Source organism: Myotis myotis, unplaced genomic scaffold, assembly GCF_014108235.1.
Source record: "Myotis myotis isolate mMyoMyo1 unplaced genomic scaffold, mMyoMyo1.p scaffold_m19_p_4, whole genome shotgun sequence".
NCBI classification, from domain to species: Eukaryota; Metazoa; Chordata; class Mammalia; order Chiroptera; family Vespertilionidae; genus Myotis; species Myotis myotis.
In genome coordinates, this window is record NW_023416346.1 from 112,263,850 (window position 1) to 112,335,938 (window position 72,089).

Genomic DNA, 72,089 nt, shown 5'->3' on the forward strand with positions numbered 1-72,089 from the left:
AATAGGAGTTTTACTGATCAATAGTGCCGAATTAGACTTTTTTCTATTTTAGTCATGGACTTCTGTATGAGTAATGAATGAAGTCTAACCTGGAACCTGATGTCTTAGGTCAGAAAATCTCATTAAACCACATACCCAGTTTTAGAGCAGGCCCAAAGTTCTGGCAGATATTTTAAGAGCATTTTAAGTGATTAGAGAAAAATGCAGAGTGGTCTACAGAAAATAAAACCTAAAAATAAGAACAAAAATAAGAAGGTAGCAAATACCAGAGGGTAGGGGACAAATAAGCATGAAAGAGGAAAAAATAATTTGTAATATAAAATTTATGTCAGATTTACCTAAATGACTATATTGACCTAAAATAGTCTATATTGTAACACTGTTGCTTTACTGTAATATATGGAGATGAGGAAACCATAGTGCATTTGAAGTAAAAATGCCAAGCTCTATTTTGAGTGTTTTTCATAGAAGACATATTTTAATCCTCACAATAGCTCTACAAGTTAAATATTATCTTCCTGCAGAAGAATAAGTCAAGACTCAATGATTGAGTATCTTTCCCCAAACCCTCTCACTAACATAGACATAGCTAGAATGTGAAAGTAGTCCTGTATGTGAAAGTATCTGAGTTCCTAGCACTATACCACACTGTCTCCAATTTAGCTGCAGAAGCTAAATAAAAGTTAAGTATATTTATGACACTTTATAGAATACATCTAACACATCTCATTTCTAAATCCAGGTATATAAGACTATTGACTTTTTTATTGCATTTATTTATTTATTTTTGACTCTAGGTAAATCTGCTGGTTCCTATGTTGCCATCGTATAATAACAATGGACAATTTCCAAACTAGAAATTGGAACTCCAGGTTTGACAGAGTTCCAGGTTTGTACGCGTGTTTATATGAAAAATCTATTTATAAAGATATAAAATGTAAAATACATTTAATTGTATGTTTAACAAATCACTTTAATGGAGAAGAAAAACAAAGTCACCTGAAATATGGTACACTTGGAAAATACCAAACATATGGTTCTATAAAACATTCTTCTTTTCTTTATAGCCAAATCTTTTTTTGCCTCAAAGATTCAAACTTTACCCTTACTAATTTAGTCACAATCCTTGTTTAGCTAGGGACTTTAAAGTCATTTCATGCTTCAGTGCAGAATAGTAATTAATGTTGGGATTTTGACATTTAAAAACACATGTAGAAGATTTAATAACATTGATGTAATTACAATGTTTTAAGTGGTTATTTCTTTTCTTATCCCTGCAAAGTAATTGTAATAGAGTCTGATTCTACCATTATTGTTGCTTTTTAAATAATAAACAAGGGAATTGCCAATGTGGGAAATGTATCCTAATTCAAATTAGGCATAACATGTAGAATATTAAGATATAAGGATCCTTGCTTCTTTGCTTGCTTTCCAATACAAAATAAAAATGGTTATTTTTAATTAGCCCTAAGCTGCTAAACATATATATGGTTAAATACTATGTATTATTTATTTGGGAGTCTTATAAGGAACAACATTCAAGTAGTGGATGAATGATAAATCTCTTTAATCAATTGGATAACTGATAGAATCTGTGGTTCCATAACTAACTTGAGAAGGGTATTTCTCACTGGCCATACCAAAAAAAAAAAAAAACCGAAATGAAATGAAATCTTCTGGTTTGTAGACAGTTTAATTATTTAGATGTATAATTACTAGCACAGTATTATGGGGTCTGTATTCAGAATGCAGATATTTATATATGAACTGGATCACTTTTAGGAGGCAAGGCATATTCTCTTCACATCAGTTCACACCACTCCTTATTGACTTATGTATATCCTATTTAACTCATTTGGGTTATCTTCTGGGCTTCTAGGGTTATGTGAGTTTATTACTCTTGATAGAGAGGGTGAAATAAACACATAAATGTTACATTGGCTATTATATTTTTAAAAATTTAACACCCAAGTTAGATTAATCATATATGTGTGTAACAATGATTCATTTCTTGATTCTCAGCCCCAATTCCTCCATTCTTTGCATTTCTTTGTGATATGAGATGCACACTCTGTAAACATTTCTATTTTTCCAGTGGCACAATGTTGGTTTCAATAATAGAAAAATCCTAAGGGACACCACTAGGCAATAATAGCAAGAAGACACTTTCCTTCATGTTCTGGTCTTTCTTTATTATTATTGAGCATAGGAACCTAGTGGCCCTCAATCAGCTCCAGCCAGCCACACTCTTAGGCCACACTCTCCCCACTCAGTGGCCCACTAGCTGTGACCTGTGACCTCTGGCAAGTTTTTTTTTTTTTTTTACCCTGGAGGATACCTCAGTCTTGTGGTGGAGCATTGTTATGTTATTGTTCTTCCAATGTCAATTCTCCTCAACCTAGATTTTGTAGTTTGTTTTAGAACTTGCTATCCCTAGACTCCTTAGAGTCTTCTTTCTACCCGATACATTATCTAACTCCCTTTTTGTTTGTTATTAATTCTTTATGCTAATCTTCTCTATTCAAATTAGGAGTTATGTTTCCTCACTAGATCTCAACTGATATGGAGAACAACTAAGGTCTTGAGAATTTTATTCTAGGTAAGATGCACCAAATTATTATAAACAAAACTAACTAAATGTTCTCAGAAATATAAATTGATACATGATCTATTGTATACCAACTTTCAATTCTATGTACATAAATTAAGGTCTACTTCTTTAAATGTTACTTAATTCCAGTAAACCTTAATGAATACTAAAGGCAATGGCAGACTTTCTCATTAAGAAGAAGCTGAAACCACGGCCGTGAGTTTTCAGCCCAAGATATCTGAAGTTATGCTGAGTAATGTTTTGAAGAGGTGCACACAGGTACATAGAAAACCATGTAGGTGGGGCATTTTCCTTAGTCAGTGTTTAATCCACATGTTGACAAAATGCCAGGAAGTTACAAAGGGGTAGATTGGGTGACCTTTGTTCTCAAAATATTTTTTCTCTTTGTATATAGGTAAAGATTTAAAGATCAGTAATCATTTTGATTTAAGCATGCAATTACATGCTCTTCGTTTGAGTTCCTCTGAGTTACGCACTAGGCTTCCTACTCTGGTTTCACTGCATGCTGATGACAAGTTAAGTTATGAAAAACCTTAGTCTTTAATTCCATCAAGAGGTGGATGTCAAAAAAAGATAAAGGTATATATCCGATGGTACTAAGAAACTTGAGCCTGGTTCTTTGGGAGAGTATGCCTATAATTTTTTTTTTTTGGGGGGGGATTTCTGGATAAATTTGAATGTATGATACAAGGATGCCTGTAAAAAATCCTTGTACACTGACAGTTCATACGAACACTTGACTAGAAATTTTCCAATGTGGAGATTTTCTAGTCAAGTTGCTTTCCATATTAAGATAGACATTTATACCAGGTATTCCCCCCTCCTCAAAATGTTGGGGGCTTGTGTAAACTCAGGCAAGGGATTTCAGGTCAGCAAGTAAATAAAGCAAGTAACTTGAGATGTCAGTTCAATCTAAATAATAAATGCTGAGTCTCTATAATATGCAGAATACTGTACCTTCAAGAAGCTTAAGATTTGATGGGTAGACAGATAGTTTACTCTGACGTATTCCAACATATTGATGCATTACACCTAAATAATAATCCACAGATACTGCATTTTGACTGTGGGGGCAAGAAATAAACCATTTCCTGTTATACTTTCCTTATTCTTTCCTCTGCAGTGAACCTCTAAATTTTACCAACTATTTTACTACAGCCAGGTGCAAATTAAAGCAAGAGGTTGAATAATCCGAAAACCTGTAAAACAAAATTTCACTATTTTTGAAAATATTTAGGTAACTGTCTCGCATCCATTTTTGCTTCAAAAGTGGATGCCTTTTGTTAACAGTGAACTGGCAAATCTGTGAAAGAAACAAACCTTAGTGCTGGGCCATTTCGAAGGAATAATTTTGACCTGATATTCTCCATTGATGGCATTTTTGCCATCATTAGCTCCTTCTTAATAGAGGGCAGCTGTAGCCAGTTTGGCTCACTGGATAGATAGAGCGTCGGCCTGGGGACTAAAGGGTCCCAGGTTGGATTCCGGTCAAGGGCATGTACCTTGGTTGCGGGCACATCCCCGGTAGGGGGTGTGCAGGAGGCAGCTGATTGATGTTTCTCTCTCATCGATGTTTCTAACTCTCTAATCCTCTCCCTTCCTCTCTGTAAAAAATCAATAAAATATATTTAAAAAAATAGAGGACAATCTTTTATTTAACCAACACTTCCTTCGCATGTATATGCCAGGCATTACCAAGGCTATATCATTTGCCAAAATTGAAGTAGACAAAATCATAAGAAAGGCCTTTCACTGGTTAATATCTCTCTCCCTCCAAATACAGATGTGCAAAAGATTACACGAAAGTTGCCTTTCTTCTGTAGCACCCTGCATTGACTGCCCCCACATCATCCAGAGGTATTCATTTCATTTAACAAATGTAACTATAAATTAGAGACCCTTAAATAGTTTTTTGGGTCTTTAGAAATGGCAAAGTATTATGGTCTCTTCTCTTACCCTGGAAGTGTACCAATCATCAGGGAAAATTATTTCATTTCTTTCTCATCATTGATGTTTCTATTTCTCTTTCCCTATCCCTGAAATCAATAAAAACATATTTTAAAAAAGAAAAGAAAATGTGTATATGGAATATTATTCAGCCTTAAAAAGGAAGGAAATTCTGCTATTTGCAACAACATGGATGAACCTGGAGGACATTATGCTAGTAAAATAAACACGCCACAGAAGGACGCATACAACATGGTTCCACTTATAGGAGCATCTAAAATACTCAAACTTATAGAAGCAGAGACTGGAATGTTGGTTACCAGTGGCTGGGGGAAAAGGATTAATGGGTAGTTGTTGTTCAACTGGCATAAAGTTTTAGTTATAGAAGATGAATTACATTTAGGGGTCTGCTATACATCATAGTGCCTGTAGTCAGTAGTAGTGAATTGTGCACTTAAAAATGTGTTAAGAAGATAGAGCTCATGTTAAATGTTCTTACCACAAAACAAACAATAAAAGCCAAAGGGATACAAGGAACCTTTTGGAGGTAACAGATATGTTTATTACCTTGATTTTGGTGATGGTTTCACTGGTGTATGCTTATGTCCAAACACAGTAAATCATATACATTAAATATGACTCATGAACCAGGAGGTCACACTTCCATTCTGGGTCAGGGCAGTTTTTGTATACAAAAAAGCCCTCAAACAAACAAAAACTAAACAAGTCAAAACACAAATCAATAAACATTTCTACCCATGTGCCATTTGTTGCAGTTGAGTTCACTTTAATATTTTAAAACTCTAACACTTTCTGCCCACTCAGCACGGCTCATTGGTTGAGTGTCGACCTATAAACCAGGAGGTCATGGTTCAATTCCAGGTCAGGGCACATGCCCAGGTTGTGGGTTCGATCCCCATTAGGGGATGTGCAGGAGGCAGCTGATCAATGATTCTCTCTCATCATTGATGTTTCTGGCTCTCTTTCTCCCTCTTCTTTCCTCTCTGAAATCAATAAAAGTATATTTAAAAATAAAATAGAACTCTAACACTTTCTAAAGCAGTGGTTCTCAACCTGTGGGTCGCGACCCCTTTGGGGGTCGAACGACCCTTTCACAGGGGTCGCCTAAGACCATCAGAAAACAAATATATAATTACATATTGTTCCTGTGATTAATCACTATGCTTTAATTATGTTCAATTTGTAACAATGAAATTAGGGGTTACCACAACATGAGGAACTTTATGTATTAAAGGGTCGTGGCATTAGCAAGGTTGAGAACCACTGTTCTAAAGTGTTAAAGTCTCGTACTTCTTGAGTCTTTTCTCATGTTGCCTCCATCTTCCCAAAGTGCCATCTGATAGTTAAAATTCTGTTTACTTTTCAAGGCCATGTCAAATAATCTTTTCTCCAGGAAACTATTTTTTCTGTCAGTCCAAGATAATTTCTTCTTCCTTCTTCCCCTCCACAATACTTAAGTTTTGTTTTTGTCTTTTACATTTTTATAGCATCAAAGAGTACCACAAGAGCAAAAAAACACCTTCCTCTATGATGTTTTGTTTTGCTTTTAATATATATGTATATTATTGATTTCAGAGAGGTAGGGAGAGGGAGAGAGAGAGAGATAGAAACATCAATGATGAGAAGGAATCATTGATTGTCTACCTCCTATACGCCCCACACGGGCGATTGAGCTCACAACCCAGGTGTGTGCCCTGGACCAGAAATCGAACCATGACCTCCTGGTTCATAGGTTGATACTCAACCACTGAGCCATGGCCAGGATGTTTTGCTTTGTTTTCACTAATGTATCAGGAAGATATTGTTTTATTTTTGTTAATGAGAGAGGTGTGGGAAGATTACTCAGGTTATACTTTCTAAAAGATAAATACAATTTCTCCATTAAATTACTCCATGAATGAGGTCCAAACTAACTTTATCATTGGAAAATTCTAAGAGGAAAGTGAAAACCTAAGAGGTTTACATGTAGACTTACTCCCCACCTTCATGCTATGTTTGGAGCATCTGTCTCAGGAATCTTTCCCTACTTCGAATGTGGACAGGTGTAATGAAGCTGCAGAGTAGGTGATGCCTCCCATTCCTCACAATCTCCTCCCCTTCTGATTCACAGAAGCTGCTGGGTACCACAGTGGAAACCTCTTTCTAAATCTTTTCAGAGCTCTGAGGGTAGGTTGCAGCTGAAAACAGTCAGGGGTAGGGAATCTTTCTTCCCTTGGTCAAGGTCAGCAGCCTCATGGTGGGTAGTGGTTCCTCCGATGCCCTTTGTCAAGTGCAAGGAGACACCTTGACAATGTGGAGCATTTTCTCTCCATTCCAGGGGGCCCTGCCATTAACAATCCTAAGCTTCCCATTGAACCTCTGGTGCCTAAGAGAGCGCTCTACCTGCTAGGTCTTCTTTCTTTCATTTTCTTTTCTCCAACTATGGGGATTGACATCGAGTGACAGTTAAACTAACCAATGGGGAATAGAAGGAAACCTTTGGCCTGTTAGGGCACTGATGTGGGAGAGAGAAGGAGGGATTAAGTAAATGACAATTTTTAAAAATACATATTTTTATTGATCTCAGAGAGGAAGGGAGAGGGAGATATATAGAAACATCAATGATGAGAGAGAATCATTGATTGGCTGCCTCCTGCATGTCCTCTACTGGGGATAGAGCCCACAACCCAAGCATGTGCCCCCTTGACTGGAATCGAACCCAGAACCCTTCAGTCCGCAGGCCAATGTTCTATCCTCTGAGCCAAACCAGCTAGGGCAGTAAATGACAATTTAATAAAATTTATTCTGTAACAAAAAAAGAAAAAGGTAGGTTTGGCAGGCCAGCATCAATTTTCCCTCCCTAAGAGCACCCCACATTCTTTTGGGAGTTACTTTTTCCTCATTGGATATAGTCAGGTGGGCTGTGAAAAATGGCTATGTCTTCCTACCAACTAAGTGGTGGCTCATGACCCAATTCAAACCTCTGTAAATCTTGGGGTGGGAGATGGAGGGAGAAAAGTTCTGATGGTCTCAACTGCTGATTCTTGCTTCACAGCTTGAAAGACAGCCTTGGTTCTGGCCCATTCCAAAACCAAAACCCTATATGCCCCTGGTAGTTTTCCCCATAATCTCTATTGAACTGCAGCAAAATGAGATTATTCTGCTGCTTAAAACCAAAGAACCTTCATTATATAATGGTATAATTCAGAAAAACAAGCTGTAGGATAAATAATGATATTTAAAGTATATTAGGCCCTTACTACTTGGTCCATGGTTTGTCTGACAATTTAACAAGATTAAACACCAAATGTTTCAATGTTGAGTATATAAGGAAATCTGTGTGTTTTTATACACTTCACAGCAAAAAAATCCTGCAGCATTTGAAAATATTGTGTTCACTTCAAAGAGAGTTGACAAGTACTTTAGAATGGTTCTAAACCTCGGGCATCAACAAACTAAATGATGAAAACATGAATTCCTCCTCTTTTAGATAAGATTGCTTACAGTAATAAATGCTAGTGTAGTCAGGGATATAGTCGATTATACACTGTCTGAATGGAAAGTTAGAACAATTTGTTCCCATATAAAATTTATATCATTAGCTGAAGATTTTGTACTACTGTGAAAAAATAATTTCTTTTTAAACATTTATAGGTGAAAAAGATATAACAATTTTGGAACAGATTCACTTATTAATACACTTTATCATGCAGAAGTTTGAATGCCAGGGTGTCTTTCTATACATGGCCAAGTGCTTTATGACTGAAGTTTCTTTGTTGTTTCAAGAAAGGGAAGTGCCTAAATAAACAAAAACCACAAATAAACCATGTTGAGAAAATGGTGGCATCACAACATAAGCCCATACAATGAAAACCAACTATCCTATATAATAAAAGGGTAATATGCAAATTGACCCCAACAACAGAATGATCAGGAATGACCAGTCGTTATGACACACACTAACAACCAGGGGGGGCAGACGCTCAATGCAGGAGCTGCCTCCTGGTGGTCAATGCACTTCCACAGGGGGAGCACTGCTCAGCCAGAAGCCAGCTCATAGCTGCCCAGCGCAGGGGCAGTGGTGGGAGCCTCTCCCACCTCTGAGGCAGCACTAAGGATGTCCAACTAATGGCTTAGGCCCACTCCCCATTGGACATCTGCCGAGGGCTCCCAGGCTGCCAGAGGGATGTCTGACTGCCAAATTAGGCCCAATCCCCTGGGGAGTGGGCCTAAGCCAGCAGGTGGACATCCCCTGAGGGGTCCCAGACTGCGAGAGGGTGCAGCCCGGGCAGAAGGACCCATGTCCCCAAGTGCATGAATGTTCCTGCACTGGGCCTCTAGTAGTATATATTACCCTTAAAGATTCCCAAGGGAAGACACCTCATTGGAGATCAGCATGGTGTTGCTTGTCACTATAGTGACTCCAACACTCGTTTGTCCTGCAATATCAGAGTAGACTGCTCTTTATTAGGGGAGAGACAGGTTAAACAGTTTTGTCATGCTTCAGGCTCATGTTTGGGGGAAAGGGGGAAAAATGAGAGGCATCTGTATTAATGTCAACAACAAAATAAAAAATAGTAAAAGCACATCCATTGAGGCAAGATGCCCCAACTGTCAGAGCTACTGGAAACAGACTGAGAAAATAGATTGACCTATCCCATCTCATGTTAACCCCCAGGCTTAAGAGAGCTAGAATTTTCTACACATTGAAATTGTTTTTTTCCTCTCTGTTATTTTGGCAAGCTGACTTCTCAAACATCACATACATGGTTGATATGACTGCACTGTGTCATATCTAGCAAATGATCCTTATGGCAAATTTCAACTCAGCTGAAGCCTGCTTTAGTTTTACTTTCCTTTGGTATATAACTCCATCGTGTGGATTAAATTATCAGCTGGTAATTTGTTTACTTCTTATTGTTGAAAGTATTACAGATGTACTTTTAGTTTGTTTGCTTGCTTGTTTTCCAGTGACCCTCTCAAACCCACACCCACTCCTTCAAAGCCTTCATCACTCTATTGTCTGTGTCCATATCTACACTAAGAAAAGACAAGCATGCAAATTGAGCATACCTTTGCTATGCCTTAAAACACGCCCACCAGCCAATCAGAGCAACTATATGCAAATTAACCCAACCAAGATGGCGGCCGGCAGCCACAGAACTGGAGCAAGGAGGAGGCTTGGTTGCCCCAATGATGGAGGAAGCCAAGCTTCCCGCTTGCCGTGGTGGCTCTGAGCTCCACTCAAAGCAAAGTTTCAATTATAGAAGATAAATAAACCCCAGATACCTGCTTTCAGCTGGCCATGGCCACGGAGCTGGAGTGAGCAGGAGGTTTCCCTCATGCCCTCCCTGGCCGGCTCTGAGCTCCTCTCAATACTACAAAGTTTCAATTATAGAAGGTAAATAAATCCCAGAATAAAAAAAAAAGAAGAAGAAGAAAAGGAGAGACTGGGAGCTTTCATCACTGGTGGGCTTGGCCTGCCTGAAAACAGCCATTAGCCTCTCACCCAGGCTGGCCAAACCTCCATGGGGTGAGGGTCCCCACTGGGGGGGCTTGACAAGCCTTCAAATAGTCATCAGCTCCTCATCCAGGCTGGACAGGCACCCCAGTGGGGACCCCCACCCTGATCCGGGACACCCTTCAGGGCAAACCATGCGGCCCCCACCCATGCACCAGGCCTCTAACCTATATAGTAAAAGGATAATATGCAAACTGACCCTAACAGCAGAACCACTGGGAATGACTGGTCACTATGACACACAGACCACCAGGGGGCAGACGCTCAGTGCAGGAGCTGCCCCCTGGTGGTCAGTGCACTCCCACAGGGGGAGCTCTGCTCAGCCACAAGCCAGGCTGATGGCTGCCAGTACAGCGTTGGTGGTAGGAACCTCTCCCGCCTCCTCAGCAGCGCTAAGGATGTCCGACTGCAGCTTAGGCCTGGTCCCCGCTGGCAAGTGGGCATCCCCCGAGGGCTCCTGGGCTGCCAGAGGGATGTCTGACTGCCAGCTTGGGCCTGATCCCCCAGGGAGCGGGCCTAAGCCAGCAGGTGGACATCCTCCGATTGGTCCCAGACTGCAAGAGGGCATAGGCCAGGCTGAGGGACCCCCTGAGTGCACGAAATTTTGTGCACTGGGCCTCTAGTATGCATATAAATTCCTCAGTTAATCACTCCCTACCCAGCCCCACCCACATCTTCCCTCTGAAATTTGACAGTCTGTTCCATGCTTCTATGTCTCTGGATCTATATTGTTCATCAGTTTATTATGTTCGATAGATTCCATATATGAGTGAGAACATGTAATATTTGTCTTTCTCTGACTGGCTTATTTTGCTTAGCATAATACTCTCCAGGTCCATCCGTGCTGCTGCCAATGGTAAGAGTTCTCTTTTTACAGCTGCATAGTATTCTATTGTACAAATGTGCCACAGTTTTCTAATCCACTCATCTGCTGATGGGCACTTGGGCTGTTTCCAGAACTTAACTAGTGTAAATTGTGCAGCTATGAACATAAGGGTGCATACATTCTTTCTGATTGGTATTTAGGGTTTCTTAAGATGGAGTTATATAAGAAGAATGAAAATACCCCAAGGCTGGAAAGCATGGGAATTTCCTAATTTTCCACTAAAGGAATCTGTATCAGTAGATAATTCATAACTACTTACATATATATAGTGTGTGAATATATATCCAATTGTGTGTGAAAGAGCTGAAACTGATTTTCATATGAGGATGTTTTATGATGTAAATGTAATGCTACATTATAGGTAAAGTCTCCCTGCATTTTAAGAGCAGGTTTTCATTTGTATGTCTTTTGGGAATAAAAAATAATAAAATTTGTATATATATATATATATATATATATATATATATATATATATATATATATGAATAAAAATGTTTGTCACCAAGAGTTCACTCCTCACTGCTAGAAAGATCATATTAGCATGACTGGGCTTTTGTTTTCCCAAACAGTATCCCATTGATAGTGCCAGCCTTTGCTTTTCTTCCTTCACCTTTATCTAAATTTTTGTTGCCAATCATATTTCCTCCAAACTGAACATTTAGAGAAATGTTAATATAAGACCCTCCATGTTTTGCTGTCCTGGATTAAGTGTCTCTTTAATATACTTTTCAAATCTTTGTGCTTAGAGGCCAATCTTACCTATGTAGCAGGTAGGAACATCCACCTAAAATTTAGTTGTTCAAAAAGTATCCAGTTGTTTACTTTTTAAAATCAGTTCAAAACTGATCCTAAGTGTTAAATCCACAGAGCCAGTGAGATATTCAACCCTAACATTCCTTCTGACTGTCTCTCTCCCACTGTTGGTCCCAAATCCTGGGTTCAATGGTGATCTCTCAAATCCCTGTGGTCCTAATACCCTCTGTGTTATTTCTTTACCAGGCTTGAAGCAAGAATCTTCAGCAAGACTAGAAACCATCTAGCTCAAGTCCAGCCTCATCTGTGTTCTGGCCAAATCCTTGGAAAATTTCTGCCAAATGATGTGCTGATTCTAGATGTGAGAAAACTGGGAAAGTTTGAAAAAAGTCATAAAAATATAGAGTTTCTATACTCCAATTACTTTCCAAATATCTGCGATTTCTCATTCCTTTTTATAAAGTCAAGAAAATGTCTTGTACTTCAGCAGGATTTTGTAATTTTTATAGATCAGTGATTGCTAGGTCTTTTCCATTCTTTTCTGCTCTAAATGAAAGTTATTATGGCATTTATCCTGCCCCCGATTTATCACTGCATAACTGATGTATATTTCAGACCACAGAAAAGAACAGCTGGACTGTATGGAAAAGAGTACAGATCATCCAGAGATACAGGGTGTTCGACTGGACGCAATTCAAATGGATTGCACTTCCGGTTACCTTGCTTGAGGAGGGGGTTAATGTGTTTCCTATGTGGCAGGAAGGGAAAAATGAATATTTAGTGACCAGAAAGATAAATACTGGAAGAGGCTGGCTACCTGGTCACACACTTGGATCTTCTTCCTGGGCACACACTGGGATACACCACTGACTATAACGTCTTTTCTTAAAATATATTTTTATTGATTTCAGAGAGGAAGGGAGAGGGAGAGAGAGATAGAAACATCAATGACGAGAGAGAATCATTGATCATCTGCCTTCTGCATACCCCACTGAGGATCAATCCTGCAACCCAGGCATGTGTCCTGATGGGGAATCAAACCATGACCTCTTGGTTCATAGACTGATGCTCAACCATTGAGCCACCACAACCTGGCCACCACTGAGTATAACTTCTTACCTTACAGTCAGGTGTAGGTACATGATTGAGTTCTAGCCAGTGAGATGTGAACAGAAGTGGCATGTCTCATTTCCAAGCTATGCATACAATCCGTATCCTTGATATTCTCGATGTTTTTTCTCCCTCTTCTAGCTTAATGCAGATGAGCACAGTTGTCTCAAAAATCACTTTTGGAAGCTGGAAATTATAATCAGTCCAGGATGCAGGTAAGTGCAACATGAGGATTCTTAGCAATTTCAGATTAGCTTCCATGTATAATAGGCAGGGATCTTTTCTAACAAGCTCAGATGTGTAAAAAGTATTCATTTGTTATCTTATTTAAATTATATTAAACTTGAATACAACTCCAAGATCCGTCCCACCAGTCTGCTGAGAAATGCAGTTTTAGCTGTTATTAAGGCTTCTACATAGTCTCTTCAGGTCTGGAAGTTCTGCTGCTTCCCAGTCATGTTTGTGACTCACTTGGTCCTGGACTTCTTGAGCCCATCACAAGCCATCCTTCTAAAGGCTGTCATGTTCCTGGAGGACACCTTTTGAATCATGTGTAGATCCTCAATCTTACCAGGATCCTCCACTTCTGGTCTTTTTCCAACCTCAATCTTTCTCTTTCTCTTTCCCTCCCCCTTTCAAAAACCATTTCTCAATCTCTCCCTCCCTCCCTCCCTCTCCCGCCCTCCCTCCTTCCCTTCCTCCCTTCCGCCCTCCCTCCCTTCCTCCTCATGTAGGTTGTGAGACAGGCAAAATGATCATTAAATGGGCTGAGGTTCCATAAAGGGCAAGGAGATTCAATGACTTTAGCCTGCCTATCTTTTCATGTTTTGTAAAAATCCATGAGGCAAATTACAAACCCTGACCAACTGTTTGAAATGGGGAAAGAAGAAAAATGCAGAAAACATTACTATTTGAAAAGAACTACCCTGATACATCTATATAAAACACTCTGGAGTTTTTCTTCATGGTGTAGCTGGGGCCACTTTCCATGGGCAAACTCCAGCTAATGGTCACTAAATGATCACATAAAACACAAACCTTTAATTTATAAATATTTCCACTAACCCAGGACTGATAGGTGGTGGCCATTAACTTGAATCCAATATAAATCTGTATATTATCGTAATCAAGCCATTTATATGAGTTCTTAGATGTTAGTTTATTTATTCAAAGGTTGACAAAGTTTAAGAAGTATAATAATGACTGAACTTTGCATAAGAATTCTGTGATGCCTAAAGAAAAAATATTTTGAATGACATATGAAAAGAGAAATCTAATAAATTATGAGTTCAAAATAAACTTTGTGAAAATAAAGATGAGCAAAGAGAAAAAAAAAGAAAAGAAAGACCACTAGAAAATATAACAAGTAGAAAGAGTCCAACAGATACCAATTATCAATAGGCTATAATCAATATGGACAAGCATATGGTGAAAAAGTGAGTGACAACTGAGATACAGCATCTTGGGGCAGGGAATGACATGAAGAGCAAAAACGTAGAATGCTATCATAAAGGAAAAGATTCATTCAATCTCTGAGACACCCATTCTATTATGAGAGCTGCCGCCTGAGAAACATGAAAAGCAAAACTCCACAAAGAAGATAAATGATCATACAATTCAGCAATAGCACTTGTCTCAATGGGTCCCCAGATCTCTTCCTGAAAATGGCTCTTAGTTCTTTGAATGCTCAGTCAGAGAAATAAAATGTTTTCCTGTTTTATCAATAAATCTAAAACATGCTTAAATGATGCATGGTGAGGCAGAACATCTAGGTTTTTATATCTAAAAATCTTAATCTTACCTACCCCACACCACCCTCATGTGCAGATGAGATACAGGAAACAATTCGAGAATAACACAATACACTATACCGTTTAGCTAGAGTACAGGGTGTTATTACCTAATGATTTTTATTTAATTATGATTAAAAAATCATCCAATAATTGCTGTGTGAATACTATCAAAACAGTAACTATTGGAGTAGGATCTTCATATGTGAGAACTGTACCTACTAAGGATGGCCTTTTTCCCATAAAAAGTAGACATTGGTAGGAATCTTGAAGATTCTGTAGATTATGGGAATATAGAGGGAAAATAATACATACTAGATAGAATCTCAGTAATAATTTTGAGGGTGATTTGGATTTACACATATTATTCATAGATTTATCAAATTTTTCTAAGTTTTATTGCTTAAAGTATTACAAAGGGTATTACATATGTGTCCTTTTTTATTCCCCGCCCTTGACAATCCCCCGTCCTCCCCTACCCCCCACCCCCGTGTCTTATGTCCATTGGTTATGCTTATATGCATGCATACAAGTCCTTCGGTTGATCTCTTACCCCACTCCCTCCTGGCCCTCAACCCTTTCCGGCCTTCCCGCTGCAGTTTGACAATCTGTTTGAGGCAGCTCTGCCTCTGTATCTATTATTGTTCATAAGTTTATAATGGTCTTTATTATCCATGAATGAGTGAGGTCATGTGGTATTTTTCCTTCATTGACTGGCTTATTTCACTTAGCATAATGCTCTTCAGTTCCATCCATGCGGTTGCAAATGGTATGAGTTCCTTCTTTTTTACAGCAACATAGTATTCCATCGTGTAGATGTGCCACTGTTTTCTAATCCATTCATCTACTGATGGGCACATAGGCTGTTTCCAGATCTTAGCTATGGTGAATTGTGCTGCTATGAACATAGGGGTGCATATATCCTTTCTGATTGGTGTTTCTGGTTTCTTGGGATATATTCCTAGAAGTGGGATCACAGGGTCAAATGGGAGTTCCATTTTTAGTTTTTTGAGGAAACTCCATACTGTCTTCCATAGTGGCTGCACCAGTCTGCATTCCCACCAGCAGTGCACAAGTGTTCCTTTTTCTCCACATCCTCTCCAGCACTTGTCGTTTGTTGATTTGTTGATGATAGCCAGTCTGACAGGTGTGAGATGGTACCTCATTGTTGTTTTGATTTGCATCTCTCGGATGATTAGTGACTTTGAGCATGTTTTCATATGTCTCTTGGCTTTCTGAATGTCCTCTTTTGAAAGGTGTCTATTTAGATCCTTTGCCCATTTTTTGATTGGATTGTTTATCTTCCTTTTGTTAAGTTGTATGAGTTCCCTATAGATTTTGGAGATTAGGCCCTTATCAGATATGACATTGGCAAATATGTTTTCCCACACAGTGGGTTTTCTTGTTGTTTTGTTGATGGTTTCTTTTGCTGTGCAGAAGCTTTTTATTTTGATGTAGTCCCATTTGTTCATTTTCTCTTTAGTTTCAAGTGCCCTAGGAGCTGTATCAGTGAAGAAATTGCTTCGGCATATGTCTGAGATTTTATTGCCTTTGGATTCTTCTAGAATTTTTATGGTTTCCTGTCGTACATTTAAGCCCTTTATCCATTTTGAGTTTATTTTTGTGTATGGTGTAAGTTGGTGGTCTAGTTTCATTTTCTTGCATATATCTGTCCAATTTTCCCAACACCATTTATTGAAGAGACTATCTTGGCTCCATTGTATGTTCTTGCCTCCTTTGTCAAATATTAATTGAGCATATTGGTTCGGGCCGATTTCTGGGCTCTCTATTCTATTCCATTGATCTATATGCCTATTCTTGTGCCAGTACCAGGCAGTTTTGAGAACAGTGGCTTTGTAATACAGCTTGATATCTGGTATTGAGATCCCACCTACTCTGTTCTTTCTCAGGATTGCTGCAGCTATTCGGGGTCTTTTTTTTTATTCCAGATGAATTTTTGGAGAGTTCGTTCTAGATCTCTGAAGTATGCCGTTGGTATTTTAATGGGAAGTGCATTGAATTTATAGATTGCTTTGGGTGGTATGGATATTTTAATGATGTTGATTATACCAATCCATGAACACGGTATCTTCTTCCATCTGTTTATGTCTTCCTCTATCTCTTTTTTCAATGTCCTGTAGTTTTCTGAATAGAGGTCTTTTACCTCTTTAGTTAAGTTTATTTCTAGGTAGCTTAATTTTTTTTGGTGCGATGGTAAATGACATTGTTTTTTTAGTTTCTCTTTCTGAAAGTTCACTATTGGTGTATAGAAATGCCTCAGATTTCTTGGGGTTAATTTTGTATCCTGATACATTGCCAAATTCATGTATTAAGTCTAGTAGCTTTTTGATGGAGTCTCTAGGGTTTTTTTTTTGTACGTATAATATCATGTCGTCTGCAAATAAGGACAGTTTTACTTCCTCTTTTCCAATTTGGATGCCTTTTATTTCTTCTTCTTGTCTAATTGCAATGGCTAATACTTCCAGTACTATGTTGAACAGGAGTGGTGAGAGGGGGCATCCCTGTCTTGTTCCTGTCCTTAGGGGAAATGGTGTTAGTTTTTGTCCATTGAGTATGATGTTGGCTGTGGGCCTGTCATATATGGCTTTTATTATGTTGAGGTATGATCCTTCTACTCCCACCTTGTTGAGAGTTTTTATCAAAAATGGGTGTTGGATTTTGTCAAATGCTTTTCCTGCATCAATTGATATGACCATGTGGTTTTTTTCTTTCAGTTTGTTTATGTGATGTATCACGTTTATTGATGTGCGGATATTGTACCATCCTTGCATCCCTGGGATAAATCCTACTTGGTCATGGTGTATGATCTTTCTGATGTACTGCTGGATCCAATTTGCTAAGATTTTGTTGAGGATTTTGGCATCTATGTTCATGAGGGATATTGGCCTGTAATTCTCTTTCATTGTGTTGTCTTTACCTGGTTTTGGTATTAGAGTGATGCTGGCTTCATAGAATGAGGTTGGAAGTGTTCCTTCCTCTTGAATTTTTTGTAGTAGTCTGAGGAGGATAGGTTTTAGTTGTTCCTTGAATGTTTGGTAAAACTCCCCTGTGAAGCTGTCTGGTCCTGGGCTTTTGTTTGCTGGAAGCTTTTTGATGACTGCTTCAATTTCTTCCATAGTTATTGGCCTATTGAGATTTTTAGATTCTTCCTGATTGAGTTTTGGAATGTTGTATTTTTCTAGGAATTTGTCCATTTCCTCCCGGTTGTCTAGTTTGTTGGAGTAGAGCTGTCCATAGTATTTTTTAACAATCATTTGTATTTCTGTGGGGTCTGCTGTTATTTCGCCTCTATTGTTTCTGATTTTGTTTATTTGGGTCCTCTCTCTTTTCTTCTTTGTGAGCCTGGCTAGAGGTTTGTCAATCTTGTTTATCCTTTCAAAGAACCAGCTCTTTGTTTCATTGATTTTCTGTATTGTTTTTTTGGTCTCTATGTCATTTATTTCTGCTCTAATCTTTATTATCTCCTTCCTTCTGCTCACTCTGGGGTTTTCTTGTTGCTCTCTTTCTAATTCTTTGAGATGTAGAGTTAGATGATTTACTACCATTTTTTTCTTGTTTTTTGAGATAGGCCTGTGGAGCTATAAACTTCCCTCTCAGGACTGCTTTCATTGCATCCCATAGGTTTTGGATTGTTGTGTTTTCATTGTCATTAGTTTCCAGGATGTTTTTAATTTCTTCTTTGATCTCATTGGTAACCCAATCAATATTTAATAACATGCTATTCCGCTTCCAAGTGTTTGAGTATTTTCGGTTGTTTTTAATGTAGTTTATTTCTAATATTATGCTATCGTGGCCTGAGATGATGCTTGGTATGATTTCAATCTTCTTGAATTTGGGGAGACTTTGTTTGTGACCCAATATGTGGTCTATTTTTGAATGTGTCTTATGAGCACTTGAGTAGAATGTATATTCCGTGGCTTTGGGGTGAAGCGTTCTGAAGATGTCAATTAAGTCCATCTGATCTAGTGAGTCATTTAGAATTGCTATTTCTTTGCTGAGTGTTTGTCTAGAGGATTTATCCAGTGATGTCAGTGGTGTATTAAAGTCCCATACTATGATTGTATTGTTGTCGATCTCTCCTTTGATATCTTCCAGGAGTTTTTTTATGTATTTGGGTGCTCCTGCATTGGGTGCATATATGTTTACCAGGGTTATATCTTCTTGTTGTATTGATCCCTTTAGTATTATGCAGTGGCCTTCCTTATATCTTGTTATGGCCTTCACTTTGAGGTCTATTTTGTCTGATATAAGTATTGCTACGCCAGAGATTTATCAATTTTGATTATTACTGAAAAGAAGGAGAATTTTCTGGAAAATACTGAGTCTATCATTTAATACTCCTGCAATTTAATAATAATATCTTGGGCACTACCACCAATTATTACATTTCCCTGGAACTTCTTAATTGATGCATCTGCTCTTGACTAAAAACAAACAATAGCTAAAGTTTGATATTGAATTCATGTAAACTTTGATGCAATACTTGCTAAGCATAAGTAATAAAATGCTCTTTATCTTGTGGTCTTTGAGGTAATGTATCAAGCACATGAATCTTCAAAAGCAAAGGTGGTGGCAAAAAATCAAATCAGTACAAGAGGAAATGAAACAGTTATACTAATTTGACAGAATCTTACAAAATGCAATAGCTCATAGAGACCACATTTACCATTTTGATGTGCTAATAGATACTAGGTATGAGGGAAATATTCACAAAGCAGACTTCATTCAATAGTTTTTGATAACTACTTCCCTAATATTATGAGAAAAAATGAGTAAGTTTCTATGATCAAAATTTTAGACATTGTACATGGAAAATTACAAATGCAATTTTAACTTTATATAATATATGTGACCTATGCTGATGACAACCAATCAACCAGACAAACTTATTTATATTTAAAACTATAACTAGAGTATGTATATAATAACTATAGCAGATTAGAGCTAGCAGAAAGGAAACATTTATGATTTACTGTACTCCCTCTCCCTATCCAATGTAAGAATTGTTTTTATAGTATCTCACCCAGATGGCCAGATACCTTCTGCTTGAACAGGTGTAGTATCCTACTGTTTTTCTAAGAAGTCTATTTTGTACAGCTATAATTCATGGGAAGCTTTGCCTTCTGCTTAACAAGAATTTACCTCCCTGTGACTTATTTTTTTGATCCAAGTTTTGCTCTCTGAAGCTTCAAAGGAATAGTTTAATTCAAATTGGTTCAATTAATAAATCTAGAGGAGCTCTGCCAGAGCCTGAGGTGAGTGCTGGCATACAAAATTGAATGACACATTTATTTACATCTCTCCTATGACCTGACAGCTATTCCAATGCCAGAAGACAAATTTTACGTTCTCCTTAATTCTGTCCTATAAATCAAAGATCTCCAGGTCCCTGAACCATATTATGATCCTTTATAATCCCAATCAGTCAATTTCTAAATTTACACAATTAAATTACTAATCTAATTGAAATTTTAACCTAAAACTATGAAATAGGGATTATCCTAATATAATATTTTGCATCTGAGAACAGACCCTCTATATAGAAGTTGCTGGAGAAGAGGGGGCAAAAATCATCTAATGATCCCCCTAGTTGATCGTCCACCTCAAGGATATATAAGAAGTAAGAGTGATAAGAGAAAAACTATTGATGATGATTTCTTTGGAGAGAGTCGACGGGGTACTAGGCATTTCTCTATTCCCACTGGTATTCCTCTTATTTTCATCTCTATAGCTCAAGCTTGGGATGAGTGAGGCTGGTCAGAGACCACTCAGAGAAGCTTGAGATGTGTTCGGTGGAGTTAGAACAACTTTTATCTGAAAATGTTTAAAAATAAGAGACTTAAAGCCCAGCTGGCATGGCTCAGTGATTGAGTGCAGACCTATGAACCAGGAGGTCACAGTTTCATTCCCGGTTAGGGCACATGCCTGGGTTGTGGGCTCAATCACCAGTGTGAGGTGTGCAGGAGGCAGCTGATCAATGATTCTCTTTCATCATTGATGTTTCTATCTCTCTCCCCCTCTCCCTTCATCTCTGAAATCAATAAAAAATATTTTTTTTTAAAAAATAAGAGACTCAAAGTATATGTTTCTAGTTGAAAGAGAGGGCTCCAGTGAGTAAAGTATACTTCCATTAATGGTGAAGCAAAATTGCAAATGTCCCATGGACCAGAAGGGACACACAAAAGGCTGCTTAGACTTAAAAGGCCCCCACCTCAAAGATCTGGCTGCCATGGCTAAGCAAAAGTGTGAGGTACCATTAAAAGCAGGAGCTGAGGCCCAGGAGGCGTGGCTCAGTGGTTGAATGTGGACCTATAAACCAGGAGGTCACAGTTCCATTCCTGGTCAGGGCACATGCCCAGGTTGTGGGCTCCATCCCCAGTAGGGGGTGTGCAGGAGGCAGTCAATCAATGATTCTCTCTCATCATTGATGTTTCTCTCTCCCTCCCTCTCCCTTCCTGTCTGAAACCAATAAAAATATATTTAAACAGGAAAGCAGGATCTGAGGAGAGTGGTGAGCTTCCAGAAGGAAGAGACATCTACCATGCTAAGAAATATTGTGGTGGGTCTGGGGGAGTTGTCTCCAAAGAAGCAGCAAAAACAATTGGGCTATACTGATTGCAATAGTGTCTCCACCCAATTCTTCATCCTCAAGTATGTACGTAATTTGCAATGTAATGTTGCAACAACAGAGAAGCATTTAATTCCTCAACATTTGAATAATAGGATGGTTTTATGACTTGCTCTGGCCAAGAAAATGCAGTGCAAGTGACAGTGTGCTTGTTTCCAGCCCAAGCATCAAGGTGCTTTGTATGCAGCTGTTGGTGGTTCTGGTGCTGCTGCTTTGCCCTCATCCTCCTCTTCCTCCTCCTCCCCCTCTTCCTCCTTTTCCTCCTCTTCCTCCTCCTCCTTATCCTCCTTCTTTGCATCCACCACATCCTTCTCTAACTCCTTCTCATTTCAGCCAAAGCTGGAGAGCAAGGAGAACCTATCAATTGAGTGAGAGACTCAGATTTAGAATTTAGATTTTCATGCCTAAAATTAAGACTGTGCATAACTAAGAGTAACTAAAAGAGCTTTGAGATGTGCTCATGTGGGAAAAGCTCTGAAATCCAAGCAAGAAAGATAAGATATAGGATATTTAAAGACACGTATGTGGAAAAAATGAAGTTATTTGATAATTTCACCCCCACTGAATTCAAGAAACTGCCTATATAGGTTTATTAGTTGTAAATATCTTAGTAAATAAAGTACTATCTCAGCATTTTCTCCTAGTTAAATCCCATCCTATAGGAAATACAATATTATTTCAAAACATATCAGTTTTTGTAGGATTGTAATTTGATTACATTTATTACATTATTTTGGTTAAGAATTCCTTCATGATGATCAACACAGTCAACCATTTCTGACATTAAATGACCACAGTACCATAGTTCACCATCTTCTTCTTTCTCCTTGAAATCACCTAAAACAATAACAGAAATAGTTGCAGAAAAACAACAACAGGAAACAAATACAATTCATAAACTCTTAACTTAAAGGCTGATAAATGCAGCTGAAATTAGATAGAACCTATTAGGGGAGAGACATAAGGGGAAATGCGGACGCCATGTGGCAGGAGACCTCAGAAAGTGGGAGCAGCAATATTCTGAAGGTGAGGAGCCCATGCTGAAATGCAGAAGCTAAATCCTCTTGTTTAGCGATCCAAATAGGAGCCAAGCTGAGACTGGATAGAAGCCATGGGAGGTGTTGGACAGAGAGATGTAGACAGTATCAATGCAGTTTAGGGACCATAAGTCTCAGAGAAATTCCAAAGAATATACACTTGGAAGTTCAGAGATGAGATACTTAGTTTTACCTACTATATTTTGGTGATAGAATCTAGTGGTTTTTTGTTTTTGTTTTTGTTTTTTTCAATGGAATGGGACATTTAATTGTCTGTAAGGTGCTTCTGGGTTGGGCATTATGGGGCATTGGAGAGAACCCTGGCTAATGGAACCAACATAAGTGCCCATTAGCCAGTTCCAGGCAGGGTGGCAGCCCCAGGGCCCAGCTAAGGACAGTCAGCACTTGGGCTGCTGTTTAAGACAATTTCTGAGACAGCTTAGTGGGTAAGGAATGTTTCCTCTGAATGGAGGAGAGGTGGCTACAGTTAGAGGGAAGAAGAGGAAAGGCTTGGTTTGTGAGGAGGAGCTCCAAGGTCAGAAGGTTAGGAATAACAGGGTCTCTCATGGTCAGTGATGGCTGGGGAATGTGTTCACAGACTCAGTGGGCCAGCTTGGGCTTGGCTCAGGCCAGTTTCAGGAAATCCTGCAGCATGTTTTGTTCCACAGCTTCCACGAAGAGCTCATGGTCCTCATAGTATTGGTCCCTGTTGACAATCTGGGGTGGGGTGGTCTTGGGGTTGCCCATAAAGACTTGCATTTCATCCCACAGGGTGATGTCCTAGGAGATGTCTACTAGCTGGTACTAGATGTGCTTTCTATCCAGTATGCAGGTCACCTTGCTCTTCTGGGACTTGATTTAGTGACCACTGGTGACTGACATGCTATAAACCTACAGAGGCACAGGCCGCTCATAAAGACGAATGAACGGGTGACTAGGCAGCGGTAGCTAGCCTGGAAACTAAAAGCTAGTTGTTGTTTTTTTAAAGCTAATACTTTTAAGACAAATCTAAACTTCTGAATAAAGTAAAAAGCCAGAGCCCAACCTCAAAGATAAAGTATATTTCAATTATAACCAGCATACATGGCTAAAATTAATTCCATCACTTCAATATTTTTATGTGAATTTAATGCAACTGGTAGAATGGAATTCAGTCACTTAAGTACATTATTTTATTTCCACAGTGGTTTCTATAATACTGCTTATTATAAGGGCATGATTTTTTTTGGCAAATTGCTCCAATGTGTAGTTATTTTTCCCTTTCTTTAATATCAGATATACTTAAATGTAGAATAGAATGATGTCAAATCATCAATTACTTTACACTATCATCTCTCTACAATTGAGAAGAATAAATATATATTAACTTTCTAAAATGATTATGAAATATAAAGTATAGCCTACTTTTAAATATCTAACTCCACTTAGTTAACATCATTATAGGGAAACTGTCAGTCCATTTATTGTAAAAAATGAAAATGTTAAGCCTCATTACAATTATTATTTGTAATTTTTCTCCATTCACACATTACCATTGTGAAAGTAAACCTATTTTCCTAAAGGATTCCCTTTCTACATTATTTTTTTATTTGAAATGGTAATGCAACTGAGGTATCTAGAACTGACTACATAGTCCCTTTTCCATGAAGACAAATGTTAAAATTAATATTTAAATTAAATGGCATTCACTTTGACTCTTCCCTGTTTTATAACTTTACTAGAGGCCTGGTGCACAAAATTTGTGCACGGGTAGGGTTCATAGGCCTGGCTGGTGATCAGGTCCTATCAGGGTCTTTTGGCTGCCAGCCAGGGCCTTCATTCATTCTACGCCGCCCCCTGGTGGTCAGCTCATGTCATAACAAGAGATTGAACTCCTGGTCTCCCGGTCGAACTCCCAAGGGGATATTCTGCATATTAGCCTTTTATATATATAGATTACATCTCCTAAGCCTGGCTATTTTCCAGATTCTGTGGGCTATTATCAAAAGCCAGGAGGAGATAGATACATTGGTCTCTTTGGCCAAAGATAAAGAAATATAAAGTTATATTCTAAATGCTTACACAATTGTTAAATCAAGCAAATCATCTCTTCTTTGGTTTTACACAGAGAAGTTGGAAGAGCTGGAGAGAGCATAACTGGACACTACCATGTGAGAATGATAGGCAGTGGCTAGTGGTGACCCTTCCAGAAGGCACTGGGGGGTTTGACCAACTACATGACATTGCCAATTTCATTATTAACTCAAAACTTTAATTCATGTTGCCATCAATTGCCATAGTGCTGTGATTGGCTCAAAGAATAATTAAAGTTACTATAAATTAAGTCACCCTTTTAGAAATAAATATGTTGAAGAATAAGTGAGGTATTATTTGAGCAGGCATAATAGAAACATGCAGGTATTTGGATGAGAGTGGAGAGTAAATGTTAAGCGCTGAGGGATTTCCTGGGACACTGGACTTTCCATGCTAAAACTCCGATGATCTCAGAGGAACTGAGACAAATCAGTCACTCAAGAGCTAGAAGGGATTCTAGAAATGACCTAGATCAACTTTCTCAATTTACTGACCTTAAAACAGAGCATCTAAGTGACTAAAAAAAGTAAGTTAACTGATTAAGTGGTTTCATGTGAAAACTGGGATTGGAATGTGGGCTTCTGATTGCCCATGACTATTTCTAGTTTCCCCCAAACTGTTATGATAATCACAGTATGTTTTAAAGGGAGGCAAAGGTTCATGAGAAAGCATAGATACCTGCAAGTAAAAATGTCTTAGTTTGAATACAGGCCCTGCTACTTACTAGTATATAAACTTGGACAACGAATTAAACCTCTTCAAACCTCAGCTTTCCTCATTTGAAAAATGAAGTAATATTGCCTATTTCAAAAGTTCTGGAGAAGGTTTACTAAAATTTTATATATTAATGTACTATATAGTAAACATATTTTATATATAAAATACATAGAATTTTTACATTTTAAATATAAAATATAAGCATAAATTATATATAAAATATTAGTATATGCCTTCACATGTTTATGTATAAAAGTATATATACTTTCTAAAATATACAGGTTTACAGTTGTTCATATGAAAAATAATACAATAATAAATAAATAATAATACAAGAATAAACTTTGTGTTTAACATACTCACAACTGTAAACCTACTTTTGCCCCACCCTGTATATACATATATGTAGTGATATATATAATTTGTCACAGCTTTTGGAAATAGAAGCTTATTACAGATTTTGGAAATAATCAATGCATGTTTATTATTGTTCTTCTTCCATTCATTTAACATTTCTCTTCAAACTTTTTCATTCTTTTTTCCATTTTAATGCCACACATTCATGTAGAAGTTTACTATTTCTAAAACCTACCTACATGGGACATTTGATTTGAACCTCTGAGCAAACCCTTCAAGCAAGCCATTGTCTAGCTTTGTGGATGAAAAATAGGATTCCAAGAAGCCTAGTAACTTCTCTAGGTTCTCTTGTTATAAGCAGCAGCATCAGGTCACAACCCCAAATCTTCTGATTTATAGTCAAGTGCTTTTTAAGTCTACTGTTTCCTTATATCTTTCTTTTTTCTCGCAAGTACGACTTATGTCTCCATTCCTACTGGGGCAAGGGTCTTTGATGGCAGAACTTTCTATCTGCTGAGTATCAGTGTGGTCAAGTCAGTCTTTGACTTTGATGGTGTATTCAGGGGTCTCAACCATAAATTGCCAGAGTAGTCTCTGCCTCACTAACCTTGGCAGAGCAACTATGAGAATGCATGGAAAACATAAACATGCATGTATTTTTGTAATTTCTTATGTGCTACACAAATATAGGGCATTTTACCTATGCCTAGCATTCAATCAATTCTTGCTGGTTGGATTATGGGATTTATAGTTAGGCTTGGAGAAATGAGAGGGAAGTCAGATCCTTTTTATCTTTGTTTTGGTTTTAAGAAATAAATAACACCTTTTCACTTTTAGTATCCACCTATCCTCTTCTGAAACATTAAATTTTAATCCCAGGATAATTCCTATGTGTTCCCAAATCACAAAATAAGCATTTAGGAAAAAAAGGCCAAAAAAACTCCTATTGCTGGCCTCAGTCATTTCACACTTGGAGTGCACTGCTTTGGACAGTTAGGTGTGCTTTTATATACATACATATTATCTCTCAAGGTAATCTATAAACTTGAGGGCAGAACTATGTTTTTCTTATTTGTACACCTCATATCACCAAAATAGTGTCTTGTAATTCATAAGGAATTAATTAAATTATTATTGTTGTTGTTGATTTGCTTCTCCTTGCTAATTCCTCACAGGCAAGTTTAACTACACTCGACTTCTGTTTCAAGTCTCAAAGCCTAGACATTTGCTTTCTGTTTCTTTGTCTCTCCTCTTGTCAAATGTCCCACCCATTCATTTGGTCAAGCATCCCTACGGTGTGCTATAAGAACAGCACCATTTACCTCTGGCCTTGGTGTGCTCTCCCACCTGAGAGAGTGGCAATAGCAAGGACAGAGATCTATTTGCACTCGCATCAGGTTAGAGTGAGGGGGCCATTCAGATGTTTCCTGAATCTTGCCACAAAGGCAGATACCTAGTTCCCTCCTGCCTAAGGCTAACTCTTCTTGTTAGAGTGAAATTTTTCATTTTAAATAAACAGTGGGTGCTGCTTGCTCTTATTTATTTATCTCTGAGAATTTCACTGGGAAAAATATGCTCATGTTATCTGTGAAGCTAATGACTAATTCAATAATGTGTGCATGGAGCTTTGCACTTTGCCTGAGAAAAATTAAAGTGAGGATTTTTCAGCTTCATCTTGGCTATGGATACTTGGCAACCACCATAGTCATCGCTAATGAAAGAAAACTTGTCTTTATGTGCTGTTAGTAATTATATCCAAATACAACATCTCACATTTGGCAGTTTCAAGCTCATCACCAATGAAAAAATGAGAGTGATAAACTGTTCTTCCTGCTTGAGACAGGGATTATTATTTTTTTTTAAAATATATTTTATTGATTATTCACAGAGAGGAAGGGAGAGAGACAGAGAGTCAGAAACATCGATGAGAGAGAAACATCGACCAGCCGCCTCCTGCACATCCCCCACCGGGGATGTGCCCTCAACCCAGGTACATGCCCTTGACCGGAATCGAACCTGGGACCTTTCAGTCTGCAGGCCGACGCTCTATCCACTGAGCCAAACCGGTTTCGGCCAGGGATTATTTTTTATGAGGGTCAGATAAGATGATGTGTGATAAAGCCCTAGCAGTGGTTCTCAACCTTCCTAATGCCTTGACCCTTTAATACAGTTCCTCATGTTGTGGTGACCCCCAAGCATAGTTTTGTTGCTACTTCATAACTGTAATTTTGCTACTGTTATGAATCGTAATGTAAATACCTGATATGCAGGATGTATTTTCATTGTTCGCGACCCACAGGTTGAGAACCGCTGAGCCTAGAGTAACACAAAATACAGATATCAGATTGGAGTTGCAAAGAGTTTCCTAAAATATTCCCCTCTCTAATGTTGCCCTTCAATCCTTGGTCCATGGGAGAATGAAGCAGAATCAGATGGGAAAGACACAATATTTCCAGTTTTAAAGATCTCTTGTAGACAAGATATAGCATCTGTCTAAATAATGAATTTCTGTACAATCCCAGGAGCAATCTTGCATGTTATAGTCGGATCCACTTCATTACCCAGTTATTTTGTACCTTCCCAGGCTGTTAGTCAATTCACCCTGCTGCCTAGCAAGTTTCTGATTAATCTGGATTTCACTAATTACCCTGCAGTTATATGGATTGAACTAAACTGCTTTAAAATATTCTTTTGCTGTAGGTTTCAAATCAGTTTTCATAGAATATGTTGCAATGACACTCCAATTGCAGATGTGATAATGAGTCTTTCCATAGGAAGGACGTCCAGGAACTGTATTTTAATTCTTCCTCATACAACCTTTCTTTTAGGGAAATATTTTTCATCCAGGGGATCAGAGGTGTGTTTAAGAAACATATGTAATACCGTAATCAATAAAAAAAGAATTTAAAAAAGAAAAGAAAAGAAAGTTCCATTTTTAAAAAGTAAGGCATCAGGCTTGTGTTGCTGTTTCAATGTCATGACTGGGGAGAAATAAGGCACAGGTATATAGAATTCAACAGAATAATAAATGTCAAAGGTCAAACTCTTATCTCAACTCCACACTACAAACCTCTGATGACTATCTTCCAAGAAACAACACTGCCATCTGGCTATATTACATTGAGAAATGATGCTGATGCTTTTCTTTTCAAACCCAACCCTCTAGGCATTCAAACTATTTCTGGATTTCAAAATCCCCTAAGTAGAATTCTATAATTCTGGAAGATTTCTATAATATACTTAAGGACACAAAATGATAAAGCACAAAATCAGAACGTGATCATTGGAAAATATCTCAAGTTCATGAACATGAAGCTCGGAACTGAAGCACAAAGGTAGTGCTGCAATGCAGGTCATAAAGTTTGAGGGAAAAGGATTGGAAGGCGTGCATAAAAACCAATGCAGGGAAATCAGTACTTAGAAGGCAAATGAAGAAATTAAGGAGAAATGATGGTGAGGACAGTTTAGTGAAAATTAAAATACTTTGGAAAATATTAAATAATATTTAACAGTAGAATCAACAGGCCTCGATTCTTGGTTATAGTTTGGGAGGAGAATGAGGAAGAGTAATAATGCCTAGGTTTCTGACATTAGCAACAGATTGTAGAGCCATTTATTGACACGAAGCCTGGAGGAGACTCTGGTTAGGGGGAGAGCCCATAAGTTCTCTTTTAATATATTGGTTTTGAAGTGCTGGTGGTGATTCGAGGAGACTGCCCTTTGACAGTTTGCCTAAAAGGTCTTAAAAAGGAGCAGTATAAGATTATTTAAGACCAGGTTTCAGCTATTAGTGGAAGTGGATTATTTTCCTATAGACAATTAAAGTATGTTTTGCTGATCCAAAATATCATTATCCTATGCTTCAAGGCAAAGGTGGCTACTGAAAGAGGTTGAGAATGATGAACAGAAGTCTAAGACATGTCTAGTGAATAACAAAAAATATTTTGGCAGGAACAAATTAGGAGGTTATGAGAAAAAGGACCTAGTATTTATTTTGCCTTTACTATAGTGCTCAGCAGGACATAGTTAATACGTTAGATCATTTTAATCCTCAGCCTTAGAAGACAGGCAATACTCCTCCATTTAACATTCTTTGCTTGGTTGACTATTGTATCATTCATTCCACAGTTTAATATTATTTCCTCAGGAAAGCCATCTTTAACCACCATACAATGATCATTCCTTCTGTCATTAACTTCAATCCTCCTTTGGTTATAAACATCTTCTTGTCATTATTTATTCTATACCTGTTGTATCTGTCAGGTTAGTATAGCTTACACTATTATAGCAAGCATCCCCTCAAATATTAGAGGCTTGAAACATTTTTTTTTCTCACACTATGTATTCAAAGCAGATCAGGAGGAAGGTCATGCTCATGGTAGTTACTCAGGGATCAATGCTGACAGTAGTTCTAATAGCTTACTCTTCTGACCCTGAGGCATAACTGTGGCCACAGACAGCTGGCAGGAGTGTATGTTATGTAGGAGGGAACTGGAGGAGGGAAGATGAAAGGATGTGAACACTTTCAGTAGGGAGATACCTGGTTGGCTTTTAAGAAACCACCTCTGCAGGTTTCCTTGAGAGCAATGCTCTAGAAACCCACAAGACTCTTGTTCTTTGTCGTCCTGTCCCCTGAGAACCCAGTGGAGGAAATTAGAGTGAGTGTACCTCAGAACATGCCAGCCCTACCTGTGACTGATCTTGGATGACAAGAGGGGCTGGGAGTGTGGGTCCTCTCTGTGTTCAAGGGTCCCTTCAATTCACATACAGGATTTATCACATCAACTTTTGGTAGGCCCACAACTATCTTAAATCTTCTGGGAAGAAATGAAATTTTCCTTGATGCTGGAACTACCTGTTAATTCTCTATCTGCTGACCTGCAGTTATCCCCATTGACAGGGTTCCTTGCCTCCCTGAGATGCCCTGGGAAGAAGTGAGGGAGGCTCATCATGTCACTATCTCTGGGTGACCCAGGTCTGATAGTAGGGACAGGGCTTTATGTGGTTCACTTCTTTTTGGGAGAGGTCCCCTCATCTTCACTCAGTGTCACCACCTTGACTCCTGTTGAGAACTGGGTCTCCTCCCAGTGCTGAATGGGGCTTCTGCCATTACATCCAACTTCTTATGTTCCTGAGACCACCCTGAGAGTTCTAAACCTGGCTTCCCAAGGCAGACTGCAGAGGGGGAACTTTGTGTGGCCTTCTCTGTTCTGGGGTAATTGGTTGTCTGATTCCTTATACAAGGTTTGTACCTTGACATCTATCATGGCTTGGGACTCCTCTCTCTCTCTCTCTCTCTCTCTCTCTCTCTCTCTCTCTCTCTCTCTCTCTCCAGCCAGACCTTGCACCAAGGCCCCCTAAAAGATTGCAGGAAAAAGTCAGGGGTACCTGAGCCTCCCGGCTCTGCCCTGAGACTCCCAACAAGGCTAACAGCAAGGGTGGTATCAAGTATAGTTCCCTCCATTATGTAATGAGTGGTCTGCATTTCCTCACTCGGGATCTTCATCTTGACTCCACACATTTCCTGGGGTTCTATCTTCTGCTGACTTGAATCCATGACCCTCAGACAAAAATCCTCACATACCTGGGACCCAAGTTGACAGAATAATTGTGGCCTATGCCTGCTGACAACAGGGACAGGCTCTCTGACCACATTGTTCTGGAGTCAGTGCCCCCCCTCAGTCCTCATTCAGGACTTTGACCTTGAGTCCAGGTAGGATTTGGAATTCCTCCCTATACTGACCTCAGTCTACAAGCCTCAGACCAAAGCTCTAACCTCCCCAAGTACTCCACAGCTGGCTACCTAGCCAGGATTCTGTTCTGTGCAGTTCCCTATTTTGAGGAGTGTTCTACTTAGTAGCACCAGTGGTCTTACCTTTAATCCTTTTAAGGCCAAGACTCCTCCCTCTGCCTAATGGAGTTGCCCGCTTTAGAAAAAGGCCTTTGCCTACCTGAATCTACCTCCTTCCCAGGCAAAAATGAGGAGTTACCTCAGCCTGCATTACTCTAGGGCAGTGGTCGGCAAACTCATTAGTCAACAGAGCCAAATATCAACAGTACAACGATTGAAATTTCTTTTGAGAGCCAAATTTTTTAAACTTAAACTATATAGGTAGGTACATTGTTATTAACTTAATTAGGGTACTAAGGCTTAGGAAAAGCAACACTCAAGGGGCCAAAGAGCCACACTCAAGGGGCTCTCGAACCGCAGTTTGCCGACCATGGCTCTAGGGCAGGGGTGGGCAAACTTTTTGACTCGAGGGCCACAATGGGTTCTTAAACTGGACCGGAGGGCCGTAACAAAAGCATGGATGGAGTGTTTGTGTGAACTAATATAAATTCAAAGTAAACATCATTACATAAAAGGGTACGGTCTTTTTTTTTTTTTTAGTTTTATTCATTTCAAACAGGCCAGATCTGGCCCACTGGCCGTAGTTTGCCCACGGCTGCTCTAGGGTATATAGGACTGACAGCAGGAGAGGGGCTCTGTGCAGTTACCTCTTTTATTTTATTTTTATTTTTTCATTTAATCTTAGTCTTCAAACTATGCAGACCACCATCTGTCTGAGGGTCTGGCTTCTGCTCAAGATTTTCACAGCATCATCTAGCCCACCATGATGCTATATGAAATTCCCTTCCATCAACGAACTTCTATTAGGTCCAACACTGCCTTGCTTCAGGGCACTTACACTTGACTGCTCTCCTCTGTTCCAATCCAGTCTTTTCATTTGGTTTTTCAGTCTTGGAGTGTATATTACTATTTTCCTATTTCCCCAATCTGATAGATGCTTCTCAACTCTATAATTTTTATGGTCTGTGGCTAAACCTTCTTTTTCTCCGCTCCCCCAGTACTAGCATGGAGCCTTCTAAGAGCAGATGTGCAATTACTGTTTGGGGAATAAATGAGCCTGTGAGCATGAGGTATATTTATTATCGTTTAATTCTACATTCTCAAATTAGTCAAGTGCATACTGTAATTTAAAACTTTATAAAACACAGAGTAAAAGGGGTTGGGAAGCCCAAATTTATGATATTACTTTTTTCTCTATTTAGTGATTCCATCTAGTTTACTGCTTTATTTCTTTACGTTTTCAAGGAAATGCATATTCCAATGCCATGCTATCTTGTACCACATTACTAAATAAGATGGAAGCTTTCCAAATGTGTTTTACAAAACAGCAAAACTTTTATTTTTAAACCTGGTAAATAACAAGAATGACCAATATAATTAACTTAGATTACAATGCTAGGTAAACTTTTATTTAGAAGTAACAGTACCGAAAAACAGGAACAAGTGAAAATACCTACAAATCTCTAAATTGCCCACACAGACTAAGAACACTAAGGTATCAAGCAATGTGTTTCCCCCATCACCCAGCTCTCCACTACTTGGAACATGACTGCTCTTTCTCTTCAATAACCTCAACTTCACCAGGTATAGGGGGAGCTTCTAGATATGAGCCTGAATCATTCATGCCATAGCACTGGTATCAGCCCTCAGTGGAATTGTGGCTTGGGCTCTTTCTTTCTCATCTTGCAAAGCCTCTTCATACCAGGATGTGAAGGCGCTGGGGATGGTTTGATTAATCTTGGCGAAAAACTGCAGGACTTTCATCTTGCTGGTTTCAGCATAGGCTCTTGGGCCCCACAGGAACTCGTAGCATGGAGGAACACTGCCGGGCATCTGGCGGTACTCCAGGTACTTAAGCTTCACGAAATCTTGGGTGATGAGCTTCTTTGGCTCCCCAAATATGAAGTGCCTCTTTCCAGCATGTATCTTCATCTTATTCAGGAATTCCCAGATCTTCTGCTCAGTAGCACAGTTGCCATTCATGAAGATCACGCCCAGGATAGTCATCAGGAGACCGGTCTTGGGAAATCCCCTGCCACGGTGGACCCTCCCATTGTTGGGGAGATCCATTTTGTTGACAAGAGCATATAAATGCTTCATACCATCAACTTCCTTTAAGTCAACACCAAATACCACCTCTATGTTGAATGATGCTCTACTGAGGATCTCAGAGAAGCTATTTTTGTACTTCTTATGGATAATCTTGAGCATATCTGCTTTCTTAATAGGCTTTTTCATTTTGTACATCTGCATCAGGAACTGCACCAATATATTGCTCATCTCAGTTAGAGGGTCTCTCTGAGACTTCGCTTTGGATGGTGAGGCCTTGGAGGAACTTTTCTTGTTCTCCGTTTTGCAATTGACTCCTTTAGATAATTTTGTGTTAGATGCAGACTTAGTGATGGTGGATAGGGCTTTGTGAGGACACCTGTGAATGCTACATGACCTTTTAGCAGGCTTGCTCTGCGAAACAGCTTGAAGAGGAGCAGAGGACGAGGAGGGCAATGCTTTTTCCTTGGCACCCCTCAGACCCTGGGTCTCACCTTGGGCCTGGTGGTGTTTCTCACGGGTGTGGAGCTTATTTTTTTTACATCGAGGCATGATGACTGTCAAGTACAGAAGGTAAAAGTGAAGGTTGGGCAACAGTTCATCTGGGCCTGAAAGAAGAGAGGATGAGAGGGTGTGAGCACTTTCATCAGGGATATACTACCTTGACTTAAAGAAGGCCACTTCTGCAGCTGTCCTTGAGGGCAGTGCTCTAGGAACTTACAGGACTCCTGTTCTGATCAATCTGTCCTCTGAGAACTGTGTGGGGATCATTAAAATGAGCCTCAGGCTGCAGCTGGGCAGTCGTCCCTGAGACTGTCCAGGCAGACCTTAGCCCGAGAGCTCTTAGAGACCTTCCACTGCTGGTCACAGAGGTGGATCTTTGTAGGGTCACTTTTGTTATGAGAGCAGGCGTGGTCTCAGCAGTCCACACTCAGATCCTCACCTTAAGACTTCAGACCAGGCAGCTGGGCAGGGGTGGCTCAGGTTGACAGATAGTCTGGTGGTCTCTAAGCTCTCACTTAGGGTCCTCATTAGATACCTTTTAGCTCCCCCCTCAGGTCTCTCATGGTTAAGAATTGTGGTGGGGGTCCGTAAAGCCCCCTCATTTCTGGGACTAGTGATCCCTCTTTGCTCACTCAGGGGTTTCACCTAGTGCTACTTGGGCTGACTGCAGCAGTAGGCAGTACTAGTCTTGTGGAGCCCCTGCTGCTATGGAGTGTGGGGGTCCCCTCAGTTTCCATTCAAGATCACCACATTAACTTTTGGCAGGGCCTGGGCCCCCTGGTAAATAACAAGAATGACCAAAATAATTAACTTAGATTACAATGCTAGATAAACTTTTATTTAGAAGTAACAGCACCCAAAAACAGGAACAAATGAAAATACCTACAAATCTCCAAATTGCCCACACAGACTAGGAACACTAAGGTATCATGGAATGTATTTCCTCCATCACCCAGCTCTCCATGCTGTTCTAAATATATACTTTAAACTAAGATCCTTATCTTCTTGGTGCACCTTAAAGGGAAATATAGGGGCACCTCTGCCCCCTGTCCTTGCCAGGGGGCACTCATTGCTGACAGCTCCATGGGACTCACTGCTCTGGACTCATTGTGGTCCTCAGTACCCATTCAGGGTCTTCAACTTTACTCTAATTAAGGCCTGGGACACTGTCTCTGTAGATCTGATGTCCATACACTCAGAAAGCCTCTCACCCACACAATACCAGCAAATAAAAAAGGGTCACATACACCTGACTTCCATGCCTGGTCTCCTTAGTGCTGCAAGGGGGCACTCTCTGTGGTCTATTTTTTTTGGCGGGGAGTGTGGTTGGTACCACCAGTGTTCATTCAGGAACCCCCCCCCCCCGCCCCTGCGTCTCCTCTCTCTGCAGAATTAAGGTTTCTCAATGAGTCTAACACTCTTACCCGCCCAGAACTTTCTAGACAGAAATGATAGGGGTGGCTCAGACTGACAGATAGTCTGGTGGTCTCTAAGCTCTCACTTAGGGTCCTCATTAGATACCTATCAGAGCCGGAGACTCCTCCCTCTACTGAACCGAGTACATCAGCCTCCAAACAAAGGTCTCGCTTGAGTTCCTAGGGGGAAAGTCGGAGCCTGCCAAATGACTAAGCCTGCCTGGAGACTCCCAAAACTGAGAGGAGGGGTGCTGCTTTGTGTTGCTATCTTTCATGGGAAGGCATCCCATCATTAGCACCCAGGACCATCTCGTTGACTCTAGTTAGGGTCTGGGTTTCCTTGATCTGAGAAATAAGAACTACTCTCTCAGTCCAAGGCGTTCTTCCCTGAGACTGTCCTGGCAGACCTTAGCCAGAGAGCTCTTAGAGACCTTCCACTGCTGATTACAGACGTGGGACTTTGTAGGGTCGCTTTTGTTATGGGAGCAGGCATGGTCTCAGCAGTCCACACTCAGATCCTGACCTTAGACTTCAGACCAGTGCAGGAGTCCAACCTCAACGGAAAAAAAATGGCGGCCAGTCTAAGTTACTTGACGCCCAAGAAGAAGTCTGGGCGAGTCCATCCGGCTATGGCTACCCAGGGTCTCTAACAGCTGACGGCAGGGGCGGGACTCTGTGGGACCCGGTGGTCCGCAGGTTTTTTTTGTTCAGGGTCCGCACCTTGGTTTCTATCAGAGCCTGGGAACCTCTACTAACTCGAGGCTGCCAGACCCCAAACAAAGCCCTCACGCTCCTGAGAAGGCAGTGAGGTAGACAGGGCACACTGCTTATGATATCTGCCTTCACAAGCCTGACAACAGGACCAGGATTCTGTGAGCCTCTCTCTGTAGAACTGGGACCCCATCCTGTTAGACAAAGCCCTTCCCTGCCTGAGATCACCAGGCAGAAATGAGGAGGCTTCTCGGCCTTTTAACTTCCCCCTGGGGTTTCTCACGGTTAAGAATTGTGGTGGGAGTTTCTAAAGCTCTCTCATGTATGGGACAAGTGATCCCCTCTTTCCTCACTCAGGGACTTTACTGTGCTCCTGGCAAGTTGTGGGATTCCACCCTCCCTGACCCGAGGTTACTGTACTCAGGTCAAGTTCCATTTCTTGTGGAGACCTCCCACATGTAAGGAAGAGTGAACCACATTAGGCCAGGGATGTCTGGGTCCTGAGAGGGTGACCGCAAGGCTGAGTCTCTATGGAACAGCACTGTTCTGGAGTCAGCGGTCCCCACATCCCTCATTCAGCGTCCTCAACTTGGTATCTGTCCAATATAGGATCCACCCTCTCCTAAACTGAAGCCACTCTCCTTAGGCCAAGACCTTCACCTCACTGAGAATTATGAGTACAAGAAGGGGTGTGAAATCAGAATGCTTTGCCTGGGCATTCTAGGTCTGAGAACAGGTTTGGGCAGGTTTCTGAATGACCCCTACATTTGGGGGTGATTGTCTCTCCAGTCCTCATTCACAGGGATCCTCATTTTGTCTCCTGTCTCCTAGATGAACAGATTCCTGGGAAATGCCACATTCCTGCAAATTCTTGAGCAGTGTCCCTACTGCAAACCTTGCAGGTTCATGTGGCAGACTTGTGAGATAGGGAAACTGTAACATAAGGCAGGGGGCACACCATAGGGAGGGGCTGTTAGAGAAAAATGACACTGGTTTCTCCTTCAACAGTCAGAGTTAGCCTTCTGATTTCTGTTACAATTGATTTAGCTCCTAACAGACAGGAGTTGTCAGGAGGGCTCTGGGAATCCCTGATTTTGAAATTATCTGACTCTGCAGATGGAAATGGTTACATTGTCACTGAATATGTTTCTCCTCTTTATTCGTAACTTTCACTTTCCTGTGGTGTTCTTAGTTGCTTTTGTTCTGCATTCCAATCCAATACTTTGGGCACAGAGTCCTTACTTTTATTCCCTTAGGTACATTTTGGAATATTAAGGAACACTAAGTCTGCTTTAGGTAGACAGGAATAGAGTGAACAGTTTGGGTTCTAGAGGAATTCAGGGCAGGAGCCTTCTCCCAGCCCTGTCACTTATTAGTCTTGTGAACTTGAGCATATTACCAAACTCCAAAACACAGAAATTGCAATAACCAAAAATGCTGCTTAGCAAGGATAATTTTGTAATACATCCTCATCAGACGATATAATATATAATCTGTGGGAGAATCTGTGGCTGCCCACTTTGGCGAAGTTCCTCACTTCCATGAGACTTCTGGGAGAAAATGAGTATTGACAAATCATGCCACCATGACTAGGTGATATGTTCTCAAGTCTGACAACACGTACAGGGCTCTATGTGGCCCCCTTCTTTCTGGGAGAGATACACCCACTTTTACTCCATGTCATCATATTGAATCCTGCTAGAAACGGGGTACCCTTCCTTTACTGAATGGGGCCTCCCTCATTAGTCCAAGGATGTTAAGTCCCTGAGACCACCCCCTTTTAAGAAATGAGGGTAAACCTTCACCTGGAAGCTCCGCCTCTGACCTTCCAGGTCCAATTACAGATAGGAACATTCTAAAGACATACCTGCTATGGAGCAGTTGGTTGCCTAATTCCACAGGATTTTTGCCATGACACTGTCATGCCTGGGATTTCACTCTCTGCTGATGATCCAGTCTGTACACCATTGTTCTCATCTCCTTGAAACCCTGCAGGCAAAATACGAGGAGGACTTGAGCCTGCCCGCTTTTGCCCGTGCCTCCCAGTGATAACAGTGGAGGAGGGATTAATTGCAGCCCTGTCAATTGTGGGTTATTTTGTATTCATTCAAGTTGTTTACTTTGACTCTGCCCCCTTCCTGGGATTCCACTCTCTGCTGAACTGAGCCTGCAGAAAAACACTTTCCAGGGGCCTGATTTGAAAGTCAGTTTTAGCCACAAACAACCTGACAAGGCCAAAGGCTGAACCTCACAGGGCTGACCACTGGGATGGGACTCTATGGGATCCGACTGCTCTGGCTGGGCCCTTCCATAATCCTCATTAAGGTTTATCACTGCCATTTGTATGAGAACCTGATACTCCTTCCTTTAATGACCTGAGAACTCTGCTCTTAGACCAAGGCTCTTATCCCCCTAAGAAGCCAGAATACAGAGGGGGGGGGGTATGTTCAGCCTGACAGTTGTTTCTGAGGCTCTCTGTGTTTGAGAGCACATGGGACCGGTGTCCCTGTGATCTCCTCTATTCTGGGGTGTTGGTCTCCCCTGTCCCCCTATGTGGGGCCCTCATCTTGGTTCCTATCTCTTGGATTACAGGCTTCCTGGTAAATTCCACATCTCTGCAAACTCTGAAGCAGTTTCCACTTTACCCACCTTGCAGAGAATAGGTCCCTGTCCAGGAGAAAACTGTAGCACAAGGCAGGAGTTCCTGAGCAGGTGGTGGGTTTGTCTGGGGAAAAAAAAATGCATTGAACTATTCTTTCTCGTCATCTGCCAGATGAAGATTTTCACGTAACTTCTGTTCTGATAGGTTTACTTTCTACAGGGAAGGGACTGTCCAGGATAATTTTGAGAGCCCCTGACCTATTGAGGTTATCTAACATTTCAAATGTAGACAATCATACTGCCACAGAACACTGGCTCTTTCATTTATTATTTATCCCTACCTCTTAACTATAATGGTGTTCTTATTGTTCTGGCTATGTTTTCCAATCCAGTAGTTTGGGAACAGGGCCATTCCTTTTATCACTTCAAACAGATTTTGAAGTAATGAGAAGAAAATTGAAATAAGAGGCACAGGGTGTGTCTCAGGGTGGGAGAAGAACAGTGTGGGCTTACTGTAATTTAGACTTGGAGTCAATTTCCAGCTTTGTCCTTTATGAGCCCAGTGAATTACCCTATGAGCCTTGAATTTTACACTGTACAGTGAATCTGACAAGCACTGCCTTATAGGACTGGCGGGATATATGTAACAGATAGAAAGCAACTGTCACTGTGCCTGTCGTACTCACATTAGGGAAAGGCAATTATTACTATGATTATCTGTGACCTCGGATATTATCATCCATCTAGCTGGAGTATTTTTTACATATAAGAGATGTCAGGAAGTATGCAGTGTTCTAGAAAAACACACACATATAATAAGACAAAATTCTGCTTAGCAATGAACAGTAAGTAATATGCTATCTCCACCCATCTTATTCCCCTTTACACTTGTTCCTTATGAAGTGAAGAATATATCACTCTCTTTTGTAATTAGAGCTTCTCCCATAACCTATAATTGCATGGGCAGGGGCTTCTTTGCCGAAACATCCCCAGTGCGAACATGAAGACTTTCAAAGAGCTGATACTCAATTAATAAATGTGTAAAATAAAAGGCATGAAACAAGAGGTCTGATCCACTAGGATTTATTTTCTCAAACATTATGGAAAAACATAAGCAACTCCAGGTGTATGTTTTTAAAATTTTTAAAAGAAAGACTAGTAAGGCAAACAAGAAGTGACTAGTTTTATATATGTCCCACAACTTTTTTATCTATTTGTCTACAGATGAACAATTCCATGTCTTGGCTGTAACAGGTAATGTTGGGTGCAGAGTAGGTAATATAATCAATAACGAACTAAGGACTTACTGTTCAGATGGGTACTAAACTTAGAGGCAAACACTTTTAAGTTATATAAATGTCTAATCACTATGCTGCACATATGCCACTAGTATAATATTATTGTCAAGTGTAATTTAACGACAAATTAAAACAGAAGTGGCCAATTTTTACTTTATCTATCCTCCTATATATCTATCTACTGCTCCCACGTATTTTAGTGTACAGTTAGTTCGTTCACATATTAACATATATTTCTATCCAAAAGCCATACTATCCTGTTCTGGATCACACAACATTTTGAAGGATTTCCAATTTCTATTTTTAAAACAAAACTCTTACTCCTAACTAGAAAGACAGTAATAAATGTGCAATCCGTGTCATTCATAAACTTCTATTCTTATGTTTTAGATCTAAATAAACATTCTGTCTAAAACAGGGGTACAAAACTTCCAGCCTGTGGTTCACATACGCTCTCAAAATGATTTGACCTGGTCCTGCCAAGGCATTAGCGGTGAGTTAGTTAAATGTTTCACCAAAACCAGCAGGCTATTTTTAAAGTTGATAATTTTGTATGACTCACGAATAATGTTCTAAATACCCAAACTGCACATGGCAGAAGAAAGGTTCCCCACACCTTGTCTAAAAGAACACCACTTGAAAATGCAAAAACCCCCAAAACAAACAAAGATAAGCCAACAAGATATTTTGCATATTAGGAAACTGCTTAACAGGCCTTTCATACAAAAACTGAAGACTCCACCTCGATTTCACTCAGAGTGTGGGCAACAGTTGGATATATTATCAAGCTCAAACCTTAGGAACCTTAGGCTTTACACTGGAGCCACCACTGGCCTTGGGAGGAGTGGCATCCCTGGTTGCGGCTTGGGCTCTGGCTTGCTTTCTCTCTTCCTCATCTTGCAAAGCCTCTTCATAATGGGGTGAGTAGTCAGTGGGCAGGGTATCATTGAGATCGGCTAAAAACTCGAGGACTTTCATCTTGCTGGTCTCAGCGTGGGCTCTTGGACCCCACAGGAACTCATAGCGTGGAGGATCACTGTTGGGCACAGGCTGGTACACCAGGTATTCTTCCTGCACCAAATCTTGGGTGATAAGCTTCCTGGGCTCCCCAAAAATGAAGTGAATCTTTCCATCATAGATGCCCAAATCATCCAGGAATTCCCAGATCTCCTTCTCAGAGGCATGGTTATCATTCAAGAAGATCACAGCCAGGAGAGGCATCAGGATCCCTTTGTTAGGAAATCTGAAGCCGCTGCTCACACTCTCATCTTCACTGTCGACAAGGGTGTAGCAATTACCGTTGGGCTTCACTTCTTTCACTTGCAGGCCAAAGAACCGATCCATGCGCTCAGAGGCTCTCCTGAGGATCTCAGGGAAGTCCTTCCTGAACCACTTGTGGATGATCTTCAGCATGTCTTCCTTTTTAATGAGATCATTCTTTTTATATTGATGCAGCAGGTACTCTACTAACATAATTGCCTTTTGATTTATAAGATCTTGGCCAGCATTCTTAGTGGAAGTTGAGGCCCCGGAAGAACTTTTACATTTCCTAACATGGCCTTTAGCTTTTACAGAAGATCTTTCACATGAGGCAGCTGCAGCACCACTGGTGGTGGCCAGGGCACCCTGAGGTGCCTGGAGAGTGCCAGCACCAGTGGAAGTTGAGGCCTGGGGGGATTTTTTACTTTTCTGAACCTGGCCTTTGGCTTTTACAGCAGAACTTTCACCTGAAGCTCCTGTTGCCGCACTGGTGGTGGCTGGGGCATCCTGAGGTGCCTGGAGAGTGCCAGCAGCAGTGGAGCTTGAGGGGGCGTCCCCCAAAACAGAAGAGGAGGAGCAAGCGGCCTCTCCTTCCTCTCTTGCAGGGGGCTGAGCACTCTTAACACCTGGGTCCTCAGCTTTGTTTTGGCGGCGTTTCTGCCGAGCTCGGAGCTTACTCTTATGACCACGAGGCATGATGGCTCTTGTTTAGGACAGCAGACAGGTGATTTGGGCACCTAGTGGGTGGGGAATAAGGTAATTTGAGCACCTTTAACAGGAAGATTTCACCTTGCATTTCCTGAAGGGTGCCTCTTCAGGCTTCCTAGAGGGCACTACTCTAGGATCCCACAAGTCTGTTTTCCTGGTCAGTCTGGCCCTTAAAAATCCCACTGAGAAACCAGATAAATTTTAGAGTCAAATCCACACTATGTACTATCAGCCCTGCCTTGAATTTACTCTTGTGACAGTAGGTGATTTCAGTGTAGCCTCCCTTGTTCTGGCATGTGGCATCATCCCTCTTTGTCCTCAGTATTACTGTACCAATAATAGGAAGGGCCTAGACAACCTACCCTCTGCTGCTCTAATGCTGCCACCAAAATGCTCCCTGGGACCCAGGAGAAAGAACTGGAGAGAAACTTTAGTTCACCTTCCCATCAGGGGATACCTAGTGCTGAGAATTTGTTGGGGTCCTTTATGTCATGAGTTCATTTGGATCCCCAGTTGTCAGTCAAGCCACACAGGACCCAATTCTGAGGTCTCAAATGGACTCCTGCTGATGTCATGATTTCTCCCTCTGCTGGCCTGGTACCACTCCCCTCAGACCAAGGCACTAATTTCACTATTAACCCTTAGTGAGGGCTGATGGGCACTCCTGCCTGACATCTATCCTTGAGGTGCACCAGTGGTGAAAATAGACAGGATTCTTGTTTTGATTGTTTTGTTAATCCTCACTGGAAGATAGCACGTATTTTTTTTTTGTATTTATTTATTTATTTATTTTCCCACTGGTTAATACGTTTATTACCTTACACATCTTTCTCATCCTTTCCCCTACTTACTAGGCCAGAAAAAAAACAAACAGCCAACTTCTTTCAGTCTTTAATTCCCTTGTCCAAGTTTTTTGTTTGAGAGAGTGGAAGAAAAGGAGGGAGAGAGAGAGAGAGGGAGAGAGAGAGAGAGGGAGAGAGAGAGAGGCGGGCATTGACATGAGTGCAACACATCGATTGGTTGCTCCCTCATGAACCAAACCAGGCAAGGGATCCACCTTCCACCTAGGTACCTGCCCATTGACCGATGACCAACTCCAGAACCCTTTGGTGCAGGCCGACCATCTAACGCGGAGGCACACTGACTAAGGCAGGGAGGATTCCTTGTGGCCCCACTGGCACACGGTGGCACATGCCCACAGTCCTCAACGGTCTGTCCCTGAAACCTGGCACAACACGAATTTAACACGAAATCCTCCCTCCGCTGCCCTGCGGTTGCCCCCTTTGACCGGATCTGTCTCCTCCCCGAGATGGCCTGGGAGGAAGCGAGTGCAACTCATCATGGCGATGAGCCCTAGCCTCCCAGGGGTGAACACTGGGCTGCGACTGTATTTGGCCCCCTCCTTTGTGGGAGGAGTCCCACAGCCTCCCTCAGTGTAACAGCCCTGGACCCTGGTAGAGACCGGGGCCCTCCCTCTTTGTACCCTCCTCCATTACCCCAAGGCCCTGGCCTCTCTGAGACACCACCTGAGGGGTAAGGGTCACCGCACGCGGCCTGCCCGCTCTGCTCCCGGCAGCCTTTGCTGAGTTTGGCGGGGTGACCGCCAGAGAGGAGGCTGGGTCGCTCTTTATCTATTTCCTTGGCGGGGCGGTCCCTAGAGCTGAGTACAGGGGCTGCTGCCCTGCGCGGCCTTTCACCCAGACAGGGCTGCTCTGAAGCACTCGGCCTCCATCTTGAATCCCTTTGGGGCCCAGGGGTCCTCGGTCAATAGGGTCGGGCCTACTCCCTCCCAAGGCCTTCCCCCAAAAACTTTCCAGGCCGCAGTATGAGGGCTGTGCTGGGGCCTGTGGGGCTCACAGCAGGGAAGGGTTGGGGGGCCTGCCTTTGTTTTGGGGGGGTGTGGTTTCCGCGGTTCCCACCTTGACGCCAGGCCAGTCCTTCAAAGCCGTCCTCAGGCAACCTCTAGGCAGGAGTAATGGCTGGAAGGTCCTCAACGCCCAAGTAGAAGTTGGTGGGTCCTTTCCCGCAGGGCTGTCCAGGGAGCGCCTGATGCCGGATGCCTGAAGGATTAGGGTCCCTGGGCCCCAGGTCCTCACTCAGGATCCCCACTTTTATGTCTGCAGAGCTTGGACGCCTCCCTCTACCGACACAAGTGGGTCTGGCGTCCACAAAGTCTGCCCTCCCCTGAGACCCAGTGAGGCAGGCAGTGAGGACGCCCTTTCTCTGAAGCAGGGGCCTGGGTCTCCCAGGCAGGAAGGGGGCGGTGCTGCGGGAGCCTCCCCTTGAGAGAGGCATGCTCTCCCTTAGCACTGCGTGTTCTCGCGGGAGCCTCCCTTTGAGAGAGACATGCTCTCGCTTAGCACTGCGTGTTCTCGCGTGAGGATGTTGTGTGACGAACAAGCTTCCTGTTTCTGCACAACTGGCCTTGGGTCCCTCCCCTAGAATACACGGGTGGAATGCGTGGATTCCTGCTCTTCTGTGTTTTCCAGGGCTCAGCTCAGTGCTGGACTCTCTGGCCCCTTCTAGTTTGGGGGTGCCCTCACACCACTCAGGACCTTCTCATAGTTGCATTCTTCTTAAAGTCGCATTCCCTCCCTCTGCAAAGTGGAAAACGTCCCTGTTAGTCAGAGGCCCTGACGTCCGTGAGGCCTCCCAGCCTCTAATCAGCCTGACATGCGCGCCAGGGGCTCCGCTGGGAGGACAGCGAGGAGATTTTGTGAGACCTCCTGTACGCTGTGGGGCTACCGTCAGTCCACACCAGGGCCCTCACTTTGAGAGATGGCCCGTCTGGTCACTCCGCCCTCCGCTTTCTGACACTGCTCCTCTTACACCACAATGCCTCTCGCCGAGAATTCCCGATTGGAGTCAGGGTTTACCACGTGATCATGGCCCTTCCGGGCCTCCAGGAAGAGCCAACAGGGACGCGTCTCCAGGACCTTACTCTCCTGGCTGAATCCTGCTGCTGCTCCTCACTGGCAGCCTGCACCATGTCTGTCAGAGCCTCGGACTCCTACTGCACGGAGGTCACCCTCCTGGGTTTTTGCTTGGCCCCTACACTGTGGCGTGATTGGTTCCTCAGCCCTCTTTCACGGGAGTCCTCGTCTTGGCTTCTGTCTCTTGGTTAGAGGCCCCCTGGGAAATGTCACCTCCCTGCAAACCCTTGAGCAATTTCCCTGTTGCAAATCTTGCAGAAAATGGCTCCCGTTTTGTGACTGATGTAAGATTAGGCAACGGTTGTCAGGGGAAAGAAAGCTGATACATTCTTTCTCTTCAGCAGCCAGACTTAGGGAATTTGCAAAGGATTCACGTTCTATGTAGGGGGTGGAGCCAGATGTTTGTGAGTCCTGACTGGGCTTCTGGGGGCATCTGGCTTCACATTGGTCAGTGATCATATTGTCACTCGCTATGATCTCATCGCTTTTACTCAAGTCTTACTCATTTCTGATTTTTATTTTTCTGGTTATGTCACTCAATCAACTCTTTTGGTCCCCGGGTCCTTCTTTTGATCACTTGAGATACATTTTGGAGCAGCAGACAAAAGTGGATTAGCTGACTCATGGCCAGCTGCAAGGAGCGGGCCCCTGTGAGCTTTGGACAAATCCAGACCTGGGGTTCTGGTCCCAGCTCTGTCACTTACTAGCTGTGTGAACTCAGGTACATTAGCGAACTCCGTGAGCCTCCGGTTCTGCATTTATGAAGGGGCTTTGCTAAGCCCTGTCTTGTAGGGCTGGTGGATTGGGGGGAATGTATGTATAGCGCCTGGCACAGTGCCTGGAATGCATTGAGATTTTTCACAATGTCTGATATGTTTCTGATTAGGATGATTTCATCGCCAGAAAATACCACTCACCTTAAAGCATTTAAAAATATATATATTGCGCCCAGTCAGTGTGGCTCAGTGGTTGAGCATCAAAACCTATGAACAAGGAGGTCACAATGCGATTCTTGGTCAGGGCACATGCCGGGGTTGTGGGCTTGATCCCCAGTATGGGGGGTTCAGGAGGCAGGCAATCAATGGTACTCTGTCATCATGGATGTTTCTATCTCTCTCTTTCTCTCTGAAATCTATATCTATATCTATATCTATATCTATATCTATATCTATATCTATATCTATATCTATATCTATATCTATATCTATATCTATATATATATATATATATATATATATATATATATATATATATATTCAGAGAATATGTGTCACTCTAGGACATGTAACCAAAACTCTGTCCAAAGTGCTATGTAAAAAGAAACTTAAAGTACATTTCCCCCCATTAAATTATATTTCAAGAGTGTGTGTATTTTCCCAGCTGAATACACCACAAGTTTTCTAGAATTTGGTTCAAAGACTAACACTTTCTTCTGACCTAGCTGACCATTAATGAAAACCTCCCCTATCTTCATTCATTGCACCATCACTGCAAGTCTGCACCTAAAGATGTTAAACGTCATTTTAGTAGAATGGGCTCTGATTCCCTAACCCACACAAAGAGCAACAGCCCAATGGCTGCCAAGTTTCCAGTCAGGGATTATCATGTGTGTTTTTCCCCCCTCAGAAATGCCCTGAAGATGATGTGCATCAAACACCCACTCTGTGCACTTTGCTCACCTGCACTGGGACAGGAGCGCGGGATGCATCCCAACGCTGTCCCAGGTGGAGATTCTCTCTGGGTTACTCATCATTCCAAAGTAACTGTAACAGTAATCTTCCAGTCCAGGTGCAAGTCTCTCAGCTCTGAGAACCACAGTCTGAGGGTGTGGTCCCTGCCCACCATTATCACAGCCTTGATGTGCCCACCATGCTGTGACCTTAAGGTTCCCGCCCACCACATGACTTTCACTTTCCCAAGTCTCTAACTGCCTCCCTAACCTCACCTCACAGATTCTACACTAGACTCCTCATCTGGAGCCTCCCGCCCCATTCTGACCCCTTAATTTCACTCGTCTGTGTACATTAGGAGTATCTCACCACCTACATTCTAAGAAAGCTGCTCTTAGACTCTAAAATTCTATGGGCAGCGCAGGTAGGGTCTAGTTTTCTTAGCATCCCCAGTACTAGCCAAGAGCATTCATTCCAAAGAGCAGATGCCAAGTTAATATTTGGACATGGAAAGAGCCAGTGTACAGGAAGCCAAACTTATTAGGATTTCATTTCTCCTACATTCTTGAAGAAGCTAAGTCAATCCAGGTACATATACTGCAATTTTACAAAGAAACTGAAACTAGCAATTGGCCATATTTTCCATTGTTCTTCACATCTCATGATCGCACGGACTTTACTCTGGGGTAATTCCCTTTTACACAAAAATCCATATTCCAATATCATGCTATCTCTCTTGTTCCAAATGATAAGAAATGACCCAAGGATTTTCAATTTGTTCCATAACGGCACAATTCCCAATTTTTTCTTCCCGATAAACTCCAATAAATGTGTGATCCATGTCACTCATACACTTGGGTTCTGGAGCAAAATAAAAGTCTATGTGAACGGAACAATCTTTAAAACAGAAAAAGGAAAAGGTTAAATCTCCAATTTCCCTATGTTGTACAGGCACACAAACATGTTACTAATATGCACTGTGTTCTCAGGAGCCCCACCTTGGCTCCTGACTAGTTACAAGGTTGGCTGCTTTCTTCAAGCAGAAAGTGAGACTCTGCCTCAGACCTCACTAGGATGAGAGGAGTTTCAGGACATGCCCTGGACTGCAAATTGGCCAGGGCAGCAATAGGGGAGCCCTGCTGCAGCTCTGCCTCAAGCCCTCTCTTTCTTACCCCGAAAAGCCTCCTGATGATGAAATGGGAAGGCACTGGCCATGGTATCATAGACCTTAGCCCAGTGGTTCTCAACCTCTGGCCCTTTAAATACAGTTCCTCATGTTGTGACCCAACCATAATATTATTTTCATTGCTACTTCATAACTGTAATGTTACTACTGTTATGCTATGCAGGATGGTCTTAGACGACCCCTGTGAAAGGGTTGTTTGACCATCAAAGGGGTCGCGACCAACAGGTTGAGAACCACTGCCTTAGCCAAACCCCCTCACATCATATATACTCATAGGAAAGCACCCTCTATCCATGTACAAAAGTCATACTCATTCTTTCTTATAGCTGCATAATACAGTGTGGTTATCCCATGTTTTTTCAATAAATATATTGATTAGCATTTATGTGTCTCCCTATCGGTGTGGGTGTGTCTTCAGGGTGGGTAAGCCTTAAAATGTGGAATTACTAGGTCACAGGTAAATGCATATTTAGTTGTGGTATATATTGTCAAATTCTGTATGGTAACGTTTTAAGAATTTTTGCATCCCTGTTCTAAATAATATTGCCATTAAATAATATTCTCAAGTAATATATTAAGAAACAAATAATTTTGAGATACCTTTACCTGGTCTAAATAAAGAAGTTATACTTGCTTCCTAAATAACTTTTGGAAGTTTTGTTTAATTTTCCATACTCTGGAATGACTTGTGTGATGAAATTTGTACATTTTGCAAGACTATAGAGAGTAATGTAACCCATGCTCCAGTTATTCATTTCCGAGCTACAGCTAACACATGGCCAATCCTGTGCCACGTATATACAACCTCAGCCTCCAGAGTATTTTCTTTAGAGTTTATTTTATTCTTATTTTTAAGAATGTCTTTATTGTTTTTATTTATTTATTTATATTATTCTTTATCGTTGAAAGTATTACTGTACATATGTTCCCCTTTCTCTCCATTAACCCCCTCCGGCTGGCCCCACCCCACCCCAGGCCTTCAGCACCCTAAATTCTGTGTCCATGGGTTGTGCATATATGCATACAAGGTCTTTGCTTCATTACCTCCCACCCACTCACCCTCCCCTGCCTTCCCTCTGAGATTGAACACTCTGTTCCATGCTTCCATGTCTCTGGATCCACTCCATTCACTAGCTAATTTTGTTACTTAGATTCCACATATAAATGAGATCATGTGATACTTGTCTTTGACTGACTTGTTTCACTTAGCATAATACTCTCCAGGTCCCTCCATGCTGTCTCAAAGGGTAAGGATTCTTCTTTTTTGCTGCTGCATAGTATTCTTTTTTACTGCTACATGGTATAAATGCACCACAGTTATTTTTATCCACTCATCTACTGATGGGCGCTTGGGCTGTTTCCAGATCTTAGCTATTGTAAATTGTGCTGCTATGAAAATAGGGGTGCATACATTCTTTCTGATTGGTGTTTCTGGTTTCTTGGGATATATTCCTAGAAGTGGGATCACTGGGTCAAATGGCAGTTTCATATTTGATTTTTTGAGGAACCTCCATAGTGTTCTCCACAGTGGCTGCACCAGTCTGCATTCCCACCAGCAGTGCTCGAGAGTTCCCTGTTCTCCACATCCTCACCAGCACTTGTCATTTGTTGATTTGTTGATGGTAGCCATTCTGACAGGTGTGAAGTGATAGCTCACTGTCATTTGAATTTGCATCTCTCTGAAAATTAGTGACTTTGAGCATTTTTTCATATGTCTCTTGGTCTACTTTGGAGAAGTGTCTATTTAGGTCATTTGCCCATTTTTAAAGTGGATTATTTGTCTTCCTTTTGTTAACTTGTATGTTTTCCTTATATATTTTGGATATTAACCCTTTATCAGATGTATCTGTACACATATTACTATCAGAGATGTCTGAGATTTTGCTGCTAATGGCTTCTTCTAGGATTTTCATGGTTTCACAACTTACATGTAAGTCTTTTTATCTATTTTGAGTGTATTCTTGTGTATGGTGTAAGTTGGTGGTCTAGTTTCATTCTTTTGCATGTTTCAGTCCAATTTTCCCAGCACCATTTATTGAAGAGACTGTCCTGACTCCACTGTATGCTCTTTCCTCCTTTGTCAAATATTACTTGAGCACAATGGCTTGGGTTGATTTCTGGGTTTTCTGTTCTGTTCCATTGGTCTATATGCCTGCTTTTGTGCTAGTAACAGGCTGTTTTGATTACAGTGTCTTTGTAGTATAACTTGAAATCTGGGATGTGATTCCTCCAACTTTGTTTTTCTTTCTCAAGATTGCTGCGGCTATTCAGGGTCTTTTTGATTCGATCTAAATTTTTGGAGTATTTGTTCCAGCTCCGTGAAATATGCCCTTGCTTTTAATAGGGATTGCACTGAATCTGTAGATTGCCTTGGGTAGTGTACCGGTGTACTGGTTAATAATTCGGGTGTTATAATCAAAGAAAACATGATAATTTCAAGAGAAACATCAAAAGTGCTTTATTCAAAGTAATGTCCATCGCTAGCTACACATTTCCCCATCTTTCAGGTAACTTGTGGATACCATCCCAAAAGAACTTTTCTTGTTTTCAGGCAAATCATTCAGAGACCCAATTTTCCACTTCTTGATATGTTTTGAAGTGCTGCTCAGAAAGTGCATGTGCCATCGATTGGAACAAGTGGTAATCTGAAGGAACAAGGTCTGGTGAATACAGCAGGTGGGTTAATACTTCCCATACAAGCTCTTTTAACGTGTCTTTAACGGGTTTTGACGTGTGTGATGGTGCGTCAACATGAAGCAAAATCACTTTGCTGTGTTTTTTGGAACATTCTGGTCGTTTCATGTTCAAAGCATGGTTCAAATTGATTATTTGTTGTCAGTAGCGATCAGTATTAATGGTTTCACCTGTCTTTAGAAGCTCATAATACATCACACCTTCCTGATCCCACCAAATGCAGAGCATTGTCTTCTTTCTGAAGCGATTTGGCCTTGCAGTCGATATTGATGGTTGACCTGGATCAACCCATGATACTGTGCATTTGGGATTCTCAAAATAAATCCACTTTTCATCGCCAGTCACAATTCGATGCAAAAGAGACTTTCTTTCATGCCATTGAAGCAACATTTTACTGATGACTTTTCGGTTTTCCATTTGTCTTTCGTTCAGTTGATGTGGCACCCATTTTCCTTCCTTTAAAATCTTTCCCATTCCTTGTAAATGATCGGAAATTGTTTGCTGAGCAACATTTAATCTTTCTGCAAGTTGTTTTTGAGTTTGGCATGCAACTTCATCCAGTAATGCTTGTAATTGTTGGTCTTCAAACTTTTTCAGTTGACGTGGACGTTCTTTGTCCTTCACATCAAAATCATCACTTTTAAAGCACTTAAACCAGTGCTCACAAATATCTTGAGATGGAACATGTTCACCATAAGCTAACCAAAGTATTCAGCAGCACTTTTCTTCAAAATAAAGTAATGAATTAAAACTTCCAGCAAATGCTCTCTTTTTTTGGCACGAAATTCAACATATTTAAATGTAAAAATATCTATGATGTTAACACCTTCAGCAAATTTGACATATGAAGTTTTGAAACTTGTTGTCAATAGAACAAAATAGCATACATATCAAATCACAGACATATCAACATATGTGAAACTCCATCTATTGAAAAAATCTGCATTATTAACTGGTAAACCCTGGTAGATATTTTAATGATGTTGATTCTACCAATCAGTGAGCACAGTATATTCTTCTACTTGTTCTTATATTCCTCTTTCTCTTTTTTCAACATTCTATAGTTTTTGGAATACAGATATTTTGCCTCCTTGGTTAAGTTCATTACTAATCATCTTAATTTTTTGTTGCAATGATAAATGGGATTGTTTACTTAGTTTCTCTCTCTGAGAATTTATTATTGGTGTATAAAAAAGCCATCGATTTTTGGGTGTTGATTTTGTATCCTGCTACATTGCCAAATTCAATTATTAGTTCTAGTAGTTTTTTTTAAGGGCCTTTAGAGTTTTCTAGGTACAATATAATGTCATCTGCAAATAATGAGAGTTTTATGTCCTCCTTTCCAGTTTGCATGCCTTTTATTTCTTCTTCTTGTCTGATCGCTGTGGCTAGGACTCCCAGTACTATGTTGAATAAGAGTGGTGAAAGTGGACATCCCTGTCTTGTTGCTGTTCTTAGGGGAAATATTTTTATTTTTATTTTTATTTTTATTTTTTATTTATTTTTTATTTTTTTAAAATATGTTTTATTGATTTTTCACAGAGAGGAAGGGAGAGAGATAGAGAGTTAGAACCATCGATGAGAGAGAAACATCGATCAGCTGCCCCCTGCATATCTCCCACTGGGGATGTGCCCGCAACCAAGGTACATGCCCTTGACCAGAATCGAACCTGGGACCTTTCAGTCCGCAGGCTGACGCTCTATCCACTGAGCCAAACCGGTTTTGGCAAGGGGAAATATTTTTAGTTTTTGCCCATTCAGTATGATGTTTGCTGTAGGTTTGTCATACATGGTCTTTATCATATTGAGATATGCTCCCTCTATTCTCACTTTGCTGAGAGTTTTTTTGTTTTGTTTTTTTTTATCAAAAATGGGTGTCAGAATTTGTTGATTTTTCTATGTCTACTGATATGGTCCAGTGATTTTTGTCTTTCAATTTGTTTATGTGATCATGTTTATTGATTTGTGAGTATTGTACCAGTCTTACATCCCTGGAAAAAATTCCACTTGGTTGTGGTGTATGATCTTTTTAATATATTGCTGGATCCAATTTGATAATATTTTGTTGAGGATTTTAACATCTATGTTCATCAGGAATATAGGCTTACAATTCTCTTTCTCTGTAGTGTCTTTATCTGGTTTTGGAATTAGGATAATGCTGGCCTCATTAAAAAGTTTGGAAGTGTTCCTTCCTCTTGGATTTTTAAAAATAGTTTGAGGAGTATAGGTGTTAGTTCTTCTTTGTATGTTTGGCAAAACTTTCCTCTGAAGCTGTCCAGACCCGGGCTTTTGTTTGCTAGGAGTTATTATTATTATTATTATTATTATTATTATTTGTATTTTTTTATTGCTTAAAGTATTACAAAGGGTATTACATATGTGTCCATTTTATCCCCCCACCCTAGACAGTCCCCTAGCCTCCCCTATCCCCCAGTGTCTTATGTCCATTGGTTATGCTTATACGCATGCATACAAATCCTTCGGTTGATCTCTTACCCCACTCCCTCCAGGCCCCCAACCCTTTCCAGCCTTCCCGCTGCAGTTTGACAATCTGTTTGAGGCAGCTCTGCCTCTGTATCTATTATTGTTCAAAAGTTTATAATGGTCTCTATTATCCATGAATGAGTGAGATCATGTGGTATTTTTCCTTCATTGACTGGCTTATTTCACTTAGCATAATGCTCTCCAGTTCCATCCATGATGTTGCAAATGGTAAGAGTTCCTTCCTTTTTAGAGCAGCATAGTATTCCATCGTGTAGATGTACCACAGTTTTCTAATCCATTCATCTACTGATGAGCACTTAGGCTGTTTCCAGATCTTAGCTATGGTGAATTGTGCTGCTATGAACATAGGGGTGCATATATCCTTTCTGATTGGTGTTTCTGGTTTCTTGGGATATATTCCTAGAAGTGGGATCACAGGCTCAAATGGGAGTTCCATTTTCAGTTTTTGGTGTTTTTTTTTTAAAATATATTTTATTGATTTTTCACAGAGAAGAAGGGAGAGAGACAGAGAGTTAGAAACATCGATGAGAGAGAAACATCGATCGCCTGCCTCCCGCACATCCCCCACTGGGGATGTGCCCACAACCCAGGTACATGCCCCTGACCAGAATCGAACCCGGGACCCCCCAGTCCGCAGGCCAACCCTCTATCCACTGAGCCAAACCCGCTTCGGCCATTTTCAGTTTTTTAAGGAAACTCCATACTGTCTTCCATAGTGGCTGCACCAGTCTGCATTCCCACCAGCAGTGCATGAATGTTCCTTTTTCTCCAAATCCTATCCAGCACTTATCATTTGTGGATCTTTCTGATGTACTGCTGGATCCAATTTGCTAAGATTTTGTTGAGGATTCTGGCATCTATGTTCATGAGGGATATTGGCCTGTAATTCTCTTTCATTGTGTTGTCTTTACCTGGTTTTGGTATTAGGGTGATGCTGGCTTCATAGAATGAGGTTGGAAGTGTTCCTTCCTCTAGAATTTTTTGTAGTAGTCTGAGGAGGATAGGTTTTAGTTCTTCCTTGAATGTTTGGTAAAACTCCCCTGTGAAGCCGTCTGGTCCTGGACTTTTGTTTAATGGAAGCTTTTTGATGACTGCTTCAATTTCTTCCATAGTTATTGGCCTGTTGAGATTTTTAGATTCTTCCTGATTGAGTTTTGGAATGTTGTATTTTTCTAGGAATTTGTCCATTTCTTCCAGGTTGTCTAGTTTGTTGGAGTAGAGCTGTCCATAGTATTTTTTAACAATCATTTGTATTTCTGTGGGGTCTGTTGTTATTTCGCCTCTATCGTTTCTGATTTTGTTTATTTGGGTCCTCTCTCTTTGCTTCTTTGTGAGTCTGGCTAGAGGTTTGTCAGTCTTGTTTATCCTTTCAAAGAACCAGCTCTTGGTTTCATTGATTTTCTGTATTGTTTTTTTGGTCTCTATGTCATTTATTTCTGCTCTAATCTTTATTATCTCCTTCCTTCTGCTCACTCTGGGCTTTTCTTGTTGCTCTCTTTCTAATTCTTTGAGTTGTAGAGTTAAATGATTTACTACCATTTTTTCTTGTTTTTTGAGATAGGCCTGTAGAGCTATAAACTTCCCTCTCAGGACTGCTTTCATTGTGTCCCATAGGTTTTGGATTGTTGTGTTTTCATTGTCATTAGTTTCCAGGATGTTTTTAATTTCTTCTTTGATCTCATTGGTAACCCAATCAATATTTAATAGCATGCTATTCAGCTTCCAGGTGTTTGAGTATTTTGGGATGTTTTTATTGTAGTTTATTTCTAATATTATGCCATCGTGGTCTGCGAAGACGCTTTTTATGATTTCAATTTTCTTGAATTTGGGGATACTTTGCTTGTGACCCAATATATGGTCTATTTTTGAATATGTCCCATGAGCACTTGAGAAGAACGTATATTCCCTGGCTTTGGGGTGAAGTGTTCTGAAGATGTCTATTAAGTCCATCTGATCTAGTGAGTCATTTAGGATTGCTGTATCTTTGCTGATTGTTTGTCTAGAGGACTTATCCAGTGCTGTCAGTGGTGTATTAAAGTCCCCTACTATGATTGTATTGTTGTCAATCTCTCCTTTGATATCTTCCAGGAGTTTTATTATGAATTTGGGTGCTCCTGCATTGGGTGCATATATGTTTACCAGGGTTATATCTTCTTGTTGTATTGATCCCTTTTGTATTATGAAGTGGCCTTTCTTATCTCTTGTTATGGCCTTCACTTTGAGGTCTATTTTGTCCAATATAAGTATTGCTACCTCAGCTTTCTTTTCCTTTCTATTTGCCTGAAAGATATTTTTCCTTCCTTTCACTTTCAGTCTGTGTGGGTCCCTTCTAATGAGGTGGGTTTCTTGTAGACAGCAGATGTATGGGTCATATTTTTTTATCCAGTCAGCCACTCGATGTCTTTTGGTTGGAGCATTTAGTCCATTTACGTTTAAAGTTATTATTGAAAGGTATTTGTTTGTAGCCATTTCTTTTTTTGGGTGGCTGTTTTCTTTCTGAGCTTTTTATTTCTTATTTTTATACCAGTCCCTTTAGCATTCCTTGCATTGCTGGCTTGGTGGTGATAAACTCCCTTAGCCTTTTTTTGTCTGTGAAGCTTCTTATTTCCCCTTCAAGTTTGAATGATAGCCTTGCTGGATAGAGTATTCTTGGATTCAGTCCTTTGCTTTGCATCACTTTGTAAATTTCTGTCCATTCTTTTCTGGCCTGATGTGTTTCTGTTGAGAAATCATTTGACAATCTAATGGGAGATCCCTTGTATGTAACTTTCCGTCTCTCTCTTGCAGCCTGTAAGATTCTCTCTTTGTCCTGAACATTTGCCATGGTAATTATGATGTGTCTTGGTGTGGGTCTTTTCGGGTTCACCTTGTTTGGGACTCTATGGGCTTGTGTGACTTTTTTCTTCCCCACCTCAGGGAAGTTTTCTGATGTTATTTCTTCGAATAGGTTTTCTAATCCCTGTTCATCCTTCTGTTGTTCTGGTACCCCTATTATTCGTATGTTGTTTCGTTTCATGTTGTCCCAAAGCTCCCTTAGGCTCTCCTCCTGTCTTTTAATTTTTTTCTCCAATTGCAGTACATTTTGGGTGTGTTTTGCTTCCTTGTCTTCTAATTCACTAATTCGGTCCTCCGCTTCTCCTAGTCTACTGTTGATACTTTCAATGGAGTTTTTCATTGCAGCTATATCACTCTTCATTTCTTCTTGGGTCTTACTTAAGTTGTTGATTTTTTCATCTGTTTCTTCTAGCTTCTTCCATATGTTATTGATTTTTTCATCTGTTTCTTCTTGCTTCTTGCAGAGATTGTCGATTTTTTCCTCCATCCGGTTTATGCACTCTAGGACCCTTATTCTGAATTCTTTTTCTGTCATGTTGCATGCCTCTGTATTACTTAGCTGCTTTTCTGGAGAGTCCTCCTTCTCTTTCCTTTGGGGGTTTCTTTGTCTACCCATGTTTGATCTCACTGACATATCTAGAAGTTGAGTCGTTCAGTGGTTGCTCCCTTGGTGGCAGTGACTCCTTGGTCTGTGGTTGCTCTTCGGGCGGTTGCGGTAGCAGCTGCTCTTCAGTTGGCAGCAGCTCCTCTGGTGGGTGCTGTTCACAGCTGTGGTGGCTCTTCTGGCTGGTGGGGCGAGGTTTCACGTACAGCTGCTGTTCCTCAACAGAGGGTGTGGTGCTCAGGAGGTTGCTGTTGCTTGGATATGCTGCGTTGATTTAAAGGCACAAAATACAACACAACAAGGCACCACGTACCAGGCACTATACACAAATATATTCACAATATTAATAACCCCAAATAAAGGTGACCACCCGAATTAAGAGAATTAGGGGATAAGGAAGAAGGAAGAGAAAAAGATAAAAGAGAAAAAAGAAAAGAAAAGTAGGGACCAAAAAAAGGAGTGCAAAAGTGAAATTGGGAAAAAGGAGGGGGGAAAATAAAAGCGAGAAAAGAAACGAAAAAAAAAGTGAAAAGAGAGAATCAAGTGGAAGAGGGGAAGAGACTTTTTATATGAGGAGAATACTCCTATAGAACCGCCACTAATCCCAACAAATTCCAGCAACAGCTCCCTGGAGATGAATGCAAACTAGAAACAACCAATAATATAACGATGAAAATAGAATGGAGAACACTAATCCCAAAATAAAATAAAGAGAAAATAAAATGGCACTTTAAAAAATGGTAAAATGGTAGCAGTAATAATACTGGTTAAAAATAAGAAGGTAGTAATTAAAAGGGTAAAATTAGGTGATGGAAAAAGAAGAAAAAAATTGGTTTCTTAGTTAAAAGGTGAAAAAAGAAAAAAAAATTGCAGTAGTGAAGGTCCTTCGGTTCTTCTATTCTTCAGTGTGGTTCGCCTTAGACCTGCCAGGTATTCAGGAGAGTGTTGAGTTTCCCTGCGATACACTGTTCCTCTGTGTTGTAAACCACAGTCCTTATTTTAAAGCAGGCCGTATTTGTTTCCCAGACTGCCTTATTTTGTGTTTAGCAAAGAGTCAGTTTGTGGGTCAGCCTCTGGGTGGCAGTGTTCTTGGGTTGGCCTCTGAGGCTATAGGGCCTCTCTGTCCAGTGGAAGTTCACTGCCCAGAGCTGGCTGCGTAATAGTTAGTTACCGGCGCTGTGTTGTTGCTGGGATTGCTATTATTATTATTATTACTGCTTCTATTTCATCAGTTGTTATTGGCCTATTCATGTTTTCTGAATCCTCCTGAGTCAGTTTTGGAAAACTGTATTTTTCTAGGAATTTGTCCACTTCATCTAAATTGTCTGGCTCGTTGACATATAGTTGTTCAGAGCATTTTTCTTGCAATCCTTTATATTTCTGTGGTGTCAGTGGTTACTTCTCCACTTTCATTTCTGATTTTATTTACTTGCATCCTCTCTCTTTGTTTCTTAAAAAAATATATTGATTTTTTACAGAGAGGAAGGGAGAGGGATAGAAACATCGATGAGAGAGAAACATCGATGATAGAGCAACATCGATCAGATCCCTCCTGCACACTCCCTACTGGGGATGTGCCCACAACCAAGGTACATGCCCCTGACTGGAATCGAACCTGGGACCCTTGAGTCCTCAGGGAGATGCTCTATCCACTGAACCAAACCAGTTAGGGCTCTCTTTGTGTCTTGATGAATCAGTGTAATGGTTCATCAATTTTGTGTATTCTTTCAAAAGAACCAGCTCTTGGTTTCATTATTTTTTTTTGTTAGCCTTTGTATTAATAATTTATACTCTAAAATTTATTATTTCCTTCCTTCTACTTACTCTGGTATTTTCTTGTTATTCTCTTTCTAGCTCTTTAAGTTGTTGTGTTAAATAGCTTATTTTTTAAATTAAATTTTTATTATTCAGATTATTACAGTTGTTCCTCTTTCCCCCCCCCATAGCTCCCCTCCACTTGGTTCCCACCCCACCCTCTGCCGTTACCCCCGACCCCCACTGTCCTCATCCATAGCTGTATGATTTTTGTTCAGTCTCTTCCCGCACCCCCATACCCCTTTCCCCCCCGAAAATAGTCAGTCCATTCCCTTTCTATGCCCCTGATTCTATTATATTCACCAGTTTATTCTGTTCATCAGATTATTTATTCACTTGATTTTTAGATTCACTTGTTAATAGATGTGTATTTGTTGTTCATAATTTGTATCTTTGCATTTTCCTTCTTCTTCTTCTTCTTCTTCTTCTTCTTCTTCTTCTTCTTCTTCTTCTTCGTCTTCGTCTTCGTCTTCGTCTTCGTCTCCGTCTCCGTCTCCGTCTTCGTCTTCGTCTTCGTCTTCTTCTTCTTCTTCAAGGATACCTTTCAGCATTTCATATAATACTGGTTTGGTGGTGATGAACTCCTTTAGCTTTTTCTTATCTGTGAAGCTCTTCATCTGACCTTCAATTTTGAATGAAAGCTTTGCTGGGTAAAGTAATCTCGTTTGTAGGTTCTTGCTATTCATTGCTTTGAATATTTCTTGCTACTCTCTTCTTACCTGCATAGTTTCTGTTAAGAAATCAGCTGACAGTCATATGGGTACTCCCTTGTAGGTAACTAACTGTTTTTCTCTTGATGCTTTTAAGATTCTCTCTTTGTCTTTTGCTCTTGGCATTTTAATTATGATGTGTCTTGATGTGGTCCTCTTTGGATTCCTTTTGTTTGGGGTTCTCTGCGCTTCTTGGACTTGTAAGTCTATTTCTTTCATCAGGTAGGGGAAGTTTTCTGTCATCATTTCTTCAAACAGGTTTTCAATATCTTGCTCTCTCTCTTCTTCTGGCACCCCCATAATTCAGATGTTGGGACGCTTGAAGTTATCCCAGAGGTTCCTTACACTATCTTCATATTTTTGGATTCTTTTTTCTTTTTGTTTTTCCAGTTGGGTGTTTTTTGCTTCTTTGTATTTCAAATCTTTGACTCGATTCTTGAGATCATCTAGTCTGTTGTTGGAACTCTGTATAATATTCTTTATTTCAGTCAGTGTATGCTTAATTTCTAGTTGGTCTTTCTTCATATCCTCGAGGGTCTCACTAGATTTCTTGAGGGTCTCACTAAATTTATCGCTGGTCTCACTAGGCTTATTGAGGGTCTTACTAAATTTATCGGTGGTTTCTAGAAAGTTCTTGGAAAACCTTATAACCGTGGTTTTGAACTCTATATGCAGAAGTTTGCTTTCCTCCATTTCTTTCATTTGTGACCTGTTCTTTGTCTCCGCATTTTTTATTCTTCCCTGTGTTGATAGAGTGGCTTTCTGTGTTAGATGTCCTATAGGGCCCAGTGTCTCAGCCTTCCCAATTACCTGAGGTGGACACTCTTGGTGCACCCCTTTATGGGCTTTGTGCACAGTCTTGCTGTAGTTAAGCCTTGATTGTTGTAGGTATCACTGGGAGGAATTGATTTCTAGGCCAATCACTGCTGAGAATCAGCAGTGTCTGCAATGGGAGACCTTCTGTGCTGGAGATACCCTTTTGGGGCAAGACTTGCTACAGTGGGGCTTTGGTGCTCACTGAGTCTGCCCCCTGAGTGTGTCCCTTATGGATCTGAGGAGTTGTAATCTGGATGGTCCCACTCTGACCACTGGGTACACTGGCTCTTGGATCTCTAAGGAGGTGCTAATTTAGCCTCTGCCTGAGGCTACCCAGCAGAAGCTATGGAGAGATCTGCAGATTCCTCTTGTTTGTTTGGGATTTGGAGGTGCCCAGATGAGGCCCAGCTGTGAAGCAATGCAAGCTGCTGTGGGGCCTTGGGCCTTCTTTTGGAAGTTCTGGATCTCTCTGACCCAGCTGCAGTTTGTTAGGAAATTTTCAGATTGCAAAGGGCCAGGCCTTTCATATGCAAAAACCTCTGCACACAGCTTCTGTGTGGCGGGGTCTCAGGGAATCAACAGGGCAGAGAAAACAGCTATGGCTGATCCTCAGTCCTACCCTAAGAGGCCCCGTGTCTCAGTGTCCTGGTAATTGCTGCAAGCACCTCTGAGAGAAAGCTGCTCTGGACTTCTGCCCGATGACAGACAGTGCAGTTTCTCCCCATATGAGTCTTGGTCCCCAGAGACTCGCCCACAACTGGAGTTCTGAGCAGTTGGGAGCTTGAGACTCCCTCCTTATTAAAAACGACAACCGTGTCCTCAGCTGCCAGCCCTTTCCACTTGTACCTCCATACCTCTGCACTTTACTTCCGCACCTCCTCTGAGTCTCAGTGTGCTTTTCTCTTTCCTTCTAGTTGTAGAATTTCCACTCAGCCAGTCTTCCTGTGTTTCTGGATGATGTCCGTTTTGTCTTTTAGTTGTACATTTGAAGTTGTTGTGCGAAGCAGCAATTTCAGGTGTTTACCTATGCTGCCCTCTTGGTTTCTCAACCAGCTTATTGTTTTTTGTTTTTGTTTTTGTTTTGTTTTATTTTTTATAGTGCTATGAGCTTCCCTCTCAGGACTGCTTTTGCTGTGTCCCAGAGATTTTGGGTGCTGTGTGTTCGTTTTCATTTGTTTCCAGGAAGTTTTTGATTTCTTTCTTGATGTTGTTGGTAACACATTTGTTGTTTAATAACATGCTATTTAGGCTCCATGTGTTTGAATGTTTTAGGGTGTTTTTACTGTAGTTGATTTCTAATTTCATTCCACTGTGATCTGAGAAGATGTTTTCAATCTTCTTGAACATGTAGAGACTTGTTTTGTGTCCTAACATGTGGCCTATCTTTGAGAATGACCCATATGCACTTGAGAAGAATGTATAGTCTGCTGCTTTTGGTAAAATGCTATATAAATGTCAGCTAAATCCATCTAATACAGTGTGTCACTTAGAGTCACTGTTTTCTTGTTGATTTTTGTTGGGAATGTCTATGCAGTGAAGTCGGTGGAGTATTAATGTCCCCTACCATGACTGTATTGATTTTTATTTCTCTGTTATTGTCCTCTAGAAGTTATCCTATCGATTAATAGACAAACGTGGTAATTGACCATACTTTGCTATGCCTCCCATTGGCTAATCAGCATGATATGCAAATTAACCACCATCAAAGATGGCGGCTAATTTGCATACTGCAGGCAGGGCAGGACAGCATGAGCCGCCAATGGGAGCCACCATCCAGGCCCCCATGTGCAACCCCCGAAGCTGCCTGCCTGCCGCCCGTGATCGGATTAACAAAACAAAGTTAATGGATTAAGTAACATTAAAGAGATTATAAGAAAAATATATTCCAAATTTTGTTAGTTGTATAATGGTTATGTTTAAATTATTAACACCTAAGAAATTGGGTGAAGGATACATATAATATGCTACAGTATTTTATGGTTTTTTCTACATGTATGAGATTAATTCAAATTAAAATATTAAAAAATTAAAAATTAATAAAATATTAATTGAAATGTATCTGCATTACAAGAAAAACCTCATAAATCCTTCTAGCATAATTTATTAAATCGAGCAAAAATTTACAAGGGTTCAATTAAAAAATATCTTAAATCTAAATGATACAATAGAAAATATGTAATAGTGCAGTTATAAGCACTTATCTGAAAATAAAATTTTAAAGAAGTGAATTTAAAGAAGGGATTAGCCAAAGAAAATATATGAACAACCCATGGACACAGAAAACAGTATGGTGATGGCCAGAGAGAAGTGGGAGGCAAGAGCTGGGTAGAGGGGGCAAAAGGGGGGAAATAGGGACACCCTATATAATAACTAGAGGCCTGGTGCACAAAAATTTGTGCACTCTGGGGGAAGGAAGGGTCCCTCATCTCGGCCTGTGCCCTCTAGCAGTCTGGGACCCCTCGGGAGATAATGACCTGCTGGCTTAGGCCTGCTCCCTGGTGGCAGAGGGCAGGCCCAATCCCTAGGTGCAGCCCCTGGTCGGGCTCAGAGCAGGACCAATTGGGTAGTTGGGGTACCGCCCCATGTCATTCACAGAGCAGGGGGATCAGGGGATTGGGGAGCTCCCCACTATCAGGCACAGAGCAGGGCTGATCAGTGGGTTGGGGCGTCTTCCACTGTCACAAACAGAGCAGGGCAGATAGGGAGGTTGTGGTGCCACCCTAAGTCACTCTCAGGGTAGGGCTGATTGGGGGGTTCGGGCACCACCCTCTGTCACACTCAAAGCAGGGTCGATGGGGAGGTTGGGGTGCCACCCCCTGTCACGCACAGAGCAGGGCCAATCAGGGGGTTGGGGCGCTGCCCCCTGTCACACACAGAGCAGGGCCAATCAGTGGATTGGGGAGCTCCCCACTATCAGGCACAGAGCAGGGCTGATCAGTGGGTTGCGGCGTCTTCCACTGTCACGAACAGAGCAGGGCAGATAGGGAGGTTGTGGCCCCGCCCCCTGTCACACAGAGAGCTGCAGGGCGATCAGGGGGTTTGGGCGCTGCCCCCTGTCATGCTGATCCCAGTGCCGGGAGGCCTCCCGGCTCCACTGATCCCGCTGCTGGGAGTCATATTACCCTTTTACTATATAGGATAGAGGCCTGGTGCATGGGTGGGGTCTGTCTGGTTTGCCCTGAAGGGTGTCCTGGATTAAGGTGGGGGTCCCCACTGGGGTGCCTGGCCAGTTTGGGTGAGGGGCTGAGGTCTGTTTTCAGGCTGGTGGGTGACTGAAGCTCCCAACTGATCCTTTATTTCTTTTTTCTTTTTTATATGGGCCAGCTTTAGCTCTGAGGCTTGGCTCCAGCTCTTAGGCCACGGCTGCTGAAAGCAGGTATCTGGTTTGTTTCGGTTCTATAATCGAAACAATGTATAACTCCAGCTCTGAGATCCCGGTGGGCTGAAAGCAGGTTTCTGGGGTTTAGTTTAGCTTCTATATTTGTAACACTGTTTCAAACTGCAAGCGCAGAGGCCGGCAAGGCAGGCAAGGAATGTTGGAGTCCTCAGTCACTGAAGCAAGCAAGCCGCATATTAGTTTCAGGCTGCCTGGCTGCCGGCCGCCATCTTGGCTGGCAGTTAATTTGCATGCCGCCCTGATTAGCCAATAGGAAGGGTAGTGGATGTAGGGCTAATTACCATGTTTCTCTTTTATTAGATAGGATAATAAAAGGCTAATATGCAAATTGACTGAACGGCGGAGTGACCGGTTGCTATGGTGTGCACTGGCCACCAGGGGGCAGATGTTCAATGCATGAGCTGCCCCCTTGTGGTCAGTGCACTTCCATATGGGGAGTGCCACTCAGGCAGAAGCTGGCTCATCGCTGGTCAGCCCAGAGGTGGTGGCAGGAGCCTCTCCCACCTCCGTGGCAGCACTAAGAATGTCCAACTGACGGTTTAGACCCAATCCCTTGGGGGCCTAAGCCTTTAGTTGGACATCCCCTGAGGGATCCTTGGCTGCCAGAAGGATGTCTGACTGCAAGCTTAGGCCTGATCCAGCGGGGAGTGGGCCTAAGTAGACAGGTCAACATCTCCCAAGGCGTCCTGGAATGCAAATGGGCTTAGGCCAGGCTGAGGGAGACCCCCCCCTCCCGAGTACACAAATTTTTTGCACCAGGCCTGAAAAAAATATTTCAATAATATATAGTATTCGATATATATATTAATATTTTTATATATACATTTATTTATATATATTTTTATATGCATTTTATATATATATATTCCTGTACTGGGTGCATGTAGGTTTTAGGGGTTATATCCTCTTGTTAGATTAGTCCTTTTAGTATTATGTAGTGACCTCTATTGTCTCTTGTGATGGCCTTCATTTTAAAGTCTATTTTGTGAAATATGAGTATTGCTACTCTAGCCTTTTTTTCCATTTGCACGGAAAATTTTCTCCCATCCCTTCACTCTCATCCTGTGTATCTCTTTTGTTCTGAGGTGGGTCTCTTGTAGACAGCATATAGTTGGGTCATGTTTTTATATTCATTCAGCTACCCTATGCCTTTTGATTAGAGCATTTAATCCATTTACATTTAGGGTTATTATTGATAGGTATTAATTTATTGCCATTTTGATTTTGTATGCCTAGTTTTCCATCTGTGTGTCTTCTTCTCATTATAGCAGTCCTTTTAGGATTTCTTGTAATGCTAGCTTGGTGGTGATGTAATCTTTTGGACATTTTTTTTTTTTTTTGTCTGGGAAGCTCTTTATTTGACCATCTATTTTGAATGATAGCCTTGCTGGATATAGTAATCTTGGTCTCAGATCCTTGCTTTCCATTACCTTGAACACTACATGCCATTCCCTTCTGGCCTGTAGAGTTTCTGATGAGAAAATCAGTTGTCAGCCTTGTCAGAGCTCCTTTGTAGGTAACAGTTTTCTTTTCTCTTGCTGCCTTTAAGATTCTCTTTTTGTCTTTAATTTTTTGGCATTTTAATTATGATGTATCTTGCTGTGGACCTATTTGGGTTCTTCTTGCTTGGGGTTCTCTGTACCTCCTGAACTTGTGTGACATTTTCCTTTACCAGGTTAGGGAAGTTTTCTGCCATTATATCTTCAAATATGTTCTCTATTCCCTTCTTCCTTTCTGCCTCTTTTGGCATGCCTACTATTCTAATATTATGTTTCATGTTGTCCCACAGCTCCCTTAAGCTGTCCTCCTGTTTTTTAATTATTATTATTTTTTTTGGTTCTCTGATTGAATGATTTTTTCAACGCTGTCTTCTAATTCACTGATTCAATCCTCAGCTTCCCCTAACCTGCTCTGTATTCCTTCCAATGTGTTCTTTATTTGTGCTATGTCATTTTCAATTTCTGTTTTCATAGGTATATATATTTTCTCATAACTGAACTCTGTTCCAGATAAATTTCTTATCTTAGCTTCATTTATCTCTTCTCCTGGAGAATTCTCTTATTCTTTCATTTGGAAGTTGTTTCTTTTTCTTCTCATTTTGGCTGCCTGTTTGGGTTTGTGACTATGCATTAGGTAGATCCTGTATGCCTGTCAATCTGTAGCGCAGGACCATGTCAAATGCTGTTTCAGAGAAGGACTCAAAGCCTCCAGAGATGGCCTCTGCCTAAAGACTGATAGGATTCCTCTTGAATTGCCCCTAGGTAATAACCCTCAGGGGTGGCTAGAGTTTTTTCAGCAGGGTGGAGCAGTTTCTTCTGCCTGGAGGCTGTTATTTTTAGTCGTTTAAGTGGCCTCAGGGTTTTCCATTGGGTGGGTCAACTGTCTTCCCCCAGGGGAAGGCAAATATCTGTGTGGGAGAGATGTCCTACTCTTCATGAGGGAATGACTCAGCACAGGAAACCGAGGTGTCTACCTTTGGAGCTCTAGCCCCTGAGTCCCCAATCCTGCCTTCTGCTCACACAGCTTCAGTCCACTCTGCCCTCCCTCTGCCAAAGCACAAGGTGGGTGGCTCCACAGGGAATTTTGTGCATTGGCCCTTTAAGAGGGTGCCTGAATTTCCAGCCATCTTTCTCTGGCAGGCAGCAACCCCACTGCTTTTTGCAGCCAGATATTATTGGGTACCCTTCTCAGTTTGGAGGGCTCTGCACGGCGGGGGGGGGGTGGGGGAGGAGGAGGGGCAGCTTGAGGATTAGACCAGAGTTCTCAGTGGCAACCCCCCCACACCTGAGATATCTCTCTGGAACTTAAGTTGCTGTCTGTGGGTGCCTACACAGCACTTTCCTGCTTCCACCCCTTCTACCAGTTTCTGTGTGGCTTCCACTTTCAGTCCTTGGATATCAAGGTTCTCTCAAATGAGTCTTCCATTGATTATTCAGGAAGTTTTCCTGTATTTTAGTTGTAATCCAAGTTTGTTCCTGGGAGCTAGTCCATGCAGGATCCACTTACTCTACCGCCATTTTAAATCTCCCCCCAGAGTGTTTTGAGATAATCATCTATAACAATAGTTACCTTATCATGTAATTTTAAAGGGTGAAGGTCTTAATTACAGACATAATCACCATACCCCAGGGACTCTGGTTGGCAGAATTCCAAGATGACCTACCAGGTTTCTGACTCCCTGTATACACACATCTTCCACCTGTTAATAAATCAAATATTTATTTAGGTGCTGCTATGAGGAATTTTGCAAATGTAATTCAGGTCACAAATCAGTTGTTCTGCAAATAGAGAGATTATCCCCCATAGGTCAAGCCTAATCAGGTGAGTCCTTAAATGGGATGGGCATTTCCTAGTGAGAGAAATTCAAAGAGTGAGAGGGAGGTGCTCCTTTGCTGGCTTTGAAGATGGAAGGAGCCACATAGCATACCAAGGAGTTAATAGCAACTTGAGAATGACCCCTAGCCAACAGCTAGCAAGAAAATAGGCACCTCAGTCTTTCAGTTTCTGGTAACTGCATTCTGCATGGCATTGGAAGGAGCTCCTGAGCTCCATGTGAGAATACAGCTACCTGATACATTGTTTGCAGCTTTGAGATTTCTGACCCAGGAGCCCAGCTACTCCCTGCTCAGACTTCTGACCTACAGAACTTTGAGATACTAAGTGTTTGTAGTTTGAAGTTGTTCAATTTGTGGATATATATATATAGATAGATATGTATATATATTAAACGAATATACACACTGAAAAGTTTTTATCTGCAGATTCTGACTTTTTGTTGTTTTGTTCCTGTAATTAGTCATTTAAGACCTACTCTCTTGGCTACTTTCATTTATCTAATACAGTATTATCAACTATTCATGTTCATTCTGTACATTACATTTCCAGGGTTTACTTATTTTATAACTGAAAGTTTGTACCTTTTGGCCACCTTCAAAAATTTTGCACACCTTGCCTCTGGTAAACAGCAGTCTATTCTGTGTATGCATTCATTTTTGTATGTTTTTTTTTCTTTTAAAGCTTCCACATGTGATACCATGCAGCACTTATCTTTCTCCATGTGTTGAAAACTTTCTGTGGCAAGACCAGTGCTTGAAAATGGCCACTTACTTAATTTGGCATAATGCCCTTCTTCATGTTAGTGGTTTTATTTTATTTAGATAATTACCCAGTAGTGGAATTGCTAATAATACTGTCACTTTATTTTTAGTATTTTGAAATTTTATACTGTCCTCCATAGTGGCTGCACTAATTTATATTCTCCAAAACTCATCCACTGTTGAAAAAGTCTAAGGACAATCAGGTATATAACTTTTAAATTTAGGAAAAGAGAGACTGAATGGAATAAGGCAAACCCATAACTTTTACCTCCTCTCTATGTTCTGATCCCACCTATTTTAGTATGGGTTTTCTTTTCCCATTACCAACCGTATCCCCATTCTAATGACATGCAGTCTTATTGAGCATCACAAAAGTGATTTAAGAATTTTCAATGTGTATTTCAAGAAACAAGATACTTATTCCTGAACCTGATAAACAACAATTAAGTGTGTGATCCATGCCATTCATACACTTATATTCTGAATCTAAATAAGCTTTATGTTGAAATACCACCACTTGAAAATTACCTCACAAAATAGGTCAAGTTATTTGTATATATCAGGAATACTGGTCAATAGGCATTTCCTACCACAGTGTGAAGCATCCGTCTCAGACCTCACTTGGGTTGAGAGAAAAAACCAGATGTGGCCTTGGATCACCCACTAACTTTCCAATGGGACTAAATTCTGCTTAGCAATTAAATTTATCTAATACTCGAGACCTTGTGCACCAATTCATGCATGGGTGGGGTTCGGTCAGCCTGCCCCAATGGGAACCCATCAGGCCGGGTGGCAGGGGTGAGGGGATGTGGGAGGTTGGCCAGCCCTGCCCCTGATAGGAGTGGAGGGGGTGATTGGGGGCAGGGTCAGCTGGGGGTGGGGCCGCAGGACTAAATTCTGCTTAGCAATGAAATTTATGTAATATGCTACCTCCACCTATTCTTTACCCTCTTATTAAGTTGTTCCTTATGAACTGGCGAGTACCTCACCCTCTTTTATAGTGATAGCTTCTCCTACACTCTATAATTGCATGGGCAGGGGCAGGGTCTTCTTTGCCTAAACATTCCCCCATGTGAGCATGAAGACTTCCAAAGAGCTGATGCTCAATGGTTGTGTAAAATAAAAGCCATGAATGAAGAGGTCTGATTCACTTCACTAAGATTTATATTCTCAAACCTTCTTGAAAAACACAAGCAATCCAGGTTATATATCTTAGACATTTACAAAACACAGCACTAAATGTAGTAAGGAAAATAAGAAGTGACTTGTTTCATAGATAAACCACATTTTTTTTATTCCTTGGTTGACAGATGCACACTTAGTTTGCTTCCATGTCTTGGCTGAAACAGGTAATGCTGAATTCAGGAGAGGGAACATAGTCAATAGCATTGTAATAACTACTTATGGTTCAGATGGGTATTCAACTTATGGGAGTGGGCACATGGTAAGTTGTATAAATGTCTAATCACTATGTTGTAACATCTGACACTAATATGATGTTGTTGTCAAGTGTAATTGAACAAAAAATTAAAACAGAAGTGCCCAATTTTCATTTTATACTTCTATCTATCTATCATCTATCTATCTATCTATCTATCTATCTATCTATCTATCTATCTATCTATCTATTGTTCCCACCTACTTTGGTGTAAAGTTCTTGCATATATCAAAATATATTCCTATCCTAAAGCCATGTTATCCTGTTCTGGATCACAAAAAGGTTTGAAGGATTTTCAATTTCTATTTCAAAAACAAAACTCTTACTACTACCCTGTAAAATGGTAATAAATTTGCAATCTATGTTTTTCATAGACTTATATACTAATATTCTGGATCTAAATAAACATTCTGTCTAAAAGAACACCACTTGAAAATGCAAAAATAAAAACAACAAACACAAAGGTAAGCCAACAATATCTTTTGCACATTAGGAAACTGCTTAACAGGCTTTTCCATCCAAAAACTGAAGACCCCACTTAGAGTTCACTCAGGCTGTGGGTAGCGCTTGGGCATGTCCGTGGAGCACCCACTGGCTTTGGAAGGAGCGGCAGCCTTGAGTGCAGCTCGGGCCCTCTCTTCCTCATCTTTCAAAGCTTCTTCATATTGGGTTATGAAGGCACTGGGCACGGTATCATTAAACTTGGCCAAAAACTCGAGGACTTTCATCTTGGTGGTTTCAGCATAGGCTCTTGGACCCCATAGAAACTCATAGCGTGGAGGATGACTGTTGGGCACAGGCTGGTACAGCAGGTATTCTTCCTGCACCAAATCTTGGGTGATAAGCTTCCTGGGCTCCCCAAAAATGAAGTGACTCTTTCCATCATAGACGCTCATCATATTCAGGAATTCCCAGATCTCCTCCTCAGAGGTGCGGTTGCCATTCAAGAAGATCACAGCCAGGAGAGGCATCAGGATCCCTTTGTTAGGAAATCTGAAGCCGCTGCCCACATTCCCGTTGCTGGTGTCATCTTGGCTATCCACAAGAGTGTAGTTGTTACCGTTGGGCTTGACTTCTTTCAATTCTAGGCCATGGACCATATCCATGTGCTCAGAGACTTTCTTGAGGATCTCAGGGAAGTCCTTTCTGTACCATTTGTGGATGATCTTCAGCATGTCTCCCTTTTTAATGGGCTCATTCGCTGTATATTGATACAGCAGGTACTCTACCAACAGAGTCACCTTCTTACTTATAAGATCTAGGCCACAGATCTCAGTGGAAGTTGAGATCTGGGAGGAATTTTTACTTTTCCTAACATGGCATTTAGCTTTTACAGCAGATCTTTCACAGGACGCACCTGCAGCGGCACTGGTGGTGGCTGGGGCACCCTGAGGTGCCTGGAGAGTGCCAGCACCAGTGGAGGTTGAGGGACCTTCCCCCAAAATGGAAGAGGAGCAAGCCGCCTCTCCTTCCTCTCCTGCAGGGGCCTGAGCATTCTTAACATCTTGGTTCTCAGCTCTGTTTTGGCGGCGTTTCTCCTTAGCACGGAGCTTGCTCTTATGACCACGAGGCATGATGGCTGTTGTTCAGGACAGCAGACAGTAGTGAGCCAATGGACAGCTGCTTACGGTACCTGAGGGATGGAGAACGAGTTATGTGAGCACCTTCAACAGGTAGCTTCCCCCTTGGCTTTATTGAAGGCTGCCTCTGCAGGCTTCCTTGAAGGCACTACTCTAGGATCCAACTAGGCTCCTGTTCTCCTGTGCCTTAAGAATCCTACAGAACAACCAGAGAGACTTTAGAGTGAGTCGCATGCTACATCATACCAGCCCTACATGGAAATTACTCAGGTGACAGTAGGTAATACCAGTGTGACACCCTTGGATCTGGAATGTGTGGGTCCTCTTGGTTTATTTTCAGTATTATCATGTCCACTCTGGGAAGAGCCTGGGAATCTTCCCTCCTGCAACTCCCTGGGACCCATGAAAAGGAACTGGAGGGGAGTCCTCCTCCCTATCAGGAGCCACCCAGTGCTGAGCGCTTAGTGGGGTCCTCTGGATCCCCAGTTGTCACTCAAGCTCCTCACCCTGGCTCCTTGTAAGGCTTGACACTGCTCCTCTTTGGTTGACTCCCGAATGGAACTTCAGACTGAGCATCTCACCGCCCTTAAACTTGATATAAAGAAGTGAGGAGGGATGCTCAAGCTGACAGCCTTTCCCTGAGATTCCCTGAGCTGATAGCAAAGGGTTTAAAAGAATACTATGATGGCCCCTTTGTTTATGTTTGGTTGGCTTCTCCATTGCTTGATTTCACCTCATAGTAAGAGCCAAACTACCTGAGCTCCAATAAAAGGAAATGAAGTGGATCTTATGTGACTGAACATGGTCTCTCAAGTATGGAGGCTGTGGCAAGCAGCTTGAGGACCTATGGTAGGTGGTTCCCACACAGGATCCAATTCTGAGGTCTCAAATGGACTCCTGCTGAGGTCATTATTTCTCCTTCTGCTGGCCTGGTACCACTCCCCTCAGACCAAGGCACTAACTTCCCTGGTAACCCTGAGTGAGGGCTGATGGGCACCCCTGCCTGACATCTATCCTTGAGGTGTGATAATGTATTGCTGAAAATGGACAGGATTCTGGTTTTGTTCATTGGCGTTGTTAATCCTCACAGGAGGACAGTTTTTCTGTTGATTTTTTTGGAGAGGGGAAAGGGGAGGGGGAGGGAGGAAATATTGATGTGGGAGCAACACATCGATTGGTTGCTCCCTCATGAACCAAACCGGGCAAGGGATCCACCTTCCACCTAGGTACCTGCCCATTGACCGATGACCAACTCCAGAACCCTTTGGTGCAGGCCGACCATCTAACGCGGAGGCACACTGGCTAAGGCAGGGAGGATTCCTTGTGGCCCCACTGGCACACGGTGGCACATGCCCACAGTCCTCAACGGTCTGTCCCTGAAACCTGGCACAACACGAATTTAACACGAAATCCTCCCTCCGCTGCCCTGCGGTTGCCCCCTTTGACCGGATCTGTCTCCTCCCCGAGATGGCCTGGGAGGAAGCGAGTGCAACTCATCATGGCGATGAGCCCTAGCCTCCCAGGGGTGAACACTGGGCTGGGACTGTATTTGGCCCCCTCCTTTGTGGGAGGAGTCCCACAGCCTCCCTCAGTGTAACAGCCCTGGACCCTGGTAGAGACCGGGCCCTCCCTCTTTGTACCCTCCTCCATTACCCCAAGGCCCTGGCCTCTCTGAGACACCACCTGAGGAGTAAGGGTCACCGCACGCGGCCTGCCCGCTCTGCTCCCGGCAGCCTTTGCTGAGTTTGGCGGGGTGACCGCCAGAGAGGAGGCTGGGTCGCTCTTTATCTATTTCCTTGGCGGGGCGGTCCCTAGAGCTGAGTACAGGGGCTGCTGCCCTGCGCGGCCCTTTCACCCAGACAGGGCTGCTCTGAAGCACCCGGCCTCCATCTTGAATCCCTTTGGGGCCCAGGGGTCCTCGGTCAGTAGGGTCGGGCCTATTCTCTCTCAAGGCCTTCCCC

The 72,089-nt window shown here is 41.5% G+C and overlaps 3 protein-coding genes across 3 annotated transcripts; all 3 read right to left on the bottom strand.

The window, feature by feature from the left end:
* Nucleotides 1-32,922: 32,922 nt before the first annotated feature.
* Nucleotides 32,923-33,903, bottom strand: LOC118653586 (melanoma-associated antigen B3-like). The gene has a single exon (XM_036304225.1). It carries the CDS (start codon nucleotides 33,901-33,903, stop codon nucleotides 32,923-32,925), a length of 981 nt encoding a protein of 326 aa, XP_036160118.1.
* A 6,766-nt stretch (nucleotides 33,904-40,669) lies between these two features.
* On the bottom strand, nucleotides 40,670-41,836 carry LOC118653587 (melanoma-associated antigen B2-like). Its single transcript, XM_036304226.1, has 2 exons — nucleotides 41,608-41,836; nucleotides 40,670-41,475 (listed from the first exon to the last, which is right to left on the bottom strand). Exons 1-2 carry the CDS (start codon nucleotides 41,834-41,836, stop codon nucleotides 40,670-40,672), a joined length of 1,035 nt encoding a protein of 344 aa, XP_036160119.1.
* A 27,257-nt stretch (nucleotides 41,837-69,093) lies between these two features.
* Nucleotides 69,094-70,122, bottom strand: LOC118653588 (melanoma-associated antigen B2-like). Its single transcript, XM_036304227.1, has one exon. The coding sequence runs from the start codon at nucleotides 70,120-70,122 to the stop codon at nucleotides 69,094-69,096; it is 1,029 nt and encodes a 342-aa protein (XP_036160120.1).
* Between the last annotated feature and the right edge of the window lie 1,967 nt (nucleotides 70,123-72,089).

Excerpts from the sequence above, each read along its gene's own strand:
- LOC118653588 (XM_036304227.1), bottom strand. The coding sequence starts at position 70,122 with ATGCCTCGTGGTCATAAGAGCAAGCTCCGTGCTAAGGAGAAACGCCGC.
- LOC118653586 (XM_036304225.1), bottom strand. The coding sequence starts at position 33,903 with ATGCCTCGATGTAAAAAAAATAAGCTCCACACCCGTGAGAAACACCAC.
- LOC118653587 (XM_036304226.1), bottom strand. The coding sequence starts at position 41,836 with ATGCCTCGTGGTCATAAGAGTAAGCTCCGAGCTCGGCAGAAACGCCGC. Across the intron at positions 41,476-41,607 it reads TGCGGCAACAGGAGCTTCAG|CTGCCTCATGTGAAAGATCT; the intron begins GTGAAAGTTCTG and ends GTGGTGCTGCAG.